The sequence below is a fragment of the Taudactylus pleione genome, unplaced genomic scaffold (genome assembly GCF_031769625.1).
Source record: "Taudactylus pleione unplaced genomic scaffold, aTauple2 ptg000436l, whole genome shotgun sequence".
Classification (NCBI taxonomy): Eukaryota; Metazoa; Chordata; class Amphibia; order Anura; family Myobatrachidae; genus Taudactylus; species Taudactylus pleione.
The window spans coordinates 11,154,968-11,227,056 of record NW_028284838.1 but is presented as its reverse complement, the minus strand read 5'-3'; the positions used below and the strand labels follow the sequence as shown (position 1 = coordinate 11,227,056).

The following is a 72,089-nucleotide window of genomic DNA, read 5'->3' as shown; positions in this document are numbered from 1 at the left end:
ATTACCTTTTTGATGAATGGTCCGAAAACATAATTTCTACAATTGCAGGTGAAAATGTTTTTGTAGAAATTAAGTGATGATGAATAGAGCCCCAAGGCTTAGTATAGTACGTAAGGCCTGATTCATTACGGATCGCAAATGCGAATGCAATAGTGATTATGGACGCAGTCTCACTGCGATGATATGCTAATACTCTACGATCACTATGCCGTCGCAGCACACACAAGGACGCCCAGCTTACCTTACACACATCCGTAATACTTAGCAAGACTGCATAACCATCGGTAACATCGAGTACCATCGCAGCTTCACACAAACTTGCACAAGCTCTGACCTTACTCAGGAATTGCTAACCTCATCTCACGCAGTGCAAGCTCAAGCTGCGTATGGCATTGCAGTGGATAATTTATGCATGTCTATGCAACGGCATTCAAACTCCCTGGCACACCTGAGTTTTGTCGACCACCCCCCGTCACCACCCCCAAGCGGTACTTCCTGTCAATCACTCTGTGATGGGTCTGCTTAGCAACTGCGATCGCAGTCCCGATCGCAGTGGAGTGTTCGCGCACACACATGCACAGATCGCAACAATCAGCTGATTGTGTGCATAATCGCAGTTGCAATCCTTGCTGAAACGACCCTAGTATTTTCAGTTTACCAATTATTATCATGGATGCCCATCTGTAAGCTTACACTGACGCCTTGTGGCAGTTTAGAGAAATTGCTACGTGTTACAGTATGTGATCTCTGCTGAACTATGGGCCTGATTCAGAGCCGGACGCAATTAGCGCTCGCTCGTCCTGAAAATAGGGGTGGCTATTCAAATGAACCGCTCGCTGTTTGCGGTCTGTTCACACCTTTAGGTCTGAACGAGCGAACAAAACTTGCGGTCGTTTTTTGGGAAACTACGCCCCCTGGCTGCTCGCATCCTACGTCATGTACGCTATTTATTAGATTAATCTAGTACATCGACCAGGGTCTGAGCTGCTCGCTATTCTTGTGGTTGGTTTTTGCTACCTCAATTTTGCGAGCAGTTCTGGCTTAGAAAAAACCCAGTGACGTGGTCAATGACGCTGCTGTATTAATTATGCACACCCATAAAACGCCCGTTTTGACCTTTAAGCACGCCTGCGTTCTGATTTCCACTCCCCGTTTTCAAGCACCTTCCCCTGTTACCACCCACAGATGCTCTTTCAGAGCGCTCGCTCTGAATCAGTGTGTTTTTTTGTTGTTGTTGTTGGTTCTGCCTCCTGGCCACTCGTATAGCTGTGGGTGACCACCCACAGCTTATGCGAGCGGCCAGGTGATTGTCGCGACCATCGGGGCTTGCGACGAGACCCTTGTGGTAGGGTCGCATTTCCGCAAGCCCCAGTGAGCTTCCTGCTCTAAATAGAGCCGGAAGCTCACCACTGACATCACTGGTGATGTCAGTGGTGCCTCCCACAAACGGCAGGCGTTCCTTCGGGAACGCCTCCGTTTGTGTAGCCACCCCCCTGCCCGCCTCCAAAACGGGCGAGCTGTCAATCACAATCGACAGCCGCCCCGTTTTGGTGCGAGACCCGTAGCGATGGAGCGCCCATCGCTGGCCGGGCCTCGCGCATGCGCACGCCGGAGGCGGCGCATGCGCAGAGGGAAAACATTGACCCGCTTGCGAGCGCATGTGGGCCCCATGTGTGATCACAGTGGTGCCTTCGCGCACTGCCATGCATACGCATGTGCAGTACGCAACAATCGTCCGTCTGCGTGTGATATTCGCATGGCGATTCGTCCCAGGCCCTATGCTTGATTAATATCTCACACTGATACTATCCCTGTCATTCTTCTCACATACTATGCAATAACAGAATCAGCTACCATATTGCCTCTAAGCTGAAATCTTTAGAAAAAAATTGCAACTTGTGAACCCTCCATTATCTCCTTGTTAAGATGGATACACACTAAATGATGTGTTTTTACCCAGCGATGCGACACACGACCCGGCTTCCGATGGGCTGACATATCAGGCGGTCCATACACACTGTGCGATTCGGTGCCCGACATGCCGCCCCCCCTGCGTAGCACTGCATGGGATCGTCAGCCGCATTGCCGGTTCTTACATGCTGATCATAAGATCAGACGATGAGGCTGACGACCCCACGGGAGAGCGCACTGCATACACACTACACATTTTTTAACATTTTGTTGTCTGATGTGTCGGAATCGGTCAAATCGTTAAAGATATCATGTAGTGTGCACCCAGCTTTAGGGGGAGATTTAATAAACCTTAGAGAGAGAGATATATTGTGATAGATAAAGTACCAGCCAATCTGCTCCTGTCACTTTACAGGTTGTGTTTGAAAAATGGCAGTTAGGAGCTGATTGGTTGGTGCTTTATCTCTCACAATTTTATATCTCACCAAGCTTTATTAAATCTCCCCCTTAAGCACTCCACATTTCACAATGTGGCCAAAGAAATTGAAACTGAACAAATCCACACCTCCAGCTCATGCGCTTGGTGCAGTGGCACCCTGGGTAGTGGGTGCCAGATTGATTGTGTAAAGTGGCCCCCTCCCCCTAAAGCACAACCAGCGTTGGGCTCTTCACTGCCGGTCCTGGTTGTGAAAATACAGGGAAAAAATTACTTAGGGGTGGGTGCCGGGTTGATTGTGTAATATGGTGCATTTTAAAGAATATTATCTTTTGCAGATAAATTATAGGTCCCAGCAAGCCTTCCCCGCATGCTGGTACTTGGAAAACCACAAGTACCAACAAGCAGGGAATTTAGGGTCCACTGGTACCTGTAGTACACCTGTAAAAGAAATATGAAAATGAACAGACTACACCAATTTTTTAAATATAATTTATTTTGTCTGCACCTTCACCTGGGGGGTGGTGGCCTTTATGCTCTTTTTCGTGGCCACCCCTGTAGTCACCCCCAGTAGTGAGGCCCCTGTAGTTGCACCCATGGTGAGCACCCTGTAGTTGCCCCCAGTAGTGAGCCTTGCCCCCAGTAGTAGGCCCCTGTAGTTACCCCCAGTAGTGAGGCCCCTGTAGGCACCCCCAGTAGTGAGGCCCCTGTAGTCACCCCCAGTAGTGAGGCCCCTGTAGTCACCCCCAGTAGTGAGGCCCCTGTATTTGCCCCCAGTAGTGAGCACCCTGTAGTTGCCCCCAGTAGTGAGGCCCCTGTAGTTGCCCCCAGTAGTAATGGCCCCCACCGCGCGCGCACACACAAAACAAACAAACAAACAAACAAATAAACACTTATCTTTATCCCCGCTCCAGTGCTGCTGCCGTCCATCCCCGGCGTCCACTCCTCGGCACTGTGGGAGTGACGTCAGGGTGCACATATGGACTACTTTGAACATAGAATTAAATAACTTTTTTGTTTCATAGGGGTCTACTCATTATCTGAAAATTACTTATTACTTCTACAGTGAGAAACCCACTCATGAATGTATCGCATCACCATACATTTGGATAGTGAGTGCGATTCATAAAGGAACAGAAAGCTCAGCTTTCCATTCCTCTGCTAGTACCGCATTCGCCATCCCAGCTCTTAACTTTGCAGCATAAGCTGTGCTGTAATAATTTAGTAATATATATATAGGGGAGTGCACACTACTGTGCTGTACTCTGCTGTATTGGCTGTGCTGTGTCCAGACTCCATCAGTAAGACAGTTACATGCATATAATAAGCCCTGTGACTCCACTCCACACTGTTTGAATTGAGCTGTGCCTGCGACATCAAAAAATCAAAAAATTAAATTAAATAATTGTTTTGTACTGTTTTGTGTGATTTGTTTTGCTCATGTGCATATACAATCAGTGCCTCACAGTAGTGCCGCAGTTAATAATGTGTCCCCACAGTGTTTCTGCATACAACTAGCTCTAGTCTATCTGCTTCTCTCCAGCTTCAGACCCCCTGCTTCTCTCCAGCTCCAGTACCCCTGCTTCTCTCCAGTTTCAATCCCCCTACATCTCTCCAGCTCCAACCCCACTCCCTACTTCTCTCCACTTCCAGCTCTCTGCATCTTTACAGCTCCATCCCTATTCTGTCTCTCCAGCCCCCTTGTGTCTCTCCAGATCTATACCTCTTATGTCGCTTCAGCTCCGGTCCCCCTTGTGTCTCTTCAGCCCCAGCCTGCATGTCTCTCTCCAGCTTCCCTGCATCCCTTCAGCTCCAGTCCATACTTACCTTTTCTAGTGGTTTCTGCTTCTCTGCCCAGACAGCTCCGAATCCTCTACCCTTCAGGGATGTGGTGTGGCATGATGACGTCACGCATGCTGCATTGTGCCTGCCTGCCATTAGAATTCCAAGCATGACCCATCTGCTACTGATTTCCAGACTGTCTGGAGGAATCCCGGATGGGTGGTAACCATAGCCTAAGAATTGGTTAGCCCTGCAGTACACCCCCGTTGGTGTGGTGCCCCTGAGCGGCCACACTTGCTGAACAGATCTTTAGCCGGCCATGCTAGCCATATGCCTCATTGCCGGCCCATCATAAAGTTCTCCATCAGTACTCTGAAACCTCATATTATAAATGGAACAAGACTAAGGGTCATATTCAATTCCAGGCGAAAAGTCCCATACGTTTCGCATGCCAGATTTTTCGCCAACATCGCTGGTTTTCCATGTGAAAAAGTATCGTGCACATCCCCGCTTATCCCCGTATTCAGTTAGAATCAGCGAAAACGGGACCCGGTAAAACTCTAACATGCGAAAAGTACTGTCAGATTTGGGGAAATCAGTCTGACACCCCCCAAAAGATGCACTGAGATTGGGGTTCACTATAGATACCCCCGAATAGCCCTCCTGAAGGTATTTGGGGTACTTAAATTATCTCAATAGCTGCTATTTAGCGTCTTTGCATAAGTGGTGAAAAATAGCATTTAGCAGGTTGTTTTGGTGAAAATAACTAGTCCCAGCAAATTTGGAGTACATGAAAATGGGTGCTAGCATATTTTAAAGTTGCTAAAATGAAGTTTTAAAAAAACGTAAAAATTCACCTTCCGCAAGCACCTGCAAACTTAAAAACACCCGGGGCATACTTGGGGACCCCCCTCGAGTCTATTTCGCTAGTTTTTAAATTTGTCCCCCAGAGTTGATGCACTTTACCTTTGGGAGCCTGTCCCAAGGGTGCTGGGTGGTTTCTGTACGTTTGCACCCCAAAACCCCAATTCTGCACTTTATTTCGACACCTATTCAAAGGCAAAACTTCTTCACCGGTTCCATTGCATTGAGTTTCCGCACCGGCGAAACCTCTGGAATTGAATACGGAGGAAACTTTTCGCATGGCAAAATGACGTCACTCGCGATACTTTTCCGCAGAAACTGACTTTTCGCACCTAATTGAATACGACCCTAAATCAAAAGACTTAGATTTTGCTATTGCACAGGAATCTCTTCAGGCACATAAAGGTCATTACCATTACTCCTGAAACTATTTGATTCATTGACTAAATCTTGAGCCAACAGAGCCATAACTAGCTGATTTCCAGGTGGACCATGCCAAGGGTGCGGATAGACAGGAGGCACAACTCGACTCAGTCACTCACAAATTGTAATCCTGGGGGTTTGCGGCTACCTGACATTGGGGAATATTCTCTGCAAACTACCATAGTCTTGCTTTTTGGTCCGAGCTTCTGGCTATGGGCTCTGAGCCTCCAAGTGTTTTGGCCCAAAACTCCAGAAATCATGACACCATAATCTCACAACACAGCTAAATAGGAGTTTTAGTCAAATTCTTCAGTTTGCCGAGGGCACCCGAAACACTAGACATGGAACTGTGAGCCAACCTTGAGGGCTCATAGAAACTGTAAAAATAAAGCTCCTTCCCCAGATTTTATATATTTTTCACTGTATTTCCTAAATAATTTTCTTAAAACATCTACATTTTATACTGTATCAACCACCCTTATTAGGAAAGAGTAACATCCCAGCTAAGCCAGAGATTAAATGTTTTAGGGTAAACTCAACAGGGAATTATCTGCACCCAAACAGGAAAGCCACCAACTGAAATGACTATCTAGTCAATTTAATGACTGGCTAGCTCCTACTACTCAAATACCATGGATAAACATTGAAAGGCACTTGTACAAGCCCTTTCCTTCATCGGTCCTTATATGGAGTGATATTCTACACTACCACATTGAGGCATACTCCGGTTGTATGGGATAAAATAGTAAAATCCTGTGGCAAATGTGAACTTCTGACCTCCAGTTACTCAACCCGGAATTTTTGTCACTTAATCACAAAATGAAGTTTAGCCAGTTTATCTACCCAGAGCATTACAGCACTGCAAGATCTGATCAATTTGATATCGCTGCCTGTAAATTATGTGATTATGTACTTACTGAGTCACCACTGGGATCAAATCATATTGTACCATCTCTCACAGCCTGACCTGGCTCCTCTTTATATAAAACAGAAAGTATAACTTTTTGGAATGTCCCCTCCTGATGTAAAGAAGTTAGCTATCCCATGGAAATTGGATCTGCGCATTCCCCTTACATATGAGGAAAAACAAGGATTGGGAAAAAATTGTCCAGCATATATTTAAAATGTCCAAATGCTACCACCATTACAATATATACAAATCAGAGATGAGCGGTTCGGTTTTACTGAAAACTGAACTCACCCAAACTTTGGGTATCCGAATCAAAATGAGTCCCGGCTGGGATCACTTTTGGGGTTCCGAGTAGAACCGAGTTTCCGACTTGGGTCTACCCATAGGTTTAGATCTCGGATCTAAAAATCAGATCTCGGGTTTTGGGTTGGATGGAAACAGGTCCAAATTCCATGATTTTAGCTGTTTTTATAAATTTTAAAGAAATCCGAAACGGAACCAAAATACTTGAGGGTGGTTTTACCAAAATCATAACATTTGAGGGTGGTTTTGTCAAAATCAAAACACAGGGGTCCATGCACATCTATAATACAAACACATTTTTTATTTTTATAATTTTCTCTACATCACCATCCGTTTTATTTATTTATTTAGTTCACATTCACTCCTCAACTCCCCATATGGATATATATTTTTTCATTTGTCTGCAATTTCTCTCTAAACCCCCTTACAACTTTAGGGGTTTATGTATCAAGCAGTGAAAAGTGTGGAGAAGTGGACCAGTTGAGAAGTTGCCCATAGCAACCAATCAGCTCCTACCTATTATTTTATAGACTGTACTTAATAAATGCTACTTCAAAGCTGATTGGTTGCTATGAGCAACTTCTCCATTGGTTCACTTCTCCACACTTTTCACTGCTTGATACATAAACACCTTATTTTTGTATTGATTAGAAACGGTTTTTCCTTTAGCCCCCTCTGTATTATTTTTGTAGTGACATAGGGCCTGATTCAGAGCTGAACGCTCTGACCAGAGCACTCGCTCTGAATCAGGGCCCTCCTCCATGAAAACGGAGCGGCCTCCTGGCCGCTCGTATAGCTGTGGGTGACCACCCACGGCATATGCGAGCGCCCAAAAAGATGGTCGCGATGGTCTTGACCATCGCGACCATCGGACTTGCGACAGAGACCCTGTGGTAGGGTCTCCCTGCCACAAGCCCTGGAGTGATTTTGGCTCTATCAGAGCCAAAATCACTCCCACTGACATCACTAGTGATGTCAGTGGGGCCGGCTTCAGACGGTAGGCTTTCTCATGGGAACGCCTCCGTCTGGCAGGCACGCCCCCGGCACGCCCACCAAAGGGGGCGTGCTGTCAATCAACATCAACAGCACGCCCCCTTTGGTGCGAGACCCGGAGCGATGGAAAGCCCGTCGCTCCCCGGGTCTCGCGCATGCGCACGACGGAGCTCCCTCCATCGTGCGCATGCGCAGTGGGGAACATCGACCCGCTTGCAAGCGTCCTGATGCTCACGAGCGGGTCTGAATGACCCCCATAGTATCATTTTTCTCACTGATGGGTAAATTTACTAACGTGAGAGTTTTCAGAAGTGGAGATGTTGTCCATAGCAACCAATCAGATTCTAGCTATTATTTTCTAGAAGGTGCTATTTAGATGTTAAGTAGAATCTGATTGGTTGCTATGGGCAACATCTCCATTTCTAAAAACTCTCACTTTAGTGAATGTGTAATATAGTGTAATGATTTAGCACCACAGTTCTCTCTCTATAATAATTATTTGTAATGACTTTGTGTTATTCTATGACAATCCCCCCCAACACACACACACACACACACACACACACACACACACACACACAAATGATTTTTGCAGCTTTCTCTTTGACAACGCCAAACATTTGACTTCTGTTTTACAGGGGTCTATTACTAAGACTCCACATACCATGGAGTTAATGCCACTCCTGCTTCGCCTGCATATCGCTGTGAAGCAGAAGCTGGCTACTACGGGTATTACTAATAAAATAGACCCGCCGAGGAGGGTGAACGTAAAGTCACCCCCTCGGCGGTGTAAGCAGCATAGTATAGAGACTCATAATCTTTGTTGACAATATTAAGCTTGTTCCTTTTAAAGTTGACGAGGTCAGCTCTATATTTATCCACCGGCTTAGAGAGATCTTCCAACCACTCCTTAGATGTATCACTTTTCAATATATCCAAGTGATCTTTTTCAAAAAAACTTATTTTTTCTGTAATATTTTTAAGCTCCCCTGTTGCCGCTTCAATGACTAGCAATATCAGATCGAATGAACATTTGTTCAGTATCGCCGCCCATTTTCTACAGAAATCCTGATTAAAATGTCCGATGGTTGGAATATTGCGTATCCGAAATCCACGGGGTATCTTTTTTTCTCGAAAACACATCGTGTAAAAAATAGTCAACTTCTTTCTTGCGTAATTTCAATATTTTAAAATAGCACTGTTCTGGGGTAATGGAGCCACCGGTACTATGTAATTTCTTTGACATGTACGTCACGTTTTGTAATTTATTACATTAAGTGCCCTTGCGGACTTTTTTACGTAGGCAAAACTACTAGGATGTTCGAATGGCGCTCCACCGCTCCTCCATAAGAATGGCTCTAGAGGGCAAAAATTCAGGTTTGCCAGTACCTAGGCACTTTGTTCTATATCGCCATAATTTGGCATCATTGAAGTACAAGATGATCGATTGGATTGCCCCGAGATTAAGAGGAGGCGATTGCGGCAGGGCTCTGCTGCGTAAGGAAGCGTTCTGGATACATGAGCTCCAGACTGTGTCCCCTTTGGGGCTTAATGAGCAACTTGCATTAGCTTGTTTTCTTTAAAGATTGCAGCATTATTCTGATTTGGTGTAATTTCCTATATATGTTCTGAGATGCTTAGACGCTCTTTTAAATACTATAACTCTTTTAAATACTATAACCCCACACAGACTTAATGAGGGATTGTCATTGAGTAGTTTTCAATAACTTTCCTTATATTTTTGGTGGTCTCACTGTGTGTTTTTTTGTTTGTTTTTTTTGTTTACTGTCATACTGCTTTTTCTTTAAGGTTTCCTTTGTATTATTTTTTTGTTTATTATGCACACATCAATATGTGGATCTTATTCGCCTTGTTACAATATGTACCAATATGCTGGAGTAACCTACTATATTATTTTTATACTATGGCGCCTTTAGATCGGTGTTCTCTTTGTGGTAGTGTCTATGGGCCTGATTTAGAGCCGGACACAAGTGGATGATCGCTCGTTCGACGAACGAGCGAAAAAATGTAAATTCAATCGCTCGCTCGTAAGTTCGCTCGTAGCTAATCTTCCGCCCCAAAGTCTCCCAAACCCCTCCTCTAGCTAACCAACGAGAAAAATTGCGACCGTCCATCTCCAAATTTGGTTGCAGGGAATGCTCGCACAAGTCCAAACCGGAAGTGGGCGTGTCAGATTTCGATTACCTGCTCGTTCATTCTGCATACATACTTTAGTCGTTTCATGCCAATCAATATATTAATTAGCTTAATTGCTCTTCACATGTTTGCAATCCTTTTTTTTTGCCATTTTCAATAAACTTTATTCTTGTCCATGTGTGTCATTTTTCCCGCAGAATACGTACGGTTTCACCAATGTTTTACTTTATAAAAAATACATGTTGTAACTAGGGGTGTGCACCGGCCACTTTTCGTGTTTTGTGTTTTGGTTTTGGATCTGGATCTTTCTTCGTGTTTTGGATCTGGATTGGTTTTGCCAAAACCACCCTTCCGTGTTTTGGGTTCTGGGTTTTGTGTTTTGGATCTGTATTTTTTTGAAAAAAAGCATAAAAACAGCTAAAATCACAGAATTTGTGGGTTTTTCTGCTCCTATGCTATTATTAACCTCAATAACCTTAATTTCCACTCATTTCCAGTCTATTCTGAACACCTCACACCTCACAATAGTGTTTTTATGTCCAAAAGGTTGCACCGAGGTAGCTGGATGACTATGCTAAGCGACACGAGTGGGCGGCACAAACACGTGACCCATCTAGGCGTGAAACTGCAGTGGCAGACAGGATGGCAGTTTGAAAAACTAGGCCCCAAACTGTACATAATGCAAAGAAAAAAAAGAAGTGCAAGATGGAATTGTCCTTGGGCCCTCCCACCCACCCTTATGTTGTATAAACAGGACATGCACACTTTAACAAACCAATCATTTCAGCGCCAGGGTCTGCCACACAACTGTGGCTGAAATGATTGGTTCGTTTGGGCCCCCACAAAACAAGCTGGCAATTAATGTGTCCCTGCACAAACTGGCTCTACGGAGGCAAGATGTCATCCTCATCCTCCTCATCCACCGATTCCTCACCCTCTTCAGTGTGTACATCCTCATCCTCACAAAGTATTAACTCGTCCCCACTTGAATCCACCACCACAGGTCCCTCTGTACCTTCTGGAGGCTGGTCTCCCTGGAAGAGCTGATAATTCATTTTGATGAACATCATCTTCTCCACATTCTGTGGAAGCAACCTCCTACGCCTTTCGCTGGCAAGGTTCCCGGCTGCACTAAACACTCTTTCGGAGTACACACTGGAGGGGGGGCAACTCAGGTAAAATAGAGCCAGTTTGTACAGGGGCCTCCAAATTGCCTCTTTTTCCTGCCAGGACAGGTATGGACTGTCTGACATGCCTACTTGGATGCTGTCACCGATGTAATCCTCCACCATTCTGTCAATGGTGACAGTATCATATGCAGTGACAGTAGACATGTCAGAAATTGTTGCCAGGTCCTTCAGTCCAGACCAGATGTCCAAACTTGGTCCTGCCTGCCCTGCATCACCGCCAGCGGGTTGCTTAGGATACCTAAGTTTTTTCCTGGCAGCCCCAGTTGCGGGAGAAAATGAAGAAGGAGCCGTTGACGTGTCACGTTCCGCTTTAGCTGACAGTGTGTTCACCAGCAGGTCTTTGCACCTCTGCAGGCTTGTGTCGGCCGGAAAGAGAGACACCAAATAGGCTTTAAACCTAGGATCGAGCACGGTGGCCAAAACGTAGTGGTCTGATTTCAACAGATTGACCACCCTGGAATCCTGGCAAAGCGAATGAAGGGCTTCATCCACAAGTCCCACATGCCGAGCGGAATCGCTCCGTCTTAGCTCCTCCTTCACTTTCTCCAGCTGCTTCTGCAAAAGCCTGATGAGGGGAATGACCTGACTCAAGCTGGCAGTGTCTGAACTGACTTCACGTGTGGCAAGTTCGAAGGGCTGGAGAACCTTGCACAACACGGAAATCATTCTCCACTGCGCTTGAGTCAGGTGCATACCCCCTCCTTTGCCTATGTCATAGGTGGATGTATAGGCTTGTATGGCCTTTTGCTGCTCCTCCATCCTCTGAAGCATATAGAGGGTTGAGTTCCACCGCGTCACAACCTCTTGCTTCAGGTGATGGCGGGGCAGGTTCAAGAGTGTTTGCTGGCGCTCCAGTCTTCGGCACGCAGTCGCTGAATGGCGAAAGTGGCCAGAAATTTTTCGGGCCACCCAAAGCGTCTCCTGCACGCCCCTGTCGCTTTTCAGAAAATTTTGCACCACCAAGTTTATTGTGTGAGCAAAACATGGGACGTGCTGGAATTTGCCCAGATGTAATGCCCGCACAATATTGGTGGCGTTGTCAGATATCACAAATCCCCAGGAGAGTCTAAGTGGGGTAAGCCACTGGGCGATGATTTCCCTCAGTTTCTCTAAGAGGTTGTCGGCGGTGTGCCTCTTACTGAAACCGGTGATACACAGCGTAGCCTGCCTTGTAACGAGCTGGCGTTTCTGAGATGCTGCTACTGGTGACGCTGCTGCTGTTGCTGCGTAAGGTGATACATCTACCCAGTGGGCTGTCACAGTCATATAGTCCTTAGTCTGCCCTGTTCCACTTGTCCACATGTCCGTGGTTAAGTGGACATTGTGTACAACGGCATTTTTCAGGACACTGAGGACACTTTTTCTGACGTTTCTGTACAGTCTCGGTATCGCCTGCCTAGTGAAGTGGAATCTAGACGGGATTTGGAACCGGGGACACACTACCTCCATCAATTGTCTAAATCCCACTGCACTAATGGCGGATACCGGACGCACGTCTAACACCAACATAGCAGTCAAGGCCTCAGTTATACGTTTTGCTTCAGGATGACTGCTGTCGTACTTCATCCTCCTCGCTAAGGACTGTTGGAGGGTCAATTGTTTAGTAAAAGTAGTGGTGTTCCTACTTCCTCTCTGGGATGATGAACGACTCCCAGCAGCAGCAACAGCAGCAGCGGCAGCAGTAGGCGTAGCAATGCAGGATCCTCCAGAGGAATCCCGGATAGGAGAGTCAGTCATGCCAGTGACATGGCCTGCAGGACTACTTCCGATCCTGACTAAGGAGGAAATTGACGAGGAGGGAGTTGACGGTGTGGTTTGCAGGCGCTTGGATACAACAGGACAACGGGATTTAGGTGTCCCTGGACTGCTTACGGTCTTAGCCAAAGTTTCTGAACTTGACAGTAACTTTTTATGAACGCGCTGCAGGTGCCGTATAAGGGAGGATGTTCCTAGGTGGTTGACGTCCCTACCCCTACTTATTTCACCTTTACATATGGTACATATGGCAAGACAGTTGTTGTCCGGATTTGGATAGAAATATTGCCAGACCAAAGAGGTGGAATGTTTGGTCTTCTGCCCAGGCATGACCGTGATGGGCTTTTTCATCCCACGGACAACAACTGTCTCCCCCGGAGCCTGATTTAAACAAACCACATCACCATCAGAATCCTCCTCGCCAACTTCCTCCTCAGCGCCAGCTACACCAGTATCCTCATCCTGTTGTACTTCAACAGTGACATCTTCAATTTGCATATAAGCAAGTGGACTGTGGGTGCTCCTTTCAGCACTTGCAGGGGGCGTGCAAATGGTGGAAAGAGCCACCTCTTCCCGTCCAGTGCTGGGAAGGTCAGGCATCGCAACCACCACCACACTTGGACTCTCCTTGGGGATTTGTGATATCTTCTTAGAAAGCACAGTTCTTCGCTGTGCTTTTGCCAGCTTAACTCTTTTGATTTTTTTAGTGGGAGGAGGGCTTCCATCGTCATGTGAAGCTGAACCACTAGTCATGAACATACTAGGGATCGACCTTAGCCGTTCCTTGCCACTCCGTGTCGTAAATGGCATATTGGCAAGTTTACGTTTCTCTTCAGCTGATTTAAATGTCTTTTTCAAGGTCATTTTCCTGAACTTTGCCATTTGGGATTGTATGTGCCCTCTACTATGACATTGGGCATCGGCCTTGGCAGACGACGTTGATGGCATGTTATCGTCTATGTCATGACTAGTGGCAGCAGCTTCAGCACTAGGAGGAAGTGGTTCTTGATCTTTCTCTATTTTATTTTTATCGGAGAAAGTTTGGTCCTCCATTTATGTTATATCGATTTGATATATACGTGCGGCTAAACACAGAAAATAATTTTTTTTTTGGTTTGGACTGGAGTGTACTTTGTGGGTTACACCACCCTTTAACGGTCAAGCCAGCCGGCCCTTTACTTATGACACAGGCGCACGCTTGGCACTACTTTGTTGATGCACGTGCGGCTACTGCGCACACAATTCACAAACACAGAAAATAATTTTTTTTTTGGTTTGGACTGGAGTGTACTTTCGGGGGTTACAGCACCCTTAACGGTCAAGCCAGCCAGCCCTTTACTTATGACACAGGCGCACGCTTGGCACTACTTTGTTGATGCACGTGCGGCTACTGCGCACACAATTCACAAACACAGAAAATAATTTTTTTTTGGTTTGGACTGGAGTGTACTTTCGGGGGTTACAGCACCCTTTAACGGTCAAGCCAGCCGGCCCTTTACTTATGACACAGGCGCACGCTTGGCACTACTTTGTTGATGCACGTGCGGCTACTGCGCACACAATTCACAAACACAGAAAATAATTTTTTTTTGGTTTGGACTGGAGTGTACTTTCGGGGGTTACAGCACCCTTTAACGGTCAAGCCAGCCGGCCCTTTACTTATGACACAGGCGCACGCTTGGCACTACTTTGTTGATGCACGTGCGGCTACTGCGCACACAATTCACAAACACAGAAAATATTTTTTTTTTTGGTTTGGACTGGAGTGTACTTTCGGGGGTTACAGCACCCTTAACGGTCAAGCCAGCCGGCCCTTTACTTATGACACAGGCGCACGCTTGGCACTACTTTGTTGATGCACGTACGGCTACTGCGCACACAATTCACAAACACAGAAAATAATTTTTTTTTTGGTTTGGACTGGAGTGTACTTTGGGGGTTACAGCACCCTTTAACAGTCAAGCCAGCCGGCCCTTTACTTATGACACAGGCGCACGCTTGGCACTACTTTGTTGATGCACGTGCGGCTACTGCGCACACAATTCACAAACACAGAAAATAATTTTTTTTTTGGTTTGGACTGGAGTGTACTTTCGGGGGTTACAGCACCCTTAACGGTCAAGCCAGCCGGCCCTTTACTTATGACACAGGCGCACGCTTGGCACTACTTTGTTGATGCACGTGCGGCTACTGCGCACACAATTCACAAACACAGAAAATAATTTTTTTTTTGGTTTGGACTGGAGTGTACTTTTGGGGGTTACAGCACCCTTAACGGTCAAGCCAGCCGGCCCTTTACTTATGACACAGGCGCACGCTTGGCACTACTTTGTTGATGCACGTGCGGCTACTGCGCACACAATTCACAAACACAGAAAATAATTTTTTTTTTGGTTTGGACTGGAGTGTACTTTCGGGGGTTACAGCACCCTTAACGGTCAAGCCAGCCGGCCCTTTACTTATGACACAGGCGCACGCTTGGCACTACTTTGTTGATGCACGTGCGGCTACTGCGCACACAATTCACAAACACAGAAAATAATTTTTTTTTTGGTTTGGACTGGAGTGTACTTTCGGGGGTTACAGCACCCTTAACGGTCAAGCCAGCCGGCCCTTTACTTATGACACAGGCGCACGCTTGGCACTACTTTGTTGATGCACGTGCGGCTACTGCGCACACAATTCACAAACACAGAAAATAATTTTTTTTTTGGTTTGGACTGGAGTGTACTTTCGGGGGTTACAGCACCCTTAACGGTCAAGCCAGCCGGCCCTTTACTTATGACACAGGCGCACGCTTGGCACTACTTTGTTGATGCACGTGCGGCTACTGCGCACACAATTCACAAACACAGAAAATAATTTTTTTTTGGTTTGGACTGGAGTGTACTTTCGGGGGTTACAGCACCCTTTAACGGTCAAGCCAGCCGGCCCTTTACTTATGACACAGGCGCACGCTTGGCACTACTTTGTTGATGCACGTGCGGCTACTGCGCACACAATTCACAAACACAGAAAATATATTATTTTTTTAGCACTTGGGGGGAGCACCCCTGATGGACAGAGCACCCCCTGGACAACACTACAGCACCTCTTTAGGACTGGGACACTGCACAGGACTTTGGAGTGGACACAGCCCCTATGGAGAACTGACTGCACAACACAGTCCAGCCAGCCCCTATGGACTTTGAAGTAGTGGACACAGCCCCTATTAACAACAGCAGCACAGCACAACACAGCCAGCCCCTATGGACTTTGAAGTAGTGGACAACAGCAGCACTACACTACACTACACTACACAGCCCTAACTCCCACCCTCCCTCTTCACTGTCCACAGCCGAGTGAGAAAATGGCGCCGACGTGGGTACCTTATATAGGATCCAAAACCCGCGAGACTCGGAAGGCGGGAAGATGACGTTTTGCCTCGATTTCAGAATCCGAGTCAGGCGGGAAAAGTCGAGCCTGACTCGGATCGGACTCGGATCGGGGGGGCTCGGGGGGGTTCGGATTTCAGAAATCCGAACCCGCTCACCCCTAGTTGTAACCAATGATCCTATTGTTTTCATGTGTTTGTGTTAGGCATATTTTAGTTTATTCATTTCTTTATTTAAATTAGCTTACGCATGTCACTGCATCAAGCCTATCATAACTCACATTATATTTTTTAGGCTGGAGGACACATGACTCATACAATAACAAATAGAATGGTTCCTGTTAATTTACCAAGTACATTAGCCAATCAAATTTTTTCTCTGGCCTTTATTAAAACTGTTTGGTGTAAAAAAAATCATTGCCATCATGAAAGCCTCCGCGTTTACCAGGCGGGAGCTTTTGGTGCTAACGGAGGTGATGGACCGGCGGATCACCAGCCAGCCTCCCCCATCAGCAACCGCCAGAAGTGATCCGCCTATGCGGAGGTTCGCCACCGCCTGCGCTCCTTCGGCTCACGCCGAAATATCGGGCAGCTAGGGCGCAGGTGGTCGGATCTGCGCTGCGGCACGCCATGCTTGCTGGCCTGTTTTCGGCTGCGTATAGCTGAAAGTAAGTATTTGTTTGGTTATTTTCTTGGCTTTTTTTGTGGCCCTATCTGCGTGTGCATGTTTTCAGTCTAGCCCTGTTTGTTTATTGTGGTCCTATCTGCATGTGCATGTTTTCAGTATAGCCCTGTTTGTTTATTGTGGTCCTATCTGCATGTGCATGTTTTCAGTATAGCCCTGTTTGTTTATTGTGGTCCTATCTGCGTGTGCATGTTTTCAGTATAGCCCTGTTTGTTTATTGTGGTCCTATCTGCATGTGCATGTTTTCAGTATAGCCCTGTTGGTAGTTTTTGGACAGGCCTGCGTGTGCATGTTTTCCATTTTTTTAATGTTATAACATTTGTGAAGTTGTTAATTTGTGGCCAAACCCCCCCCCCAAAAAAAGACTAAACATTTTTCAAACCTCATTTAGGGGCTGAATGCAGAAGCCGGCCTCGCCGCAGTAGCAGACGCCGGGCTCGTCCCCTGAGTCCGACTCCCAGCACAGCAACAACTCCCCAACCTTCCCCCAATTCTCCCTCCACCCCTGACCGGCCACTACGTGAGGCCCATCCCTCTGGAAATTTGCCCCACCACCAAAATTCACCCTCCACTCCACCCCCCCCTCTCTTTTCTTCGCCCTCCACTCCACCCCCCCTTCTCTTTTCTTCACCCTCCCCCCCCCCGGCGCTTTTCATCACCATCCAGCAGCTCGGAGATCTCCCCTCCGTGTAGCCCCCAGCACTGGCCCACCTCCGAGGAGGATGGAGGGCCTCAAAACACCCAAATCCCAATAACCGGTATGTTTCCCTTTAATTTTTTTTTTTCTTTAGTGGAGACATTTTTAATTTGATAGACAATGTCTTGGATTTTTACCACTGATACATATCACACATGTCCAAACACTCATACTTGGGTAGTTATTGTTTACCCTAACAAGGGTACTTCGTCCTTTTTGTGGTCGCCTTTTTGTGTGTTCATTTGTAATTTAGTATTTATACCATCTTTGCATTTGCCAGTACTTTGTTTTTTTCATCACAACTGGATCTTTGTTTAACCTAGATTTATTTGTTTAGTTTGTTTTGTAAACTTATAATGTAAGGCGTCATTTTATTACGTTTCATTTTTGTTTTTTCCAACAGAGGACCAGAGGCGGCTGCATTCTCTGCAGGAGGGATTGGCCGTCTTGCGTGCGCACGTTATACAAATGTTAGTGGTCCTTGACCACATGGCGGCGGCCCTTCGGAGCTGATTTTTTATTTTGCTTGTTTGTTTTTTTCCAAAACTTTGTTTCAAATTAAAATTTAGTTGGATTTTAACGAGCCTCATTCCTTGTCTGAAACAATTACATTGTTTAACCTTCCATAAGTCGACTATTTGATCATGTTCTTTAAAGTAAGGTAAATTATATTGTACAAAGCGCTAGTAAGTATGTAAGCTGCCACATTAAACACCTCACCATACCAATAGGTTATTAGAAATTCAAACATTTTCTGGTTTTTCTTTGGGTGGGTAATGTAAATTGAAAAATAAACCTGCTTAGGCCTAGTTTTGAAAACCTACTGATTCAACATAATACCTCTGATGTTTTTTGCAAGCCACAAAGCATGTTCAAAGACTTAAACATTTCACACATTACAGGATTAGGCATTACGAAAGGTGGCATTTTTGTGCCAGGTTACACGTGATTCTAATTTTGAAAAAAACACTCTTTTTAACGGCAGACCAAATTTTAATACAACCAACACCAAAAGCAAACAACAAAAGAAACAATCAAGAACTGATGAAATAAGTAGCAGGCCAACATAAATCCACAAATGAGGTGATGAAATAATTGATTCCAAAGTTAGATCCAATGTGGCCACATGTACACAATTTAGTGGAGCAGGTAGTAGGCATCGTTTTTTCGAGGTTTGTAAAGGAAGACAAGAAAAAAATAATTAAATAAATAAATTAAAAAAGGCACATTACAATCGGACATGTCGACATTGTGTCAATTAAGTAAATGTTTGACAATAATTACCTGAAAAATCTGGCCACCACATCATCGCGTATGGCCCCCACATACTGACCTCCAACCAACCTCGGGGGGGCCATCCTCAGGCAAGGCATCCTCTGGCTGCATTGGGACACCATTCCTTATGGCGACGTTGTGAAATATCCCACACAGGACCACAATTTTCGAAACCATATCCGGCAAATACATGAGCTCGCCACCAGAGCGGTGGAGGCATCTGAATCGGCCTTTTAAAAGGCCGATACAGCGCTCCACCACCTGCCTGGTGGCTGTAAGTGCAGAATTATACTCACTTTGTGGCCCTGGTGTGAGAGCCAAATAAGGAGTGAGCAGCCAGGGCGTGCAAAGGTAACCACTGTCTCCTGTGAAAAAACAAAAACAAACATCAGGGCCATTGTGTACCAAGCTTTGCATTGGTTACCACGGAAGGTGTCAACTTACCCAGAAGCCACGCATCACCAGCTTGTAGGTTGTCTAATTTTTGCCAAATCCCTGATTGTCAGATGACGAAGGAATCATGTGCACTCCCGGGGAATTTGGCATTCAGGGACAGGATCTGGAGGGAGGCATCACATACCACCATTACATTCAGTGAATGAAAGTGTTTTCGGTTCCTATAAATAGCCTCCAGCCTTGCTGGAGGCTGAAGTGGTATGTGAGTGCCATCCACAACCCCTATGATGTGTGGGAAGCCAGCTATTTGGTAAAAATTGGCCTTCGCCACACTAAGGGACCCATATCCACTGGCATTTGAATAAAATGATGGAGGTGTTTAAAAATGGCCTCCATCACTGCCCTCAGGATCCTTGAAAAGGAGGATTGGGAGATTCCGGCAACTATTCCCACCGTGGTTTGAAAGGATCCTGAGGCACAGAAATGTAACACCGACATTAATTGCGTAAGTGGTGGTATTGCTGTAGGACTGTTAATTTGCCGTTCAAGATCACTCTCTATTAATGAGAGAGTGTCTAGGATGATTTGTGGAGGAAGACGGTATCGTCTTAAGACCTCATCATCTGGCATTCCAAAAAGGGTGACACATGTTCTATATATCTTGGGCCTTGCACGCCTACGAGGCCTATGCCTGGGACGAAGTTGAGGTTGGTCGGGTTCGGGCAACATGGCCAAGATAATACGACTAACATCAACCTGAAATGGTAAGCCAGGTAGTTATTGCTTGAGACAAATGTGAATTAAAAAAACAACTTATCTTTTCCAATCAATCCAAAGATGCTTACAGGCCGGGGTATTGTCATGATTTGAAAATCCTACATTTTAAAAGTAAAACGTAATTTTATTTAGATTTTTAAACAATTATTCGAAACACATTTTTAAAAACATAAATATATAGAAGGGAGCACACATTAGTTAGTAAATGCACGCTACATTTACAGTGGTATTCAATATGGGATCGATAAGTCCCTTTTTGCGTTAATATCGAAATTAGGACGTCATTATCTCAGGTTTTACTTTGACACCGTAGTCTATATCAAAGACTTATCGCATTTTGGAAAAGGCAAAGTGATAAAACAAGGATAAGTTTGCACCATTGAATAGGTGTGGCAAAAAAGTGCAGAATTGGGGTTTAGGGGTGCAGACTTTAGAAAAATAGCATGCACCCCTGAGATTGACATTTAACAAAGAACTGTGTAAAAAAAAAAAAAATGGGCCACCACCAAAATAAAATACAAAATTTGGGTTGATAAAAAAAAACATGGCCAAAAATTGTTAAACAATAGGCAAATAGGTTCAGGGCTATCCTGCATGTATGCGGCAGGTGTTTTGAAGAATAGAATTATAGCGGCAGGTGCACAAATGCAGAATTTCTAAAAACTTACTTTAGGGACACCAAAATATGCTAGGACCCATTTTAATGTCCCCCAAATTTGATGGGACCACTTAAAATCTTTTCAGAAAAATCCTAAGTGTTCTTCTGCATCACTTGCTCAATGTCGGTAAAAAAACACCTGCTGCGGCTATTTAAATCCCCGACTTTCACTTAAAGGCTAAAACGGGGGGACCCACAGTGTGCCCCCATGTTTTCCCAACTTTAGGGGGGTCTTACAATTATTTTACGGAAAACTTCATAACTTTACACCAATCCAACTTCGGAGTTTCCTGTTTTCGGTAATTTGCTATTGAATACGGAGCTAAGCGGGAGCGCGCACCCTACCTTTCCGCAGAAAAAAACTCCGAAATGAAACGTTAACTTCCACAGTGAAGTTAACATTTCATATTGAATCCCCCTTAAATAGCCGCAGCAGGTGTTTAGTGCGCTAAATAGTTCGCATTTTTGACTGGTTAAGAAGGAAACATTAGTGCGCTAAATAGTTCACATTTTTGACTGGTTAAGAAGGAAACATTAGTGCGCTAAATAGTTCGCATTTTTGACTGGTTAAGAAGGAAACATTAGTGCCCTAAATAGTTTGCATTTTTAAAATTTATAAAAATTATAACTCTATTTTTTAAAAGAGTACGCTAGATTTATTGTTAATACATGATTGTTTAAATAAATAAAAAAACATTACTTGGCAAAACATATGCGAAGACCAACACATCAAAATTGTAAAATCATGAAACAATAAAAATTTACCGAAAAGCGACAAATAAGTCACAGTCCAAAAACTTCAATGGGGCAGTGCCTAAATAACTTTAAAAAAAAATATATATATATATATAAGTAATAACATTTGGTTAGTAGATCCATTATTTTTTCAAGGAGTTTGTAAAAAGACTTTTGTAAAAAGACAAAAAATAACCAAAAAAGAAAATAACCACAAAAAAAGCGAACGTAAAATCCAAAAATCCAAAAAAAACCACAATAACCAACTCCGACAAACCGACTCAAACCACTAATCACACCAACAATCCACTCCTCCAAGCTAAACCTCCAACATTCATCACCCACCACCTCGACTCGAGTCGCAACAAGTCATAAATAGTCTTTATTTTCCCGCTCAAATTAAGGACGGATCATAGGAGCGCACAATCAATGATGCGGACGAATAATGAGGACGCATGTATAAATACGTCACGGAAATTCACAAATGGTCTGCTGTAGTTCAAGTTGCGGTTCTCAGAATGGCTACAGAACAACAAAACAATGGCCAAGAGGCGCCCGGTAAGTATTTGTCTCTTTTGTATTAAAGGATTATTTAGAACCCTAATTTAGAGAAAGTTTGACATCAAAATTTAAACAATGTTTTACAAAAAAGGTGTTGAGGATGCCATGGAAGAGGCTGCTGGGCCGAGTAGGCCAACAAAACAAACCAAAAAAAAAGGCAGCCACAATTCACAAGAAAGGAGATGGAGGTTTTGGTCCAAATGTGTGTTGACACCCTGCCACAGGCAGAAAGGAATATGGGTGCAAGCCAGAAGTGGAAAATGTGGGATGAGATAGCCAGTGCTGTCAATAGGGTGGGTGAGTTTGAACGTCTAACCCGGGATGTCAAACGCCGGTACGTAAAAACTAAATTTTAATAAAAAGTGGTTATAGGGCCAAATACTGCAGGAATAATGCAAACTTTTTCACCCACAGATGGACCGATTTTAAATATCGTCTGAAACAAAAACTGGCGGATAGGGCTAGGCATGCAAGGGGGACAGGTGGGGGTCATTGGAGCTTAATGACTTGGAAGAGCTGGCCCAGGGGTGTGTGCAGGATGAGGAGGTGTTTGGCGTGTCCAACATGGATACGGACATGCCCGACTTTGCGGCTCCTCATGTTGTCCCAGGTAAATGTTGTTATGTTACTAACTCTGAAATGTGTTTGTGACAATATGTAGATTCTAATGTTACTCTTTTCTCTTTTTTCTTACAGAGACACAGGCGGATGAGTCTGCTCCAGAGGGGAGCCTTGGCCGCAGAATTTCTGCTGGCTCTGCAGGGGAGGAAGCAGTAGATCCGGCTGGGGACCCTGCAGAAGCCAGTCCAGGGCAATCCCCCTCGCAGGCAGTGGCCCTCCTCACGGATCTCAATTTTAAATCGGATCACCACACAGAGATTCTGCTGAGGATGGACGTCAGTCTGCTACGGGTGGCGGAGGCCATGGAGCAAAATGCTGCGGCCAACGTGACCATTGCTCAGGACCTGGCCGAAAATACCAGGGCCAACATCAGAATTGCCAATGCCCTGGAGCAGCTCGTTCGCCAGCACATGGTGGAGCCAGCCTCCCTTCCTGCCGGAACATCAGGATCCTCCACCTCTGGCACAACAACAGCCATCCCTCCAAATGTGCCTAGCCCTCTGCCTAGTCCAGAGGCCACAACATCTGCCTCTGGACAGGACAGCCAAAGGACATCCCGGACCCGGTCAGGCTCCCACCCTACCCCAGCCAAACGGGCCAAAAAGCGATGACAGCTCTGGCTAATTTTCCCACAATCCTTCTGTGCTTGCCCCATATTCCTTAAGGGTCAAAACTTCCCTCTCCTTTCTTGTGAATTGTTTTTAATGTGTGTTATTTTCGTTTTGGCAAATGCCACTATTGTGTTTTTAATTTTTATTTTCAATTTTGTTACGTTAGCCAGAGCTGAAATCTGGCAAATGCACATTAGAAAAAAAAAATGTGTCTAAAAAATAAAAACATTTGAAAATCTGCTCCATTGTATTGTGACATTATTCTAAAAATGGTTTATAAGTAATCCCGGCCAAAAACAGACAAAAAAAAAATGACATTATTTTGAATTCAGATTCCAAAGGGTTAAAAACCATTTAGGAGTTTTAAGGAACACTTTGCAAAAACAAAGTGGATGTGATTTTTCCTGGCCCATTAAAAATGTTGCAAAAACACAAACATGATGACAATATTGTTGCAATAACACAAAACCAAAAATAAAATGCAAAAAAAAAAAAAAAAAAATTAGGTACGCTAATTGATTGTCTAATCCAGAAATTAGCAGCTGAGTATTTCACCTGCGTACGGGTGGATGGATATATCGATTGGACACCATTGCCCCAAGGGGTCTAAATGAAAAATTTTCTTGGAACATTTTTTTATAATATATATCTTTTTCACAATTGATACCTTTTTTCTAACAAATTATCTTGATCATTATGAATTTCCCTATTTCTTCATATCCTACCCTTGTGTTTTCCTACTCGTTTTTCCATTTTCTTTTTCCTTTTTAGGTACCTCTTACCCTTCTTTCCTTTCTCTGTTTCTTTTCTCTGTTGACATTTTCGTTGCTTTTCTCTATCTTGGTTTTCCTCTAATTTTCCTTATTTTTTCTGTTCTTGTTCTAATTGATACTTTTCTCCTGCTCTCTTCTCCTTTTCTGTTCCTCTTCTCCCTCTTTTTCTTTTCCCCATCCCTTTTTCCTCCATTCCTTTCCCTCTTCTTCTTCTTCTTCTCCCCCCCCCCCTCCTTCCCTCTTCTGCCTTGTCCTTTTTCTCTCATTGCCCTTAGCCTCATTTGTCTCTTCCTTTTGAACCTCTCCTGCCTGTGTGCCATGGTCCTGGCAATATATTCATTTCTTTCCCTATTGTGTGAAACTATACGTGGCAACGCTATGCAGTTGTTCTTTCCTTTTTTGTATAGTTCATTTGCACTAATTTTTCCTTTTGTTTGCGAGGTATGATGGTGTCTTTCTCACCTCTATTGTGCATTTAGACATGTTTGACTTACATCTCTCTCCATATATACTTTTTTTTAGCATTCGCTGTTTCCTTGTCTCTGACATTCCATATCCAGCCTTACTCTTTGCCATACAGCAGTCTACTTTTCCATTTTCATTTATGCACTGCTTTTTAACATATTGTACATTCTTTTACACACCACTTATATCTTACTTCACATCACTTTCCATTAACATTTTATTCTTGTATTCACAGCCGGAGTGCGTGGCTGTCTGTATTCACTGAACACACTCAGTTCTTTTTCTTCACCGCTCATCGCGGCAGCCGGGTCCCCCGATGACGTCACTGGATGTGCATCGGCGTTGCTGGGCAACCCCTTGTGGAATCCCCTGCTTCCGCCAGATGCCAGTCCGGACCTCGCGGCTGGGACACCCGCTGCTGCCGTTCTTTCCCTTCAGCACCTTCCAGCACATACACATTCTGTATATAAGGTAAGCACTAGTCACAGTTTGTTTGATTCCTGTTGTACAGTCCTGACGAAAAGGTCTGCGGACCTTGAAACGTTGACATATCTGTACTGAAATTCAACATGTCTTAAGTATATTACAATTTTTTTTTTCATTGTCTAAGGGAGTGCCTCCTCTATTTTGTTCTACCCCTGGGTTTTTTTTACACCTTTCATCGGAAAAGCATTGGACTTTATACCACTTGTTTAGGATGGCACCCCGCTTTTTGTATTTTCAGTTTGAGTGCCGAACCTCTGCATATTATTTTATATATATATATATATATATATACATATATATATCAAGTAGCGAATGCCAGCACTCGTCTTTCAATCAGAGCATCTTGCCTGGGTGCCTCCAAACCACATAGGATATAGAGCTACATACATTATGTGCTACTCGCAGGACTTGTTGATAAAATTATAGACAGGTGACTACAGCCTAACAACAGGAGATATCCAAATAGCAGTCAACATTTAATTTTATTCCAAAAATGTAATCAGGACAAGGATTTATTAAAAACATCTTACGTTTCTTCTGTGAGAGAATCACCGGTGGTAAGAGAGCTGCCTCCCCTGTTTGCCGCCCTCCTTGTCCTGGTGATGTCACTGTCAGTGTGATGCACGCACCCTGGCGCTACCCTGGACTCTCAGTGGCGGCCTCTACAAAAGAATGAGATTAATAAAACACCAGATGAAATTAGCCCAATGTGCCACAAGATGGCAGTAAGAAATAAGAATAAGTAACAATTACAGCAAACTTCTAAATAATTACAATACTGGTCCAATATAGTCAATAAGACATAAATATATCAATAAGTCAAAGAGACATAATTATTTATATACATAAACACATTGCAAGCGAACCTCCATAGTCAAATAGGGGATCATTTTGTCCGGATACACAATATAGATTCTTATAACTATAGAAAACAACCTAAATGGTTGGTTTCATTAAGTCCGTATGGACTAATTGTGTTTAGTTTGTGTATCCTATATGCCTCTAGTTGTAAGAGGCGATTGGCTCTATTCCCTCCTCTCCTATCCTTAGGCACATGATCCAGGATCTTATAGTGTATGGTTGCCAGGGGATGTTTACAGGTTTTAAAATGCCTGGCGACCGGCCGTTCTTGTTCTTTGCCATCCAAAGCCAGCCTGATGGCTGACCTATGTAAGCCATACGTTCTTTAAACTGCCTTGTGGACTTCCCCACATAGAGAAGTCAACAAGGACAGCGTATGCAATAAACCACATACAATAAGTGCTAGTGCAAGTTAATACATGCTGAATAGATATTGGTTTGTTTGAATGTGGATAATTTCCACTTTCCATGTATCTGCAAGTTACGCACCCTGTGCAAGTGTAACATCCAGGTTTCATTTGCAACAAGGTGCTAGTATGAGGTTTATTCAATTTGGTCATTTCATTCCGTACAAGCAGATCTCTGAGATTCTTGCGTCGAGTATAGCTAGTATTCTGACCGCCGGCATCCCGAAGGTAAATATCGGGGTGTTAGGGGGATGTTAGGGTTAGGTAGCGGGGTTTAGGTTAGGCATTAGGGGGGGGGTAGGGATAGGCACCGTGTAGGGAATGTTAGGATTAGGGTGCAGGTAGGGGAAGGTTAGGTTTAGGCACTAGGGGGGGTTAGGTTTAGGTACCGGTGAGGGGCTGTTAGGTTTAGGGTGCGGGGAGGGGGAGGATAGGTTTAGGCACTAGGGGGGAGGTTAGGCACTGGGGAGGGTGGGTTAGGGTAGGGGTTAGGGTAGGGGTTAGAATAATACTTACCATTACTTCCTATGGGTGTCGGGATTCTGTCTGTCGGGGATGCTGCAGTCTGTATTCTGTATTCTGACCAGCGGAATCCCGTCACCCGGGATTTCATACCCAAGCCAGTCAGTGGCGTATCTATAATGGGTGCAGTGTGTGCAGGGCACACGGGCCCCAGGGTCCAGTGGGGTTCCGCACCGCACACCCTGCACGCATATTATTTTAAACTCACCTGTCCGTGGTCCCGCCAGCACTGCTCAGAACACTGGAAAATGGCTGCCATGGCCATCTTTCTGGCATTCTGCGCATGTGCAATAGACTCCGGGCACACTCTTATGCCCAGAGTCTACTAATGCACCAGTGGCTGGCCAGCTGCATCAGTTGGCTGCCAGCCACTAGAGAGGAGGGGCCCCACATGGGGACTGCACACGTGCCCCCTCTTCTCTTAAGATGCCCCTGAACCCAGTGCATTCTATATTTATACTCCCTCTGAAAGTAAAATGCAGCATGGGCCCGGCCATCGCTGCTGGCATCAGCAAGTGTGTATGCAGTTGTCAATGCCGGCTCCCCTGCCGCGTCCCGACGCTGACAAGGTCGGACACACTAGACATTGTCTAGTGTGTAATGGCCTTCATTTTTCTACTATCATGCCATTGACTCCCAAATTGTATGGTTTCCTGTATCTGCACAATTATAGTGTCTTGTATTTGGTTATACATGTATTGGGAGGGATGTGTAGGTTGTGTGGAGGAAGGGTCGAGGGAGGGGTCAGAGATATCTGTGTAATGGGCTACAAGATTCCTGTTGTTGGCCCTGATGGTAAACCCTTAATAGTTGCATGGGGTTGTTGGCTTTTGGCATGGCTTTCGGTCTGTAGGCTTTTTATACAAATCCGTATGCAATATGTGAAGCTGTTGAGATACTTGTACACCTAAGTATTGTACTGAAAATGTATTGATATTAAAGGTTAATGTGCTCATACATGGTATTTACTTGTATCATGGCATCATTGAAATCCTGTTCAGTGCCGTGGCAGATCAAAAATAGAGCATCTATGTAGACCCAGAGGCGGCTCTCTTACCATCGGTGATTCTCTCACAGTATAAAGGTAAGATGTTTTTAATATAACCTTGTCCTGACAAAATTTGGATATTGGATATTTGGATATCTCTTATGATTAGGTCAATACTTTTATCAGCAAGTCCTACGAGTGCCACATAATGTATGTTGCTATTAGGGGTGTGCACCGGCCACTTTTCGTGTTTTGTGTTTTGGTTTTGGATCTGGATCTTTCTTCGTGTTTTGGATCTGGATTGGTTTTGCCAAAACCACCCTTCCGTGTTTTGGGTTCTGGGTTTTGTGTTTTGGATCTGTATTTTTTTTTAAAAAAGCATAAAAACAGCTAAAATCACAGAATTTGTGGGTTTTTCTGCTCCTATGCTATTATTAACCTCAATAACCTTAATTTCCACTCATTTCCAGTCTATTCTGAACACCTCACACCTCACAATAGTGTTTTTATATCCAAAAGGTTGCACCGAGGTAGCTGAATGACTATGCTAAGAGATACGAGTGGGCGGCACAAACACGTGGTCCATCTAGGAGTGACACTGCAGTGGCAGACAGGATGGCAGTTTGAAAAACTAGGCCCCAAACAGTACATAATTCAAAGAAAAAAAAGAGGTGCAAAATGGAATTGTCCTTGGGCCCTCCCACCCACCCTTATGTTGTATAAACAGGACATGCACACTTTAACAAACCAAACATTTCAGCGCCAGGGTCTGCCACACGACTGTGGCTGAAATGATTAGTTCGTTTGGGCCCCCACAAAACAAGCTGGCAATTAATCTGTCCCTGCACAAACTGGCTCTACGGAGGCAAGATGTCATCCTCATCCTCCTCATCCACCGATTCCTCACCCTCTTCAGTGTTGTGTACATCCTCATCCTCACAGAGTATTAATTCGTCCCCGCTGGAATCCACAACCACAGGTCCCTCTGTACGTTCTGGAGGCTGGTCTCCCTGGAAGAGTTGATAATTCATTTTATGAACATCATCTTCTCCACATTTTGTGGAAGCAACCTCCTACGCCTTTCGCTGACAAGGTTCCCGGCTGCACTAAACACTCTTTCGGAGTACACACTGGAGGGGGGGCAACTCAGGTAAAATAGAGCCAGTTTGTACAGGGACCTCCAAATTGCTTCTTTTTCCTGCCAGTACATGTATGGACTGTCTGACATGCCTACTTGGATGCTGTCACCGATGTAATCCTTTAACAGACAGACGCACGCTTGTCGCTGCTGCTTTAAGGATGCAGGTGCGGCTACAGCCCACACAATTCACAAAGACAGAAAAAAAAAGAAGAATTTTTTTATTGTTTGTGGAGCGCACTTTGAGGGTTACACCACCCTTTAACAGACAGACGCACGCTTGTCGCTGCTGCATTAAGGATGCAGGTGCGGCTACAGCCCACACATTTCACAAAGACAGAAAAAAAAAGAAGAATATTTTTATTGTTTGTGGAGCGCACTTTGAGGGTTACACCACCCTTTAACAGACAGACGCGCGCTTGTCGCTGCTGCTTTGAGGATGCAAGTGCGGCTACAGCCCACACAATTCACAAAGACAGAAAAATAAAGAATTTTTTTATTGTTTGTGGAGCGCACTTTGAGGGTTACACCACCCTTTAACAGACAGACGCACGCTTGTCGCTGCTGCTTTGAGGATGCACGTGGAATCTAGACGGGATTTGGAACCGGGGACACACTACCTCCATCAATTGTCTAAATCCCACTGCACTAATGGTGGATACCGGACGCACGTCTAACACCAACATAGCAGTCAAGGCCTCAGTTATACGTTTTGCTTCAGGATGACTGCTGTCGTACTTCATCCTCATCGCTAGGGACTGTTGGAGGGTCAATTGTTTAGTAAAAGTAGTGGTGTTCCTACTTCCTCTCTGGGATGATGAACAACTCCCAGCAGCAGCAACAGCACTAGGAGGAAGTGGTTCTTGATCTTTCCCTATTTTATTTTTATCGGAGAAAGTTTGGTCCTCCATTTATGTTATATTGATATATACGTGCGGCTAAGGCCCACACAAACACAGAAAATATTTTTTTTATTTTTGCTGGAGAGTAGTGCACTTTGTGGGTTACACCACCCTTTAAGAAATGAGCCAGCCGGCTCTTTACTTATGGGATACAGGCGCACGCTTGGCGCTGCTCCTTTGTTGATGCACGTGCAGCCACATTGCACACAATTCACAAACACAGAAAATATTTTTTTATTTGGTTTGGAGTGTACTTTGGGGGTTACAGCACCCTTTAACGGTCAAGCCAGCCGGCCCTTTACTTATGACACAGGCGTACACTTGGCACTACTTTGTTGATGCACGTGCGGCTACTGTGCACACAATTCACAAACACAGAAAATATTTTTTTATTTGGTTTGGACTGGAGTGTACTTTGGGGGTTACAGCACCCTTTAACGGTCAAGCCAGCCGGCCCTTTACTTATGACACAGGCGCACGCTTGGCACTACTTTGTTGATGCACGTGCGGCTACTGCGCACACAATTCACAAACACAGAAAATATTTTTTTATTTGGTTTGGACTGGAGTGTACTTTGGGGGTTACAGCACCCTTTAACGGTCAAGCCAGCCGGCCCTTTACTTATGACACAGGCGCACGCTTGGCACTACTTTGTTGATGCACGTGCGGCTACTGCGCACACAATTCACAAACACAGAAAATATTTTTTTATTTGGTTTGGACTGGAGTGTACTTTGGGGGTTACAGCACCCTTTAACGGTCAAGCCAGCCGGCCCTTTACTTATGACACAGGTGCACGCTTGGCACTACTTTGTTGATGCACGTGCGTCTACTGCGCACACAATTCACAAACACAGAAACAATATGGGGTTTTTTTAGCACTTGGGGGGAGCACCCTTGATGGACAGAGCACCCCCTGGACAACACTACAGCACCCCTTTAGGACTGGGACACTGCACAGGACTTTGGAGTGGACACAGCCCCTATGGAGAACTGACTGCACAACACAGTACAGCCAGCCCCTATGGACTTTGAAGTAGTGGACACAGCCCCTATGGACAACAGCAGCACAGCGAAAACAGCACAGCACAACACTACTCTGCACTACACTACACTACACTACACAGCCCAGTCAGCCCTAACTCCCACCCTCCCTCTTCACTGTCCACAGCCGAGTGAGAAAATGGCACCGACGCGGGTACCTTATATAGGATCCAAAACCCGCGAGACCCGGAAGGCGGGATGATGACGTTTTGCTTCGATTTCAGATCCGAGTCAGGCGGGAAAAGTCAAGCCTGACTCGGATCGGCCTCGGATCGGGAAGGGGCTCGGGGGGGTTCGGATTTCAGAAATCCGAACCCGCTCACCCCTAGTTGCTATATAGATACATATACATATATATATATATATACAGTTTAGCTGCCCAGAAGATCTGTAAAGCAGGATGCCCTGTATTATGTGTAGAGCAAAGCTCCCATCGCTTCCCAGACCTGGCACATGCTACAAACACATGCCAATGCTGCCCATGTCCCTTTGTGACATCACAGTGTGGGTGTGAGAGCGGATCATTTATCTCCTAGTTACACCACCAGAGAGTGACAGTAGCTGCTTAGTCTTAGTGCCAGCAGCTACAAGCTCATGGAGCTGTCTCATGTGCAGTGGTGCTGCAAGCAAGTGGTCCTTTGGATCCCAGTGGTCCTCATTACACTGGCAGTGTTCTGGGGCTACCACGTGTATGTGTCTGAGCTATGTATTGGTGAGTATTGTACTTTCTGCTGACCCTAAACTGACAAATGCCCTGTCACCCAGCATGGGAATGCACATGAGGTCTTGTGTGATTGTACCAATCTTCTGTGTTACATATACATGTACATGTGTATATATATATAATATATATATATATATGACATAACATAAACTGGGGCACTTCTGTGTGACATTATATTAATTAGGTACTGTATGATATAATATAAACTGGGGCACGTCTGTGTGACATATTATTTAAGTACTGTATGATATAATATAAACTGGGGCACTTCTGTATGACATAATATAAACTTGGGCACTTCTGTGTGACATTATATTAATTAGTAACTGTATGATATAATATAAACTGGGGCACGTCTGTGTGACATATTATTTAGGTACTGTATGATATAATATAAACTGGGGCACTTCTGTGTGACATTATATTATTTAGGTACTGTATGATATAATATAAACTGGGGCACTTCTGTGTGACATTATATTATTTAGGTACTGTATGATATAATATAAACTGGGGCACTTCTGTGTGACATTATATTATTTAGGTACTGTATGATATAATATAAACTGGGGCACTTCTGTGTGACATTATATTATTTAGGTACTGTATGATATAATATAAACTGGGGCACTTCTGTGTGACATTATATTATTTAGGTACTGTATGATATAATATAAACTGGGGCACTTATGTGTGACATTATATTATTTAGGTACTGTATGATATAATATAAACTGGGGCACTTCTGTGTGACATTATATTATTTAGGTACTGTATGATATAATATAAACTGGGGCACTTCTGTGTGACATTATATTAATTAGTAACTGTATGAAAATCAGTTGAAAAATACACCAAGTAGGATCTTCATAACAATGCATTGCCTATTTTTCATGTGTTCACAAGTGCTGGTGCTATAAATTGCATCAGACATTATGCAAGATGATATTATATACATTGGAAAGCTAGAAAGAAAAGCAATATATTTAGTAAAAGATGCAGACAGGATTGGTGAAGTTTAATGTTTACAGCCTTGTAAATAGAAAAGTGCATATAGAAGCTAATTCAAATTCTCCTTCAAATTTTGAGTCTAATACTAGTTCCAAATATATTTTTAATATCAGCTATCAAAAATTAATCCATTTGTATTTTTAATTCTTAAGAAACCTTTCTTAATGTACATCAAAAACAGCAAACAGTAATGTAAACAAATGTATTTTTTTCTTCCTTTTACTGCAGTTACAATACAATCATACACTGAAAGAGGTAAGTTCTTAAATAACTATTATTTATCTATAGCAGGCAGTGTTTTTAATAGATACGTTTTTAGAAAATCTTTTTTCTTTTATTTTTATTTAATTACAAAGCTGCTTAAGACAGAATGATGCTGCAGTATTTACTGTGTAAAACAGAGGCTAACAACAAGAACGGAAATATTTTTGCCCTTATATGTGTAAAAAAATTATAAGTATTGTGACTTATTAATGTAAACAAAATAAACAATTGTACACATCAAAAGATAGAGTGGAATAGGCTTAAAGGTAGGTCACGTGCTGAGGGGGGATAGTTATTATTGTTACGCAGGGGAGAGAGAGGTGGAAGGGAGGGATCAGGCATAGTCAATAGGATGCATCAGGACAGAAGCTCTATTTAAGGGATTAAGGGGTCAGGAGATGCTAGGGGCAGTATGCTGGGAATCTGCAAAATTGAGAAGCTTTTTCACCACCCTGGATTACATCTACTGCAAATTGAAATTTTACTTTGCTGATTATTTTATATTTTATTTCTACCAAAAGCTTTGCTTGGTCTTTGTTTCCTAGATGTTTGCTTTTATCCAGTTTAATGAATTGTGCCATACTATTACACTCTCTTATTTGCTATTCTGTTTTACCTATTAGCCTATGCTTTTAGCCTTTGTTGTTTCCCCCCTCCTGGTCTTTTATGCACCTTTGACATTTTTCATTGCAAATGTTAGCATTTATAGACGTATTTGGTTATTGTGTATCTGGGTTTATTCGTTTTGCTTTACACGGTGATGTTATTTTATGTATTTATGGCCATTTTACAGAACCACGTATCCAATTGTTAATTATTTCTTCTCACGGACCTCAATAACAATAATAATAATAAAAAAGTCCCAAGAAAATTAGGCTAATGCAATTTTTATTGCTCCCTTATGGGAGTCCCCTTAATGCTGCTGTTGTGATGGACTGTATCAGTCTTTTTGAGGAAGCACTTGTTATAGTTAGAAGATGTGGAGAGAGAGCCCTAATGGCAAAAATAAATATACAGAACAGTATTCTGTCTGAGTCAGAGGCTGGTCCAAATGTGGACAGATCCCACAGATATCTGCAAACTGCGCATGTGTCAGTTGATGGATCTCTCATGAAATGGGCATTTCTGGGCGGCAAATGGCTAACTACCATGTAATCGCACACAACCAACTCTGGCATGTGAGTGTTGTGGGCGTGTAGGCAGATTTCCCAGCACGTTGGTGAGGTGCATCTGTCTCAGACGGATTTTATGCACTTATCAAGAGGTCAGTGTAATTCTCAATACTAATGATGACAGTGGGCAGAATGATGCATACGCCTGAAGATGGACTGATACTGTCATAGACTGGCAGATACTCTCCTTAGCATAAGGCAGTAAAGAGGCTGCTGCAGCAAGGTGGCATACAGGCCGTGGATGCATCCGACAAAGAATCAGGACCAGAGTGTTGGAAATACATGGGCTTCAAAGGGTCGACACAGAAATGGTTGATGCAGAAAAGGTTGACACATGGTTTTTCATGAATTTTCATGATTGTTAGGGCTAGGGTTAGGATTGGGGATAGGGTTATGCACCTGGTGGGGGGTTAGGTTAGGGTTAGTCACCAAAGGGGAGGGCTATGGTTAGGCAAACGGGGGAAAGTTAGTGTGAGGTCTCATATATATATATATATATATATATATATATGTATATATATATATATATGTCGAGTCTCCCATATCCCATATCAAAATGCTTGGGACCAGGGGTATTTTGGATATCAGAATATTCCGTATTTTAGAATATTTGCATAAAATAATGAAATATCTTGGGAATGGAACCCAAATCTAAACACAGAATACATTTATGTGTTATATACACCTTATACACACAGCCTGAAGGTCATTTTATACTATATTTTTTATAATTTTGTGCATCAAAAAAAGTTTGTGTACGTATATGAAATTAATTTATGTTTCATATACACCTTATACATACAGCCTGAAGGTTATTTTATACTATATTTTTAATAATTTGTGCTTTAAACAAAGTTTGTGTACATCAGACAGCTAAAGGTTTCATTTCCTCAGTCATGCTACAAATATCCTGTATTTCGGAATATTCCGTATGTCTGAATATTTGCATATGGGAGACTCAACTAGTATTTCTCTATATATAATTATATATATATATATATATATATATATATATGTATAGTATATATATATATATATATATATATATATATATACTATATAGACTAAAAAGTGGAATGTTATGCAATGGCCAAGTCAATCCCCTGACCTGAACCCGATTGAGCATGCATTTCACTTGATGAAGACAAAACTGAAGGGAAAATGCCCCAAGAACACGCAGGAACTGAAGACATTTGCAGTAGAGGCCTGGCAGAGCATCACCAGGGATGAAACCCAGTGTCTGGTGATGTCTATGCGTTCCAGACTTCAGGCTGTAATTGCCTGCAAAGGATTTGCAACAAAGTATTAAAAAGTGAAAGTTAGATTTAGGATTGTTTAGTTTGTCCCATTACTTTTGGCCCCTTAAAAAGTGGGAGGCACATATAGAAACCGTTGTAATTCCTACACCGTTCACCTGATTTGGATGTAATTACCCTCAAATTAAATCTGAAAGTCTGCAGTTAAAGCACATCTTGTTTGTTTCATTTCAAAGCCATTGTGGTGGTGAATAGAGGCCAAAATATGAAAATTCTGTTAATGTACCAATATTTATGTACCTGACTGTGGTGGTGAATAGAGGCCAAAATATGAAAATTCTGTTAATGTCCCAATATTTATGCACCTGACTGTATGTGTGTGTCAAATTTTTTGTGTTGACCATTTGTGTGTCAACTTTTTGACCTGTCGACCGTTTGACTATCGAGACACTGTCGATCTTTTAGATCACACCCTATTTTTTCTCCCAGGCAGCCTCAGTGGGCCGTCCCCTCAGATCCCGGCTTCCTCAGGCAACTGCCTAATGGAAGCTCCAACCATGTATATAAGCCTTGTATAATACCCAACAAAACCTGGGAAGTTTTTCAATTATTTAAGCTTTTTGAAATTCTAAAATAATTGTAAGAAATATGAAAAGAAAATGTGATTGAACAAGTAGAGATTATGTCCCCCTGCTTCCTCAGAGGTTCCCATAACAACCAACCAGACTTCAGCTGTCATAAAACAAAGCTGTGTTCAATCCCTATGATTCCAGGGGGTAGATTTACTAAAGCTTCTAAACCAGACAAGTGGAGGTGGTGCCTATAACAACCAATCAGATTCTGTCTATCATTTTCTAGAATGCAATAGAGACATGATAGGCAGAATCTGATTGGTTGTTAGGGGGGACACCACCACTTGTCTGTTGTAGAAAGTTTAGTAACGCTAGGTATCTGTTGTTTATAGAGTCTATCATTCTGTATATGAGGCTTTGATCTGCTTATTTGTATGGTACAATGGGTCAATCCTATTAAGTGTGTGGGGAGGGGAGCGAGTTGTTGATGCTACTGTGTAGAGAAGCTGGCAAGTCACCGCAACTTGCCTCCCTCATGGCCCAGTCTCACCTCAGACTTGCGGATGTTTGTATGCAGACAGAAATTAACAAGATCGGAACTACCATAAGTGCTGCATGTAACCTCACTGACTCGCACCACGATGGGACTCGCAGCTAAAAAGATTGCCCCAAAAGTATTAAGCCAAGAGTATATTTAATGCAGCTCAGTGTATTATAGCTACATATATTTGTATCAATTTCATGTTGCTGAATTCTTCTAGCATGCATGCATATTTATGAAGATGGGCGGTAGAACTGCGCTCTCGTTGACCAGGGGGTGGTGTGTTGTGGTTTCGGGGTGCTGCACCTTTGTGTGGGAGTACCTTTCCCACACTGAAAACGTATGGGGGTAGGGGGGGTAAGGTGCGCTCTTCCTGCTAGTAATGGTGATGACTTGTGTGTGTTTGTGAGTGGTGATAATTAGAATGTTTCTTCTGGTCTTGGTGATGTTTTGGGAGTGAGGAGGGTGTGATTGGGTATGGAGTGTAGTTTGGAGTAATGTGAAAAGGGGAATGGAATAGGATCAAAATGAGGCCAGCGAGACACAGTAATTTTGGGCAAAATCTTTTATTGAGTAGTCACAATGCTGCTCTGATAAGATCCCGGGCAGGTGGGTGGGGTTCAGTGATGAGTGGTGATGAGACTGGGGAGGTAGGTGGACCCTTTTAGGGGGCTCCTTCCCATGCGGTTCAGTGACCTTGCACGTCACCCCTACCGGTAGGTTTTTTGTTATGGTGATGTAGGTCGACGTTGCGGCCGTTGCAGATAGGTTGGAAGCTGCAGGTTTGTTGGTGAGCTGGATCAGTGTGTTGCTGGTGTGCTGCAAGTGCACGGCTGTTCTGATTGGTCTGCGGAGGTCAGCGACCGTAGTATGCAGCTGAAATTGGCTCTTGGTCGTGCCGCTGGTGGTGCGGAGCCAGAGGTGTGGATGGGTGAGCTGCTGGGAGGCTGGGTTGCAGCGTGTGTGCTGGGACCACCCCTGGGGGGTGGTCTGCCCGGGATACTGATTCAAAAAAGCCAGGGAGGAGGGGGGATGTGGAAAGTGTGACCGGGATGGAGCTGGTCACTGGCGATGTTGGCTGGGCGGACTTGCGGCCGGATGTGCGGGATGCTCTTATCACTGACGGTCCCTCGTGGAAATGGGGATCGACGGTGGAGACACCCCTGGCCAGGAGTGAGTTGCTGAGCATGCCTGGGAGCAGGGGGGAGAGGGGCTGGTCCGGGGTGGAGCCGGTCACTGGAGGTGTGAGCGGTGCGGACTAGCAGGTGGGTGGGCTGAGAGCTTTCTGCACTGGTGGTCCCTGGTGGGGATGGGGATCTTTAGTGGAGGTCAGCCTGGATCGGTGTCGGGTTTGATGTGAGGGTCTCCAACGCGTTTCGGCACAGGTGCCTTCTTCAAGGAGGTGTGAGAGGATCAATGCTTCTGAGGTTCTTATGTAGGGCACTTCCGGGGGTGGGGGTGTGATCAGGTGACTCATGGGGCCAATGGTGTGTTTGAAAGGTAATGTGGTGCAGGTGTGTGCAGGGACTTGCTGAATGGTGATGCGGTGCAGGTGTGTGCAGGAACTAGTTGGAGTGATGAATTTAATCAGATTAGGCCACTGGTGTGTTTGATAGGTAATATGGTGCAGGTGTGTGCAGGGACTTGCTGATTGGTGATGCGGTGCAGGTGTGTGAAGGAACTAGCTGGAGTGGTAAGTGTAATCATATTAGGCCAATGGTGTGTTTGAGAGGTAATGCGGTGCAGGTGTGTGCAGGGACTTGCTGGAGTGGTAAGTGTAATCATAATGGGCCAATGATGTGTTTGAAAGGTAATGTGGTGCAGGTGTGTGCAGGGACTTGCTGATTGGTGATGCGGTGCAGGTGTGTGCAGGAACTAGCTGGAGTGGTAAGTGTAATCATATTAGGCCAATGGGCCAATGGTGTGTTTGGGAGGTAATGCGGTGCAGGTGTGTGCAGGGACTTGCTGATTGATGATGCGGTGCAGGCGTGTGCAGGGACTAGCTGGAGTGATACGTGTAATCATATTAGGTCAATGGTGTGTTTGAGAGGTAATGTGATGCAGGTGTGTGAAGGGGTTTGCTTTTTTTTTTTTTTTAAATGTAATGCGGTGCAGATGTGTGTAGGGACTTGCTGATTGGTGATGCGGTGCAGGTGTGTGCAGGAAGTAGCTGGAGTGGTAAGTGTAATCATATTAGGCCAATGGTGTGTTAGAGAGGTAATGCGGTGCAGGTGTGTGCAGGGACTTGCTGAATGGAGATGCGGTGCAGTTGTGTGCAGGAAGTAGCTGGAGTGATAAGTGTAATTAGGTTAGGCCAATGGTGTTGTTTTTTTTTTTTTTTTTAAAGGTAATGCGGTGCAGGTGTGTGCAGGGGCTTGCTGAATGGTGATGCGGTGCAGGAAGTAGCTGGAGTGATAAGTTTAATTAGGTTAGGCCAATGGTGTTGTTTTTTTTTTTTGTTTGTTTGTTTGTTTTGTTTTTTTGAAATGTAATGCGGTGCAGGTGTGTGCAGGGACTTGCTGAATGGTGATGCGGTTCAGTTGTGTGCAGGGACTAGCTGGAGTGATTCGTGTAATCATATTGGGCCAATGGTGTGTTTGAAAGGTAATGCGGTGTAGGTGTGTGCAAAGAAGTGCTCAATGGTGATGCAGTGCAGGTATGTGCAGGGACTAACAGGAGTGATAAAAGGTGAGGTGATAGGGGTTGGGGCTGGAGGAGAGCGTGGGTGGGCTGGTTGGAGATTACTTCGTTATAACAAATTTGACTTCGTTGTCAATGTTGAGTCCCCTGGGGGTTAATGTTTTCAGCGTGAATATCCATCTAAGTTCCTCCTTGTTGAGGATTTTGTTATGGTCTCCGCCTCTCCAGTTTTTTTGCATGTGTTTGATTCCTATGAAAGTGGTGCCTTGTGTGCTGCTATGGTGGTATTCTTTGTAGTGTACGGGTATGTTATGGTGTTGTTTGGTGATGTTTCTCAGATGTTCGGCAATTCTGGTTTTTAGTGGTCCTGCCTATGTATTGTTGATTGCATGGGCATTGTATGAGGTAGATTACGTTGTTAGTGTTGCATGAAATGTGTTCTTTAATTTTATATGTGGTGTTTGTCTGTGTGGATGAGAATGTTGTAGTGGGTGTGGTGCTTCTATATTTTAGTGTTACGCAGTTGGTACATGAGCCGCAGTGGAAGAAACCCCCTGTGAGTTTGGAGTTGTCTAGAGTGCTTTGTGTTCAGATGGGTGGAGGAATGTGGTTGGATACGAGTTTGTTATGGATGTTGGGGGCCTTGCGGTAGATGACTTTGGGTCTGTTGGGTAGGATACTTGTCAGTTGTGCATCTTCCTTAAGTAAGTGCCAGTGTTTGTTGATGATTCTTTTTATTTGTGTCGCCTGGGTGTTGAATTGTGTGATGAAGGGAACGTGGTTGTCTGTGTTTTGTGGTTGTTGTTTGTATCCCAGAAGTGGTTTCCTATCTTCTAGTCCTATTCGGGTGAGTGTGGCTTCTAATGTGTCCGGTTTGTATGCTTTGACCGTGAATTGTTGTTTAAGTGTTGTGGCTTGTTCGTGATAGTCCGTGAGTTTTGTGCAGTTGCGTCTGATCCACTTGAACTGTCCTGTGGGGATATTGCTGAGCCAGGAGGGGTGATGACCACTACTGGAGAGGATGTAACTGTTGACGTCTATGGGTTTTTGAAAAGTCTTGGTCTGTATCTGGTGATTATCAATGTATATTTCTAGGTCTAAGAAGTTGACGGAGGATTGGCTGTAATTGGTCATGAATTTGAGGTTCCAGTCATTGTTGTTGATGTATTGAATGAAGTCAAGGAGTGTGTGTAGGGGACCCTTCCAGATGCAGAGGACGTCGTCTATGTATCTGGTCCATAGGACCAAATTCGCATCCCAGTCATGACCCGTCCATATGTGGGAGTCCTCCCAACTGCTCATGAACAGGTTAGCATAACTGGGCGCGAACTTGGTCCCCATAGCGGTGCCAGTCCTCTGCAGGTGGAAGTCCCCATCGAACCAAAAGTAATTGTGTGTGAGAATGTATTCAATGCCCTGGAGGATGAATGCGATCTGTTCTGGTTCCAGTGTGTCGTCGTGATTGAGATGGTGTTTGATGCTGTCAAGACCCTGTTGGTGATTGATGATCGTGTATAGGGATGTGACGTCGCTGGTGACTAACCAGTGGTCATCCCCCCAGGTGGTGTCCTCGAGTATTTTTAGTATGTGTGTTGTGTCCTGTAAGTGTGAGCGTTGGCGTTTGACGTATGGTTGAAGATAGTGGTCGATGTATTGTGATAGATTAGATGAGATGGAATTGATGCCGGAAATGATGGGTCTACCTGGAGGGTGTGTCGTGCTTTTGTGTATCTTGGGGAGATAATAGAATACGGGTATGACCGGGTTTGGGTTATGGATGAAGTTATATTCCTGCTTATTGAGGATGCCTGTGTCTAAACCGGTCAGGAGTATGTGTTTCAGTGTTTGGTTGAACTTGAGTGTCGGGTCAGAATTGAGTTTCTCATATGTGTCTCTGTCTTGAAGGATGCGCTGTGATTCTGTGATGTAGTCGAGTTTGTCCAGGAGTACTATGCCCCCCCCCTTTGTCTGCTGGTTTAATTATCAGGTTTCTGTCCGATTTGAGATTGTTCAGTGCACTTTTTTCGTTAGTGGTGAGGTTTGGGTTGTACCGTTTGTTAGAGGTATTGAGTTTGTTGATGTCCTCTGTTACCAGATGTTCGAAGGTGTGTATGAGGTGGCCTTTTAGGTGACTGGGAAAGAAGCTGGATGGGGGTTTGAGTGTAGTGTGTTTGTATTGGTTATGTATGGGTTCTTTTGTGATGGGGTTGGACATGAAGTATTTTTTGAGGGTGAGTTTCCGGATGAATCTGTTTAAATCAAGGTAAGCTTCGAATTTGTTAAGAGGGTTATGTGGGGCGAATTTAAGTCCTTTGTTTAGTACGGAGATGTCATTCGGTGTGAGGGTGCAGCTGCTTAGATTGAAGATACCTGTACTGATGGGTGGTGTGGGACTGGTCAGTGTTTTGGTGGTTTGTCCACCTCTGCATCCTCGTCTCGTTGGTCTAGCTTGCGTTTTGGCCTTGTTGGGGTGTGTGTTAGGGTAGGTGGCAGGCAGGCGCGGTTGCCTGCCTCCAGATCTAAAAAATGCTGTGACCATTGTTCGTCTGTGTGGATGGGTGTACATGGAGGTGGCAGTGGTGGTCGGGTGGCTTCTTGTGTGTTGTCTGTTTGTGTTACTGTTTGGTCTGGTGTCCCTCTGAGTGTGTTGACCCACCCTTGGTTAAGCGATTGTCTTGCTAGCTGTTCGTAGTGTTCCGACTCGGATGGGTCTTCTATTTCATGAATGCTAAATGATGTGTTGCAGTCTGAGTCTTGTTCCTGGTCGTTTGTGTCGTTATCTTGTTGTGTGTGTTTGATGGGTTCTTTGTGTTGTGAATCTTGGACATGTATTGCTGGTACGTTAAGTCTAGTTTTTCCTCTGTTTTATTTAGTTTGGTTCGTGTTAGTGTCACAAGGTTTTTAAATTCCTCCTCCCCTTTGTATGGATCCAGGTCTTTGTCAAGCGTGTTTATTTGGTTGTCTAAGAGGGCTAGGTCTATTTTGTGATGTCTGATGATTAAGTTGATCAATGATTTGGAGCAGTCATGAAGTATACTGTTCCATTCAGTCATGAATGTGGGATTGTCGTGGCTATGTGTGGGTGTTTTTTGGATGACTAGGCCCTTCGGGATGAGGTTATTATTGAAGTACCATTGGAGTATGTGTGCATCCCACCATACTTTGGACTCTCTGGTGATGAGTTTTTCGAGTTGAAGGTATGTTTGGCAGAAGGTGTTGCTGTTATTTTGTAGCGTGGCTCATTGGTCTAGTTCCTTTAAGAGGTATGTGTGGATTTGTGTATGGTCCCTTTGTTGTGTTCGGTTATGTGGTTACTTATTGTGTTTTGGGGGTGTCGGTGATTGTGTAGATTGCTGTTGGTCGTTGGTGCTGCAGTTCTGGTTACTGGTAGAAAATATGAAGATGGGCGGTAGAACTGCGCTCTCGTTGACCAGGGGGTGGTGTGTTGTGGTTTCGGGGTGCTGCACCTTTGTGTGGGAGTACCTTTCCCGCACTGAAAACGTATGGGGGTAGGGGGGGTAAGGTGCGCTCTTCCTGCTAGTAATGGTGATGACTTGTGTGTTTGTGAGTGGTGTTAATTAGAATGTTTCTTCTGGTGGTGATGTTTTGGGAGTGAGGAGGGTGTGATTGGGTATTGAGTGTAGTTTGGAGTAATGTGAAAAGGGGAATGGAATAGGATCAAAATGAGGCCAGCGAGACACAGTAATTTTGGGCAAAATCTTTTATTGAGTAGTCACAATGCTGCTCTGTTAAGATCCTGGGCAGGTGGGTGGGGTTCAGTGATGAGTTGAGTGGTGATGAGACTGGGGAGGTAGGTGGACCCTTTTAGGGGGCTCCTACCCGTGCGGTTCAGTGACCTTGCACGTCACCCCTGCTGGACCTATGGTCGACAGTCTAGGAAGTCTCGGGGGGTGGGGGGATTTGCAGAGTGGGTTGGAACACCTGTGCGGGTTCCCGCGTGTTGGTGTGAGTCTTGGCAGTACTTACCTACCGGTAGGTTTTTTGTTATGGTGATGTAGGTCGACGTTGCGGCCGTTGCAGATAGGTTGGAAGCTGCAGGTTTGTTGGTGAGCTGGATCAGCGTGTTGCTGGTGTGCTGCGAGTGCACGGCTGTTCTGATTGGTCTGCGGAGGTCAGCGACCGTAGTATGCAGCTGAAATTGGCTCTTGGTCGTGCCGCTGGTGGTGCGGAGCCAGAGGTGTGGATGGGTGAGCTGCTGGGAGGCTGGGTTACAGCGTGTGTGCTGGGACCACCCCTGGGGGGTGGTCTGCCCGGGATACTGATTCAAAAAAAGCCAGGGAGGAGGGGGGATGTGGAAAGTGTGACCGGGATGGAGCTGGTCACTGGCGATGTTGGCTGGGCGGACTTGCGGCCAGATGTGCGGGATGCTCTTATCACTGACGGTCCCTCGTGGAAATGGGGATCGACGGTGGAGACACCCCTGGCCAGGAGTGAGTTGCTGAGCACGCCTGGGAACAGGGGGGGAGAGGGGCTGGTCCGGGGTGGAGCCGGTCAGTATACTTCATGACTGCTCCAAATCATTGATCAACTTAATCATCAAACATCACAAAATAGACCTAGCCCTCTTAGACAACCAAATAAACACACTTGACAAAGACCTGGATCCATACAAAGGGGAGGAGGAATTTAAAAACCTTGTGACACTAACACGAACCAAACTAAATAAAACAGAGGAAGCCATAATCGAGAAAAAGATAGCCAAAATCACACGGGATAAACCAGGTAACCACCACCGCCCCAGCGCACACAATCCGAACATAGACAAACATCACAACTACAAAACCACCAGTCTCACCACCACAAAGACACACACTTACACCGCACCAACATCACACCACCAACACACAACCAACCATACTACCTCAGGCACCCCGATATACAAAAAACTAGACTTAACGTACCAGCAATACATGTCCAAGATTCACAACACAAAGAACCCATCAAACACACACAACAAAGATAACGACACAAACGACCAGGAACAAGACTCAGACTGCAACACATCATTTAGCATTCATGAAATAGAAGACCCATCCGAGTCGGAACACTACGAACAGCTAGCAAGACAATCGCTTAACCAAGGGTGGGTCAACACACTCAGAGGGACACCAGACCAAACAGTAACACAAACAGACAACACACAAGAAGCCACCCGACCACCACTGCCACCTCCATGTACACCCATCCACACAGACGAACAATGGTCACAGCATTTTTTAGATCTGGAGGCAGGCAACCGCGCCTGCCTGCCACCTACCCTAACACACACCCCAACAAGGCCAAAACGCAAGCTAGACCAATGAGACGAGGATGCAGAGGTGGACAAACCACCAAAACACTGACCAATCCCACACCACTCAACAGTACAGGTATCTTCAATCTAAGCAGCCGCACCCTCACACCGAATGACATCTCCATACTAAACAAAGGACTTAAATTCGCCCCACATAACCCTCTTAACAAATTCGAAGCTTACCTTGATTTATACAGATTCATCCAGAAACTCACCCTCAAAAAATACTTCATGTCCAACCCCATCACAAAAGAACCCATACATAACCAATACAAACACACTACACTCAAACCCCCATCCAGCTTCTTCCCCAATCACCTAAAAGGCCACCTCATACACACCTTCGAACATCTGGTAACAGAGGACATCAACAAACTCAATACCTCTAACAAACGGCACAACCCAAACCTCACCACTAACGAAAAAAGTGCACTGAACAATCTCAAATCGGACAGAAACCTGATAATTAAACCAGCAGACAAGGGGGGGGCATAGTACTCCTGGACAAACTCAACTACATCGCAGAATCACAGCGCATCCTTCAAGACAGAGACACATATGAGAAACTCAATTCTGACCCGACACTCAAGTTCAACCAAACACTGAAACACATACTCCTGACCGGTTTAGACACAGGCATCCTCAATAAGCAGGAATATAACTTCATCCATAACCCAAACCCGGTCATACCCGTATTCTATTATCTCCCCAAGATACACAAAAGCACGACACACCCTCCAGGTAGACCCATCATTTCCGGCATCAATTCCATCTCATCTAATCTATCACAATACATTGACCACTATCTTCAACCATATGTCAAATGCCAACGCTCACACTTACAGGACACAACACACATACTAAAAATACTCGAGGACACCACCTGGGGAGATGACCACTGGTTAGTCACCAGCGACGTCACATCCCTATACACGATCATCAATCACCAACAGGGTCTTGACAGCATCAAACACCATCTCAATCACGACGACACACTGGAACCAGAACAGATCGCATTCATCCTCCAGGGCATTGAATACATTCTCACACACAATTACTTTTGGTTCGATGGGGACTTCCACCTGCAGAGGACTGGCACCGCTATGGGGACCAAGTTCGCGCCCAGTTATGCTAACCTGTTCATGAGCAGTTGGGAGGACTCCCACATATGGACGGGTCATGACTGGGATGCGAATTTGGTCCTATGGACCAGATACATAGACGACGTCCTCTGCATCTGGAAGGGTCCCCTACACACACTCCTTGACTTCATTCAATACATCAACAACAATGACTGGAACCTCAAATTCATGACCAATTACAGCCAATCCTCCGTCAACTTCTTAGACCTAGAAATATACATTGATAATCACCAGATACAGACCAAGACTTTTCAAAAACCCATAGACGTCAACAGTTACATCCTCTCCAGTAGTGGTCATCACCCCTCCTGGCTCAGCAATATCCCCACAGGACAGTTCAAGCGGATCAGACGCAACTGCACAAAACTCACGGACTATCACGGACAAAGCATACAAACCGGACACATTAGAAGCCACACTCACCCGAATAGGACTAGAAGATAGGAAACCACTTCTGGAATACAAACAACAACCACAAAACACAGACAACCACGTTCCCTTCATCACACAATTCAACACCCAGGCGACACAAATAAAAAGAATCATCAACAAACACTGGCACTTACTTAAGGAAGATGCACAACTGACAAGTATCCTACCCAACAGACCCAAAGTCATCTACCGCAAGGCCCCCAACATCCATAACAAACTCGTATCCAACCACATTCCTCCACCCATCCGAACACAAAGCACTCTAGACAACTCCAAACTCACAGGGGGTTTCTTCCACTGCGGCTCATGTACCAACTGCGTCACACTAAAATATAGAAGCACCACACCCACTACAACATTCTCATCCACACAGACAAACACCACGTATAAAATTAAAGAACACATTTCATGCAACACTAACAACGTAATCTACCTCATACAATGCCCATGCAATCAACAATACATAGGCAGGACCACCAGACCACTAAAAACCAGAATTGCCGAACATCTGAGAAACATCACCAAACAAACAGAGAACCATAACATACCCGTACACTACAAAGAATACCACCATAGCAGCACACAAGGCACCACTTTCATAGGAATCAAACACATGCAAAAAAACTGGAGAGGCGGAGACCATAACAAAATCCTCAACAAGGAGGAACTTAGATGGATATTCACGCTGAAAACATTAACCCCCAGGGGACTCAACATTGACAACGAAGTCAAATCTGTTATAACGAAGTAATCTCCAACCAGCCCACCCACGCTCTCCTCCAGCCCCAACCCCTATCACCTCACCTTTTATCACTCCTGTTAGTCCCTGCACATACCTGCACTGCATCACCATTCAGCAATTCTTTGCACACACCTACACCGCATTACCTTTCAAACACACCATTGGCCCAATATGATTACACGTATCACTCCAGCTAGTCCCTGCACACAACTGAACCGCATCACCATTCAGCAAGTCCCTGCACACACCTGCACCGCATTACATTTCAAAAAAACAAAACAAACAAACAAAAAAAAAAAAAAACAACACCATTGGCCTAACCTAATTACACTTATCACTCCAGCTACTTCCTGCACCGCATCACCATTCAGCAAGCCCCTGCACACACCTGCACCGCATTACCTTTAAAAAAAAAAAAAACAACACCATTGGCCTAACCTAATTACACTTATCACTCCAGCTACTTCCTGCACACAACTGCAACGCATCACCATTCAGCAAGTCCCTGCACACACCTGCACCGCATTACCTCTCTAACACACCATTGGCCTAATATGATTACACTTACCACTCCAGCTACTTCCTGCACACACCTGCACCGCATCACCAATCAGCAAGTCCCTGCACACACCTGCACCGCATTACATTTCAAAAAAAAAAAAAAAAAGCAAACCCCTACACACACCTGCATCACGTTACCTCTCAAACACACCATTGACCTAATATGATTACACGTATCACTCCAGCTAGTCCCTGCACACGCCTGCACCGCATCATCAATCAGCAAGTCCCTGCACACACCTGCACCACATTACCTCCCAAACACACCATTGGCCTAATATGATTACACTTACCACTCCAGCTAGTTCCTGCACACACCTGCACCGCATCACCAATCAGCAAGTCCCTGCACACACCTGCACCACATTACCTTTCAAACACATCATTGGCCCATTATGATTACACTTATCACTCCAGCAAGTCCCTGCACACACCTGCACCGCATTACCTCTCAAACACACCATTGGCCTAATATGATTACACTTACCACTCCAGCTAGTTCCTTCACACACCTGCACCGCATCACCAATCAGCAAGTCCCTGCACACACCTGCACCATATTACCTATCAAACACACCAGTGGCCTAATCTGATTAAATTCATCACTCCAACTAGTTCCTGCACACACCTGCACCACATTACCTTTCAAACACACCATTGGCCCCATGAGTCACCTGATCACACCCCCACCCCCGGAAGTGCCCTACATAAGAACCTCAGAAGCATTGATCCTCTCACACCTCCTTGAAGAAGGCATCTGTGCCGAAACACGTTGGAGACCCTCACATCAAACCCGACACCGATCCAGGCTGACCTCCACTAAAGATCCCCATCCCCACCAGGGACCACCAGTGCAGAAAGCTCTCAGCCCACCCGCCTGCTGGTCCGCACCGCTCACACCTCCAGTGACCGGCTCCACCCCGGACCAGCCCCTCTCCCCCCCTGCTCCCAGGCATGCTCAGCAACTCACTCCTGGCCAGGGGTGTCTCCACCGTCGATCCCCATTTCTACGAGGGACCGTCAGTGATAAGAGCATCCCGCACATCCGGCCGCAAGTCCGCCCAGCCAACATCGCCAGTGACCAGCTCCATCCCGGTCACACTTTCCACACAGAGCCATCTACCATGAGTGGAATTAGAAGGGAAATAAGATTGGAGGTTGAGCTGGAACATTTGGGGTACATAACTTTATTATTGTTCAGCAGGGATCACATATTTGGGGAAGAAAAAGCTATAGCTTTACTTGTAATTTTGCATGCAGATAGTGAGCCAGGATTCCCAAGTAAAATGCAGAGCTGATTGTGTTGTGGTGCTAACATAGAGGTCCCAGCAAGGTGGGAAAGCATTGGAGTCAGCAGCAATGGGTGGCAAAAATTGTGATGGGGGAAAGTGAGCTAAACTTGTAATAAGTTGAGCAGAGGCAGCGCGCTGGGGCTCTCTTGGTCTTGGTGTAACTATATGGCTGGAGGGATGCTGGAATTTATAGTCTCATAACAGCTGAAGGGTTGCAGGGTTTTTAGGCCTTGTGAGTTTGTCTGTGATGAGTTGTGTTCTACTAACTTTGGTTTTGCTGTTCTAGTTATCTACTTGGTGTTTTTTCACCTACTTTTGATAATCTTTCTGCATTCCTATTGGACAACGGTACGTTCAAGACCAGCAAAACCACCCAAAGAGGTAAATACCAATGTACAGTATTCATTTATTGTTTCATACCTGTATCTATTATAACACCAAGACTCTTTTCTGTAATGCCAAATTATGTCATGTATGCTGCACAGAAGCACATGGCATGAAATGTAGCAAAGTGTACAGTGAGTAGACAAAAAACTTCATGCATTACTTCATCTATATAAAAGAAAGCTAAATACATGTGTAAACACAAGGGGGGGTATGCAGGGCTGTCATCAGGGGGGGCTGCCAGGACTGTCATCAAAGGGGGCTGCAGAGAATGTGCCCGCTTCCCCCTGGCTCCTATGATAGGGGCTGCATTGAAACTCTGGCCAAGGCCACACAGAGCTCATCTTCCAACTCAGATGCAGCCTGGGACCACCCTCTCTTCCACTGAGTCCCAGCCCACCTCACGGCCCACCCACCGTGCAAAGAAGTGATCATTGCTGGGTGCCTGAGACTTCCCTGGTCCTGCACTGCAGGAGACCGCTTGGCACTCAAGTGGCCCATTTCTGCCCCGCTCTAGGCAGTACCCCCTCCTGAGCTCCGCGGCTGGATCATCCTAAGGGTCTGGCTGTGGTTGGGGAAAGCCGTAATAACCTTCTTCAACATGGGGCAGGGAGCGGCCGATCCCTCTAACAGGATTATTTCTTCACTGGTGAGGACTCCCATTATAATAATGTAACTGCTAAGGAGGAAATCAATGAGAGACAGAGGGAAATGTGAATGTGGCACTGAGAGATAGGTAAATGTGTGTATGTGTGTGTGTGGGGGTGGGGTCACTGAGAGACAGAGGGGAATGTGGGGGGGCACTGAGAGACAGAGGGGAATGTGGGGGGTCACTGAGAGACAGAGGGGAATGTGCCTATGGATGCAGCGTATGTGTATGTGTGAGACTATGTGTAGGGGGGGGTACGGGGGACATGCCTATTTTGCTAGTCCCAGGCCCCACAGTCTCTGATGGCAGCCCTCGGTGTATGTACAAATATCTATTTTTATTTAAACAAAAGTACATTGACAAACCTTTAATGCATTTAGGGGCCCATTTATCCATTATCACATACTCAATGTGATCTGGGAGTGATAGAAGCACCCATGATCACATTGCAGTATGTGATATTAGCACCAGAATGTAATAAATTGCACATGTAGTGACAGCGGCTCCCTACAATGTGCTTAGAATAAAGTGACCGCATCAGAGGTCTCTTCACTCCTGTCCCAGGACTCCTAAAACCTACGGGGGTTGCGGCTGCTGTCGGAAATGGAGGGACCTCAGCAGATATTAAAGATATCTGCTACAATCCCTCCATAGTACATCTGGGGAATACTTAGTATTTGAGGATATCCCCGGAAAACGGGTCTTTTCAGGGAATATGCCTCAAATATTTCATGATAAATAGGCCCCTTAGATTGAACAAGTAGTGTAGTAAATAGTAACTCAACTGACTTAGGCCCTGATTCAAAGCCGGACGCTCTGACCAGAGCGCTCGCTCTGAATCAGGGCCGTCCTATTTAAATTTGAAGCGGCCTTCTGGCCGCTCGCATAGCTGTGGGTTACCACCCACAGCTTATGCGAACGTCCATGATGATGGGCGCGATGGTCAAGACCATCGCGACCATTGGGTTTGCGACGAGACCCTACGGTAGGGTCTCGCTGCCGCAAACCCTGGAGTGATTTTGGCTCTACCCATGGGAACGCCTCCGTCTGGCAGCCACGCCCCCGGCACACCCACCAAAGGGGGCGTGCTGTCACTCACCATCGACAGCACGCCCCCTTTGGTGCAAGACCCGGAGCGACAGCTTGGCTGTCACTAGCCGGGTCTCACGCATGCGCACGACGGAGCTCCCTCCGTCGTGCGCATGCGCATTTGGGTAACATCGACCCGCTTGCGAGCATCCTGCGCTCGCGAGCGGGTCTGAATGAGACCCTTAGACCACTAATAAAAATCTGGCTGTGTACAGGATCATTGGAAATAATGTTTCCGCATTCAGAGCTGATTACATGTATTGTACTATCCCTGGTAATATCATTAAAACACTTAAAAGTTCTATATTTTGACTCCAGTGACCTTTCCAAGAGAAAAATAATGCAAGAGGGGCATGAAAGTCTTTTTGGCTGGCAACCTCTGCAAGACTTCTTATGTACAGAAATCCTCATGTGAAATAAAATTAAACTTAGAGAGGAAAGTGTAATAAACTGGGATTTGTCCACATAGCTGTCTTTTGGCATGTTTCCCATAAGATTTAAGGGGGTGAGCTGTCGATGTTGAGTGACAGCTCGCCCCATTTGCTGTGTGGGCCGGGGGCTTGCCCGGCCAAACGGAGGCTTTCCAGTCAGAACGCTTGCCGTTTGGGGGCAACCCCACTAACATCATTGCTGATGTCAGTGGGGATTTTCCTGCTCGAACAGAGCAGGAAGCTCCCTGGGGCTTACGAGTGCCCAGACCCTACCCTAGGGTCTGGTCGTAAGCCCCGATGGTCGCGATGGTCTTGACCATCGTGACCATCACCCATGTCAGTTGTTAGAGCTGTGGGTGTTCACCCACAGCTTAATGATCGACAAGGAGGCGGCCGTTCAGGATGCAAGCGGCCGCCCTGATTCAGAGTGACCACTTGCATCTAACGACCGCCTCTGAATGAGGCCCTTTATCCTTAATAAAATCGCTGCTTTAAATCCTGCTGCAAAAAAATGCCAGAAATCAGTGATGTTGCAGACGTTATATTTCTCACAAAGGTGGAGAATTATCAAATCTTGGTGAGAGATTAAGTGGCGAGAGATAAAGTACCAACCAATCAGTTTCTATCATTTATCAAACACATTGATCACACAGTAGTCGCCATCCTAATGCTATCCTGTGTCTGTGCTTTACCTTAGTTTTATTTATCTGAGTCTGACAAGGAGTTGTACCAGGAGAAGCAGACGCAAGAAGACAAGCAGCTTATTCTCAGTGCAGCTGCTATGCGCTTGCCCATCAATACAATATCAGGTACAAAAGGTGGGAAACTTAGAAGGGAAGAGGTTATCTCATGGTGAGACATGGCTACAGGGGCGTATCGGAGGGGATTAGGGCAATCGTCCCCCTTTCACAACACTTCTCTTCTACACACTACACATTAGGAAGGCACAGATCAGAGACTGCTGCTGCTCAGTGGCAGCAGTCTCCCTTCCCAGCCCTCTGGGGCGGGTCCAGGGAGGATGTTGCCACTAAGCAGCATTAGTCTTGGTTCTCTCATTGCCTGTTGTGCTGCTGCCCTGCTATATAGTGCCCAGCAGTAGCGGGCAGGAGAGAAGTGTTCATTCAGTGTGAATGAAGTTTAGATTAGGCTAAGGACTGAGGGGGTCATTCAGACCCGGTCGTTAGCGCCGATGCGCTCAGACCGGGTCGATGGCCCCCCACAGAGCATGCGCACGACGGCGCCTGCGCCATCATGCGCATGCGTGAGACCCGCTACGACCGACAGCGCCAGACGTAGCGGGTCTCGATCCAAAGGGGGCAAGCTGTCGATGTTGATTGACAGCTCGCTCCGTTTGGAAGCCGGGCCGGGGGGTGGCAGCCCAAACGGAGGCGTTCCCATGGGAACGCCTACCGTTTGGGGGCAGCCCCACTGACATCACTAGTGACTCAGACAGAGCCGAAAGCTCTCCGGGGCTTACGACAAGGGAGACCCTACCCTAGGGTCTCGTCGTAAGCCCCGATGGTGACCATCACCTTAGGCAGTCGTAAGGCTGTGGGTATTAACCCACAGCCTTGCCATCGCAAAGGAGGACGTCTTGAAAATTCAAGACGTCCTCCCCTCATTCAGACCGACCGCACGCTCTGTGCGACCGGCTCTGAATGAGGTCCTGAGGCCCTGATTCAGAGCCGGTCGTTCTGACAGAGTGCTCGATCTGAATCAAGGCCGGTCTTTTTTTTTTTTTAGAACGGCCTCCTGGCCGCTTGCATAGCTGTGGGTGACCACCCACAGCTATAGCGAGCGGCCAGGAAGATGGTTGCAATGGTCTTGACCGTCGGGCTTGCGACGAGACCCTTGTGGTAGGGTCTCGTTGCCGCAAGCCCGAGAGCTTTCGGCTTAAACAGAGCCGAAAGCTCTCCCACTGACATCACTTGTGATGTCATTGGGGCCGGCCCCAGACGGTAGGCATTCTCATGGGAACGCCTCCGTCTGGGCAGCCACCCCCCCGGCCCGCCCACCAAAGGGGGCGTGCTGTCACTCAACATCGACAGCACACCCCCTTGGTACGAGACCCTGAGCGACGGATTGCCCATCGCTATCCGGGTCTCGCGCATGCGCACGACGGAGCCGGCTCCGTCGTGCGCATGCACTCTGGGCCACTATCGACCCGGTTGCGAGCGCTCAACGCTTGCGACCGGGTCTGAAGCAGGCCCTGGGAACTTACATTTGTATCATTAAAACTCTTCCTCTACTGTACTGTTGGGTTTTATTCATTAACCTTTGTTTTCTTTTTTTATATAGAGATCAGATATTGTGATAAATGCCAGCTGCTGAAGCCTGACAGGTGCCACCATTGTTCAGCCTGTGATGTGTAAGTCCACAAATTGCCTAATATGTGCAATTTTGTCCCTGGTATAGAGTCACATGACTTTCACACATAACCTAAATACCCGGGTTTTTGCCAGTGCACGCTTACCAATACCAACCAGGGTCTACACTATGTGTGAAAGGGCCCAACCCAGGTCAGAGTCCCGGGTCTGGACCCTCCTTGGTAGCAGGGTTTTCCTGGGTTTGAACTGGGGCCCTGATTCAGAGGCGCTCACTAATTGAATCAGGGTGGGCCGTTTTTTTTTTTACCGGCCTCCAGGCCGCTCGCTAAGCTGTGGGTGACCACCCACAGTTATAGCGGGCGGCCTGGCGATGGTCGCGACCATCGGGCTTGCGACGAGACCTTTGTGGTAGGGTCTCGTCCACCGCAAGCCCCAGTGAACTTCCTGCTCTAATAGAGCAGGAAATTCACTACTGACATCACGTGTGATGTCAGTAGGGCCGCCCCCAAATGGCAGGCATTCCTTCGGGAACGCCTCCGTTTGGCTAGCCACCCCCCCGACCCGCAGACAAAACGGGGCAAGCTGTCGATCAACATCGACAGCCCCCCGTTTTGCTGCGAGCCCCGAGCGAGTGAAGTTCTCACTCGTGCCGGGGCTCACGCCGCGCATGCGCACTGCCTGGCCATCGGCCCAATTGCGAGCGCTTTGCGCTCGCGAGCAGGTCTGATTCAGGCCCTGGGTCGCCTGTAGTGCGAAAATCATAACCCAGGTCACAATGACCTGGGTCATGTCTATAAATATTTATATATATATATATATATATATATATATATATATATATATTTGAAGGATACTGCATATTGCATTTTGCTAGCTGATCGTTTTAGTAAATGAATAAAAATTATTTTGTTTTCTTTCAGATGTGTACTGATGATGGACCATCATTGCTTTGGGTATGTGCTGTTTAGAGACTTGCAGCTTGTCTGATGTGTTTTACATTTATTGCTTTTTGAATTACAAAAAAAGTCTTGTTTTAATTATAGGCTGAATAACTGTGTTGGATTTTCCAATTACAAATCTTTCCTGCTGCTGCTAATGTACTCCTTGCTGTCTTGCTTTTATGTTGCTGGTACAGTTCTCCAATATTTCATTCTGTCCTGGAAGGTAAGATTGTCTTTCTGTTTTCTTGTGTGAGGTATATGTATGTAAGCTCCACCATTACTGGGACTGCACCTTGTAGGGAGATATGCACCGGGAAATGACAGGCGACGATCCGCCCCGGTACAAATGAATGGCAGCGGGGCCAGGTCCGGTCTGTCCCTGTACTGGTGCCCCCTACGTGCTGCCACCCAGGGCACATGCCCCTGTTGCCCCACCCTTGTTACGCCACTGTCCGAATCAGGCCCTTACTTCCTTATTACACACAGGGAAACATCTAAAACTATTCCACAGGTAACATCAGAAAACGAGGCGGTGCCCACAGCTTCCAGTCATTCTGTCATTTCTTTAGTACAGTTAGAAAATTAAAGTAAATATCCGGTTCCTATGGCTACAGTACCTGTTTCTGAAGTCCCCTACAGATTATAGTAACACAAAGGTTGGCTACTCTTTAGATTAAGAAATATATTTTGTGGATTTTGAGACAGTTAAATATTAAACAAGACATCCTGTAATGCACATGTATTTTCTACATGCTCATTTACCCTGCCACTGGGCAAACATAAGTCTTTATTATCACTCTGCTCTTTTTCTCCCCTTTGCAGGATGAACAGAACACTGAAATATCTGTCAACATCCATCTCCTGTTCTATCTATCTGCAGCATTGTCCATCGTATTGCTGATGTTCTTAATCTTCAACTGCTGTCTCTTAGTGAGAAACAGGCTGACAGTTGGTAATGAAGCTCACTCATAGAATTATAAAATTATAGAAAATTAATTAAATGGTGGTGTAGTTGTCTCCATTAGCATTAGAGGGACAGAGATGATAGTGTAGCACCATGCTGTAGGAGGAAGGTGCATAGAATAGGAAATAATTTGTTCTCCCTATAACCATCTGTAGTTCCATCATAGGAAGTGGGCGAGGGAGCTTTATCTCTTATTTTATTTTACCTAATATGCAAGAAAAAGAATAAACATTTATTTATTGAACTTGCACTCACTGGTCATCTTCTACTGACAACTGCAGTGTAGCAGGAGGAAGATGTCAGGCCTTCTCCTGCTGAAGGATGCTATTACCCTGCCTCTGTTTGCTGCCTGGAACATGTGTGTTATTGCCACTAAAGGTGTGGAGACATGGTTATTATACTGCATTTCCCTGGCCCTCATTTTGATAAGGAGCTTCAAATGTGTTTTACTATCAGAGGAGAACATTTGTGTACTTCAGGAATCTATCCATCCATGCTATATTGTCCTTCTGATCAGACCGTTGCAGGAGCGTTTGAAGCCCTTTGTCGGCTTCAAACTCTGTAATGCCCCTGCATACACATTTTTCAATGATCAGGTCAACAAGCCATTTATTGGCTGAGCAGTCCAATAATTGCATAGCATGTACCCGGCTTTACATGCATCAAATAGATTTTTTTTTGTTTGTTCACAATAATTGTTGTTTTTGTAGGAATTATAAATGGACTAATGTTCTACCATCCTAGAATCCACTTCAGCTTTTCTGAACTGGGCATGAATCCCGCTTATCCATGAGCCCATGCACACTGCTATGCTCATACTTATGGTTAATTAAGGGCAGTATTCAATTTGGCTGCGAAAAGCCAGGTCATTTTCACCTATTTTAATTATCCCCGTAATCAATTTCAAAGACTATTCGCTGGTGCGAAAAGGCTTTGTTAAAAAAAGGGGATAACTTTTCATCATGTTTTACATGGCGAAAAAAGTGCACAATTGTAGTTTAGGAGTGCAGGCTTAAAAAAAAATAGCCTGCACCCCTGGGGATGGCCCCTAAAATTAATGGGTGTCAAAAAAGTTTTCAAAAAAATCGGGACACCCCAAAAAATTAACTTGAATTTTGGGATAAAAAAAAAAATATGGGGGGCAAAATCCTAAAGTAGCAAAATAGATTCCAGAGGGGTCCCCATATTTGCGGCAGGTGTTCATTGCGGGTAGTAGCGGCAGGTACATTTTTGAAGAATTTTTTTTAAACAAATTTAGGGACTTAAAAATATGCTTGCACCCATTTTCATGTACCCCAAATTTAATGGAAATATATATATATTTTTTAAATAATCTAAGTGCTATTCTTCACCCCTTCTTCATAAGCCACATTTATGTACCTGCCGCGGCTATTACAAACCCCGACTTCCTTCAGCAGGCAAAAATACCCATAGTGATCCCCGATGTCTAGACATCTTTAGGGGGGTCCCAGGAACAATTCCTGAAAATTCTCGATTTTTTGCGATACTTACCTTTCCGCTGGCTCCCGTTTTTGCTGATTTCTAATTGAATACAGGGATAAAGCGGATACATGCCCAATACTTTATCCCTGTCAAACCTCCGATGTGGAGCGAAAAGTCCAGCACGGACTTTTCGCTCCAAATTGAATACCCCCCTAAGACTCTTAAAATGTACTGAGCTTTATGGCACTGTACTACAACTGCACATTTACAGGTATTTTTAGATAAATTGCAGTATGATTACATTATTGGGGGCATTCATGAGTAAAAAGGTATAACACAGTCAGAGTCTATAGGTTGCTAGCACAATTTTTAGAATGTAAAGAAACACCTGCTTGTCTGCACGTAAACATCTGTGACTTATCCATGTTTTTTCTGTGTCCTCAATGTAGAACTGATCTTTAATGATGCCTCTTCTGCAAGAGATGGTCTTTCTCTTGGCTTTAAGAACTTTCAAAGAGTATTTGGGCATCAGAAGATGTATTGGCTGCTACCTATAAATACAAGGTAAGCTGGTAATGTATAAATAAAATTGTAATCTGAAATGTCAGCACACATGTGAGACCTAATGAACAGCATGTGCCTATAGGATGTGTAGTACTAAGATTAGATCAGCCATCACTGCTTCAAGTCTGCTGTGTTAGTCCAGGCCCCTCCCAACATTAAAGTTTTTTTAAAGGCATTGTGCCACTGAAAACTATAATTCAATACAATGGGTTAAATTTACTAAGGGGCGATTTGACTTTCGTTTTGTAGTTCGATTTAGCTCACCTCAAACCGACTCAAATCAAAAGTTCAAATCCCTCTTCAAATCATGAAGCATTTCTCAAATCGAATTCGATTTGGGTCTGTTTGGAACAGTGATTTGCTGTTCGATGTGGCATGTTCATGTACAAATCGTGTAGAAAATCCTACTTCAACCCAAACTGCAAATCCCCGTCTGTATCGAACTGCTTCATGCTTTCACTTTCAGCATGAGCAGTTCATTTTCACACAGATACATGCAGACATCAGTGAGATGCCTGCATGTCTCTTATTGTAACAACCTTAGAAAGAGTTAAATGTTAAAAAAAAAGATGTGGGGTCACTCCTTAAAACAGAACCAGCCCGGACTTTTCATAGCCAGTCCTGGCTGTCTAAGTACAGGGAAAAAAATATGTACAGTTCCACTGTACTTAGTCAACCAGCACTGGGCTCTGGGAACCAGTCCTGGTTCTCGACTAACATTGACAAATTTGCATAGGGTTCCCCTGTAAGCTCCAGAACCAGCACCGGACCCTTTCTAGCGGGGGACTGATGCCACAGCCAGGGGAGCCCTATCTCCGGGCCCTCAAGCCACAGCATCAGCCCTGACCACTAGTCAGCCTGGGCCAGGGATCCCTGGGGAGTTGGGGACTCCTCCAATAAAGGGCTCCCCCTCTCCAGGGCACCCCTAGCCTAAGCTGATAGCCCGGAGCTATCCCCGCCACCCCTGGGCGGTGAGTGGTGGGTTGATAGTTTAAATGTAGTGCATTTTATATAGTTTGAAATATTGTATTTTGCTGTGGAACTGTGTACGGTGTGTGTGTACTGTTTTTTTTTTATATTGCTTTTACAGGTGAACTACAGGTCCCAGTGGGCCCTTAATGCCCCACATGCTGGTAATTGTGGTTCTCCAAGTACCAGCATGTGGGGGAGTTTGCTGGGACCTGCAGTTCTACTGTAAAGACAATGTTTTTACAGTGTATTTTTTACACCACACCTACACTATCAACCCACCACCCACTGCCCAGGGGTAGTGGGGATAGCCCTGGGCTATCAGCTTAGGCATGCCCTGGAGAGGGGGACCCCTTTATTGGGGGGCCCCAAACTCCCCAGGGATCCCTGGTCTGGGCTGACCAGCGGTCAGGGCTGATGCTGCGGCTGGGGAGCCCGGTGATAGGGCTCTCCTGGCTGTGGCATCAGTCCCCCGCTAGAAAGGGTCCGTTGCTGGTTCTGGATCTTACAGGGGAACCCTACTTAATTTTTTCCCTGTAAGTCCAGAATCAGGACTGGTTCCCAGAGCCCAGTGCTGGTTTTATTAAGTACAGTGGAACCCTACCTATTTTTTTCCCTGTACTTAAACAACCAGGACTGGCTATGAAAAGACCGTGGCTGGTTCTGTTTTAGGGGGTGACCCCACGTCTTTTTTAAAAAAAATGTAACTCTTTCTTAGCTTTTTACAGTAAGAAACATGCAGGCATCTCACTGATGTCTGCATGCATCTGTCAATCCGACCTGCTCATGCTCAAATCGAAAGCATGAAGCAGGTCTATTAATTTGGGCATTTGAAGTTCGATTTGAAGGTCCATTTTGTGTTCAATTTCAAATCGAATGATAGTAAATAAGGGATCTGTGTGTTGGTCTATGTAAAAGTACTGATGTTTTTCCGATGTTCGATTTGAGTAAAATTCGGTTTTACATTCGATTTGGCCTTTAGTAAATACCCAAATGCAAAATCGAAAACAAATCAAATGCAAATCATATGCCGAATCACTCAAAATGCAAATGTTAGTAAATTTACCCCTATGTCTCTATCTGGCTATATAACCTGAAAACATGTTAAAACCAATATTGCCTCACACCATCCTCTGCCTGTCTAAAAGACAGTGGTGGATCCAGGGGGGCAATCAGGACCCTGATCGATCCCCTCCCCCTGCCATCCCCTGGATCCATCACTGAGTAGGCAGGTGGGAGGAGAGGTGCTCTCTCCACTATTGGAGTTCATCTTTATTATTATTATCAGCACTCTCTCTAACAACTGCTCTGTCTAATAACTGAACTGCTCTCTTTTATTACAGCCTGGGAGATGGATATTCTCTGCCAACTCACCATGACGATCCAGAGAAATATGCAGAGTAAAGCTGGGCAGGGCCAATTAATTATGGGGCAGTTGAAGATGTAGCAAAAGGCCCCCCCATGATAGTAGACCTACAGAATCCACTGCAGTGCAGACAGAAAAAGAAAAATCCTGTCAGCACCAACAGCAGTCTGAAGCCCTAACCATTCACCTCCTGGGTGCCTGAAGCATCACCCATTCACAACACCCCCGACTCCACCTGGGCGGTAGGCTGGTTGAAGCCACATCTCCTCTGGAGATGTCCAAAGCTTTGCCTATGTGCCACCTAAAGCCACGCCTCCATGTAGCCTGAAGTTCTACCCCTGTGTTGTTCTAAGCTCCACCAATGAGCAATCTGGCAGTAAAACAAGGCGGCAAGGGATAGTGCTGTCTCAGCTGTTACTCATTGGAGAGGATGGGCCCCAGCAGTGACATATTTGCGACAGCCTGAGATGGTATCTAGCAGAGCAGAGTGGGCTGCGTGGCTCTCAGGCTAAAAAGAAAAAAAGTATACACATACGCTCCACACTTCTTTGTGTATATTGGGAGAGAGAGAGGATAGTTCTGCCTTATTGTACTAACACCTGTTTAAATCATTCTAAATTGCCATGGAATGAAAATTTGTACAGTTGGCGCAAATATCAACTTTTAAGGTGTGACATAAAAATTTGTGTTTTCTGTATGGTGTTTGTTTTTGATAAATGGATGTATATAGCAGTGGTATAGACAGTGGTAATAAAAAATAGTACTACTAGTGGTTCTATATATATATGGGTGTAATACAATTGTTAAAACAATGTGTCAACTTATAAAATAGTCACACATTTAATATGTATTAAATATGATCATAACTAATATATATAAAAACATAATAAACAGATATAATAATCAGCATAAGTCCCCTGCATACATTTGATACTTAGGGGTACATTTACTGGAAGTCGATTTTTGGTTGATGTTAATTTTTGGTCAATTTAGTAAATAATAGATTTACTAAAGTCAAAATTGACGTCAAATAGACCAAAAATGTTTTTAGAACAGTTTAGAACATCGGACCAACTATCAATACTTTTACATAGACTACAGTACAGTCTAGAAACCAGATATTTACTAATGGTCATTTTATAATTTCTACTGAAAATCAACCAAAAATAAACTTCAAAATTGACCAGACAATAGAACCTGCCTGAGGCAGGTGAGTTTGGGAGAAGCAATGCATATATCTCAGTGGCAGATTTTGCCTAGGGGCTGCATGACTGCAGCCCCCCAGTAAAATCTGCCACCTCAGTGTAGTCAGTGCAGTCCGTGACTGCACTGGCTATACTGTGACTGGCAGTGGCTTCCTATTGGAAGCACCAACTGCCAGTCACACAACAGGCCGTCTCAGGGGGAGGTGTCTCCTCCTCCTGGGACTGCCAATCCGGGCTACTATTAGCAGAGATCAGCTACCAGGAGGAAGCCACGACTCTGCCTTTCCACCAGCCCTAACCGGCTCCTAGGGACTGCAGACGATGCAGTCCTTTGGAAGCCAGTGACATGCGCATGTGCGGCTCCCCTACACTAGTACGCATATGCCGGTCCTGACACATAGTGTCAGATCTATTGTGCAGGCACCAGGACCCAGTCAGAAGGAGACAGTGACTCGGTGAGTGATTGATTTTTTTTCTTTTGTACCCTCGTTTTTGTCAGAGGCAGCCCCACTCATCTAAGAGAGTAGGAGCTGCAGCTGACTATGATCAATACAGTCTTCTTAGGCTTAAAAGCAATTAAATGAAATAAACATTTAAAAAAGAGCTTCGGGTCCCCCCTAAATCCATAACCAGCCACGGACCTTTTAGCCTAGGCTGGTACAGGAAATCGAGGGGGGGAGACTGGCATGGGGTTCCCCCTATTTTTCTGTAACCATCACAGAACTGAACCAGCCGGGGGCTTACACTGTAGCAGAAAGACACACAGCGTGGGGTCACCTTGCCATATTGTAAAAACAGCCCCAAACTAATGCTGGAAATCCTCAGAAAGAGGGATCCCTAGGATCAACCAGGTTAAATCATTCGGTGTGTGTGTACTGTGTTTTTTTTTTTTTTTTTTTTCACAGTGCAGGTGCAGGTACAGGTACCAGCAGATACTTACTGTCTGGGCTTGCTGGCACTTGTGGTTCTAAGTGCCCGCATGCTGGGGTAGGCTTGCTGGGACCCACTGAAGAGGACAATATTATTTTTCACTATAATCCATTAATCCTGCACCTGCCGTCACCAGGGGTGGCGGGAATAGACCTGTTGATCCATGAGAGCTGGGACCCCATTTTATTTTTGGGGTCCCCACTTTCCAAGGATTTCCAGCCAAGTTTGGGGCTGGTGTTATAATATGGCAGGGGGACCCACTCTTTTACCCTACAGGTGGTTCAGCCCAGTGCTGGCAGTGTTCTCCCCAGAATTTTTTTCCGGCCGGGTGGCATCAAAAATGAGCCGGGTGGGGGCCTTCGCAATAATAAATGTTTTAAACCTTGACCTTATAATGATATGAAATAACATTTTATATATTAATTAACCTTCTTTTTAGAGGCCAAGTCATCTGATTATGAAAAAACTGCAAAGTCTGTAGGATGTGGTCCTTTTTATACAGATCCCAGATACTGTCCCCACTTGCAGGCTTCCAAAGTGCCGGATGGTAAGCTGTTTCTTGCCGGGTGGTGCACCCGCAAAAAACAGCCTGGCGAGAACACTGGCTGGTTATGGAAAATAAGTCCGATATACGTGTAAACATTACCCAATAATCATTTTGTTCTAAACAATCCCTGCGATTCCAAATCGTCTCGCCGATCTAGTGTCTCCGTACACACTGTGAAATAATTGTGCTTTCAGATGGAAAATGCTAATTATAATAATTGGCTGGACTGAATGGACAATACAGGAAGAGGAAGTACAATATTCACCATTATGTTATTGCTCTAGTATTGTGTAAAGATTTGTTATATACTCTGTAGCATTCTACTATTAATTATTAATACTATTGGTTGTACCCTTGATGCTGTTGGTTCCATCCTGGCTATTATACCTGCGATAATGGATTGTGAACAAGCTGTTGCTGCCTATATGGTTGCTATAGTGAGCTTTCTGTGGGCTCATGCACATTATGCCACACAGTAGTACCCCTTATACACATTATGCCACACAGTAGGGGCTTGTGATGTTCTGGTTTTGTTGTGAGCCCGGGGTGGTGATAGGAGCAGACACAGAAGCAGATTTAAAACAAAACGTGGAACTTTTAATAAGTGGTTTGGCAGACATGAACAATGGGAAAAAATAAGTCCAGGGATGGCACTACAGCGCTAATGGGAACTGAGGTGAATGCAATGAGTAAAAGTCCAGGTAGTGGCAGATAGGAGCAGTCCAGTATCCGGGTCTTGTGAGGGTGGTGAAAAAAACTTGTCCAGCAGTGTGAGGTTCTGGTTAATAGGGAAAAGTCCAGTTAATGACAGGCAGGGGAAATCAGGTGTAGTGGTTGAAATGAAGAATGCAGGCTGAGGGAAAATCATCCAGCAGAGTGACAGGGGAGGCAAGGTGCAGGGTGAACAGCAGACTCAGGTTCTCAGGCAAGGGAGGATGCAGGGTAGTCCAGCGGGGTTGGAGAAGACAAGCAAGCAGGCAGGTAGCGTTTCACAGGAACAGATGGTGAGCACAGGGAACTCTCTCTCAGCTATGCTGAGAAACACGTTGCACTGGCAATGAAGTGAGGCTCTGAACCTCCCTAAATACCAAGTACAGTGCCGTGACTGGCCAGAGAGAGCATGTGACAAACTAGGATTGGGCGAGCAAATCACACGGCTGGAGGCAAGATGGCTGCGCCCATGCCAAACGGAACGGAAGCACTACCAGGCCTCACCAGCCCAACGTGACAGCATGCCCATGCAGAACCACGCACAGCCTGACAGGTAATAGCCGTCGACCACCATGCCGAGAAACCCTGGTCGTGACAGGGCTCCCCTTACCTATCTGTTACTAAAGAGTGGACTGGGCCTAATGCCTAGCCACTCACTAGGGGCTCAGATAATTGCCTGCCTACCTTAGGGCACATAAAATTACCTGGGTCTAATGCCCAGACTCACTTAAACTTGTGGCACAGGCCTTCTGCCTGCCTAACACGCCTGACACCAGGTGGTCTAGGGACGGGAGTGGGGATAAATTACCTGTGGCCAAGACCGTCTACAGGTAAGCTCGGAGAGGCTGCAGTGGGGAGCTTCATTAAGCTCTTTGCTCTTCACCGTCTGCAGCACTCTCCGGTCCTCAGCTTCTTTCTTGCACAGGCCTATCTTCTTTCTTTACCGCGCTCTCTGCTGGCCTCATCCGTGGCTCCTGGAGTTCTTCACCTGACATATTCTCTTCATGCTGCCGTCGCTGAACTCAATGTTCCTGCTTCTGATTGGCTGCCAGTTCGTAAGCCTTGATTGGCACGAGGCCAGTGCCAAGTTCAAATAGCCGCTGCTGCCTATCGGCCACCCATCTGGGGGCCGTGATCGTCTCATGGCTGGCCCTATATTTAAACTGGCACCACACCCGCTTGTTCGGCGCTGCCCCAAATACAGATCACGGAGGCCGGGCAAGCACCTCCCTAGTTACGACCCTAATCAAACCATTGGTATATTATTTTTATTTTTTTGCTTCAGCCTGACCAATACCTTTCTCAAATTATTATCTGGGTGGGAGGGGAGTGTTATGCCTCAATAAAAATGCACAAATGTAGCCGGGTTCGGACCGGGCTGGGGGAATCCCCGGTGGGCCCTGCTGGTTCTATCGTGGGAGGATGTGGCCTAGCGCAGGTCACTGGTAGCTATTGTCAGTGCAGCAGCTGCTTTGCAGGCATCACTGAGCCAGCAGGCAGTGGACAGCAGGCTTCATCTGCACCACTGATTTAATTTTCCGGAAGCAGTGGTGCCAGTGACGTCACACGCTGTCAGCGGGGGAGCCGGGGACTGAACATGGGATAAACAGTTCACATTGGGATGGTTTAGAGCTGTCCTGCCCCCCTCTCGGAGGGCCCCTGCCTCAGTCTGTTCTCCCCCAACACATTTCATGTGTTCTCAAATCCTTCCCCCCTTCCAAAAGCTAGGCACTCCTGTACGCCCCCCTCCTGTCTTCCATTACCTCCTCATCTAACAGTACAGAGTGCCCTAATCCTCTCCAACAATCCCAGACCCCATCAGTCCTTTACTTCATTGCTGCCATTAATTTATATCTCACAAAACTGCATGTTCCAGCATCACCCTCATCTTGGCCTGTGATTGGCTGCAAGTTGCAGCATAATGAACACACAACTCCATCAACTTGAAATTACATGTGTGACATAACTTAAATCCCATTTCATGTGTGCATGCATGACTTTTATATGTGCATGCAGAGAGAAATATAAAAATATACACTAAGCAATGTGCATGGTATCTGTGTCCAGTGGCATCCATCCTCGCGATGTCACCCGGTGCGGTGCGGGATGCTGTGCCACCAAAAAAGGGGGTGTGGCCATGTGGAAAGAGGTGTGGCCACATGGGAAGGGGACGTGCCCATGCGGCCCAAACTTGGGGGGAAGGGGGGATGCAGGAGGTCCCTGTGTGCAGTGGCGGCCGGCTCTCTCAGTGTCAGGAGCCAAGTGCTGCACTTAGTGCTACAGTGCAGCACCCGGCTCCTGTCACCGAGGGGGAGACTGCACCTTGGTGTCACCCCTCTGCAGGTGACACCCGTGTGCAGACCGCACCCCCTTATGACGCCACTGAATTTGTCTAGTAATGTGAAAGTAAGGTATATGTATATAATTCTTCTCAGCAAATATATGTAGTATAGACACCAGAAGTTCTCTGTCTGTCTACACTGTATTAATTTTATTATATTAGGGTTCTGTGTAGAAAGGTCACATGTTAGGAGGGTCTGGCATCTAGAATGCATGGCAGCCTGATTGCAAATATGAGCTGTCACTGCACCCTCTGTATATTCTATAGCAACCTGACTGTATAGGAGCACTGCAGCACTCAGAGGCATAGGATGTGGGGTAAGCTGTATGCATTGCAGTGGCGGATCTAGACTTTTCTTTTAGGGGGGGCGGTTTAAGTTTAGCACCGACTCCTCCTCTCTCCAGTCCAGACTCCTCCCCTCTCCAATTAATTTAATTAACACCTTACCTTGCCAGCCAATGAGGTCAGCTGGGAGGGGGAGGGATGGACCTGTGACTCTGTAAGTCTCTGCACTAAGCAGCAGGGAGCCCAGCTCGGCAGGGGGTACTTATGCTGACAGGCAGTCAGTAAAGATGGAGGAGAGAGGATCCGGGAGGCAGGAGCAGGACTGCTAGGAGTTGGACAGGGCGTGTGCATTCATGTCACAGTAAACCCTAAAATTTTCTCTAAATACCCCATTTTTCTATAGGCAAAGCTACCATCTATGTATATATACCTCAGAGTAACTGTAATTTACCATCCCCCTGGCTCTCTCTCCAAATTCCTTGACAACTTCGCTTCCTGGCTCCCTCACTTTCTCTCCTCAGATCTTCCCTCCATTATCCTAGGTGATTTTAACATTCCTATTGACATTCCCACAGAATCCTCTGCAGCTAAACTCCTTACCCTCACCTCTTCATTTGGTCTCGCCCAATGGACCTCCTCACCCTCCCATGTGAGTGGGCACTCACTTGACCTGATCTTTACGCACCGTTGTGATATTTCTGATTACTCCAATTGCCCATTCCCCCTCTCTGACCATCACCTTCTCTCTTTTAACCTATCCCTCTCTCCTTCCCCTCCTCTAACTCCTAAGGCTACCATTACTAAGCGTAATATTGAGGCTATTGACACTGTTGCTTTTTCCTCCCTGCTGGACTCTCTTCTCTCCCCTATCATTTCTCCTGTACTGAACAAGCTACTTCCCTGTACAATTCCTCCCTTACTTCTGCTCTTGATTCTGTTGCTCCAGCAATAACCACTCACCCTCGCAGATCCACACCACAACCCTGGCATTCCAAATGCACCAGATACCTACAAAAGTGTTCAAGAATTGCAGAGCGTCAGTGGAGAAAGTCACGCTCTAAGGCTGACTTCCTCCATTTCAAATTTATTCTCTCTTCCTACAGTGCTGCCCTGTCTCTCTCCAAACAAACATATTTCAAGAACCTCATCGCCTCCCAGTCCTCAAACCCCCGGCGTCTGGAGAGGAAGTCATGGCCCTCATCCGGTCCTCCCCTCCTTCCACCTCCCCTCTTGACCCTATCCCTTCCCGTCTCCTCTCCCACCTGTCTCCTTCTGCCTGTTCCCATCTGGCTCACCTCCTTAATCTCTCCCTATCATCTGGCACTGTCCCTTCTGCATTCAAACATGCTCTTGTCTCCCCCATTCTTAAAAAACCTACCCTTGATCCTAACATACTTTCCAACTATCGACCCATCTCTCTTCTCCCTTTTGCTTCCAAACTCCTTGAGCATATTGTCTACAACCGCCTTACCACCTTGCTTTCCTCCCACTCCCTCCTTGACTCATTTCAATCTGGCTTCCGATCTCTCCACTCTACTGAAACTGCCCTCACGAAAGTCAGCAACGACCTCCTTGCTGCCAAATCCAAGGGCCACTACTCTCTGCTCATTCTCCTTGACCTCTCTGCTGCATTTGACACTGTAGACCACCCTCTCCTCCTGCAAATCCTTTACTCTCTCGGTCTACGTGACACTGCCCTCTCCTGGCTTTCCTCCTACCTCTCTGATCGTTCCTTCGCTGTATCCTCTCATGACTCCTCTTCCCCTCCACTTCCACTAAAGGTAGGAGTTCCCCAAGGTTCTGTTCTTGGACCTCTCCTTTTCTCCCTATATACATCCTCTTTAGGTGAACTCATTAACTCCTTTGACCTCCAATATCATCTCTATGCAGATGATACTCAAATTTACCTTTCCACCCCTGAGCTCACCCCTGAGCTCCTTACCCGTATCTCCAACTGTCTCTCTGCTGTCTCTTCGTGGATGTCCCAGTGCTTTTTTAAACTTAACATGTCTAAGACTGAGCTGATCATCTTCCCACCCTCTTCCACTACATCACTTTCCACAATTTCATTATCTATTGATGGCACAACTATCTCCTCTAGCCCCAAAGTGCGCTGTCTTGGAGTTATCTTAGACTCCTCCCTCTCCTTTAAACCGCACATTCAGCACCTCTCGCAGTCCTGCCATTTTCACCTAAAAAATATCTCCAGGATTAGACCCTTCCTCACCCAGGATGCCACTAAAACCCTCATCCACTCACTGGTCATATCCAGATTGGACTACTGTAACCTTCTCCTAGCTGGCCTCCCAGTCTCTCACCTCTCTCCACTACAATCTGTTCTTAATGCTGCTGCTCGGCTCATCTTCCTCTCCAGACTTTCTACATCTGCTTCCCCTCTCCTTCAAGCCCTACACTGGCTCCCCTTCCCCTTCAGATGCCAATTCAAGGTTCTTACATTCACCTACAAAGCCCTCACCAAATCCTCTCCCGCATACATTTCTGACCTTCTCTCCCTTCACACTCCCGCCCGCCCACTTCGCTCAACTAATGCATGCCGCCTCTCTTGCCAACTGATTACTTCCTCCCACTCCCGCATCCGAGATTTTGCCCGTGCTGCTCCCTACCTTTGGAATGCTCTCCCTCTCCCCATCAGACTCTCCACCTCTCTACAAATCTTCAAATGGGCTCTCAAGACCCACTACTTCATCAAGGCCTTCCAGCACTCATCCTAACCCACCTCATGCTCTTTCCTTCCTATCTTCCCCTTCTGTGTCACGCCTGTCGTCTGCCCCTCCCTTTAGAATGTAAGCTCTCATGAGCAGGGACCTCTTCCCTCATGTGCTTCTCTTTACATTATCTTCTACTCTCTACACCCCATAGGGCACCTAACACGTGACTGCCAACTCCCGGCAGCTTATTGTGAGTGCTTTAATCACTCTTTCAGCAATGTATATAAGTTGTGTCCTTGTCCTGCACTGTAATGTACTGTAAGTTACTTGTTTCTTGTTCACCTATTTGTTCTATGTACTATGTAAGGTGCTGCGGAACACTTGTGGCGCCATATAAATAAAGGATAATAATAATAATAATATATAAAGTATGAGGGCAGGTGTTATAGGAAGCACACACATACAGTATATGTAACATGTCTATGTAGATGGCACCCTGAGAGCCTGTACTAACAGACACGCATGTCCTATGTGTCTGGTGTCCCCATGACCACTACTCATGTGCTATTCCTACCTGCCATGCCGCTCTGCCCAATCACTGCCTGGAGCCTGCTATCCCTGTGGGGCACACATCTCACTGCCCAATCCAGCCTGATCATCCACTGGCAGCAGCATAGACTGAGCAGCAGTGGCCCCAGTAACAACTGTGACTGGTAATGCATCTGTGGTACTTTCTAATGGGGTCTGGTCCTCGGGAAAATGGCCGCCGCTCCTCGTCTCTAGAGACAGCCAGGTACATCTGCTGCTGCAAGTTTCCACCCTCTAGTGCCCGGATCTCTACCGCCCGATGTCTGCAGCAGCGTGCAATGACCGGCTGCTGGTTGTTATGGGGACAGGAGCGCTGTCCTGCGGCATCCGGGTTTGTCCTGCACTGTATGTTAGGGGGGGGCGATCGCCTCAATCCCCCCCCTGGATCCACCAGTGATGCATTGTGAGCACATACTGTCCTTAATTCCTTCTGCGCATCTGGAGAGACTGAACCCCATGTGACTGTCCGCTGTGCACCCCTTCACTACTGTATTACTTGCTATTCTGCAAGAGCACTGACTAATCCCTGTGACATTTCACTCTGTGTTCTATCATATTATTAGTATTATAAGGGAGAAGAGTGCCGGAGTGTGAAGGAAGGAGCAGGGTGATAGGGGAGAAGAGGGGCCCGAGTGTAAGGTAAGGAGCAGTGTGATGGGGAGAAGAGGGGCCGGAGTGTGAGGGAAGGAGCAGGGTGATAGGGGAGAAGAGGGGCCGGAGTGTGAGGGAAGGAGCAGGGAGATAGGGGAGAAGAGGGGCAGGAGTGTGAGAGAAGGAGCAGGGTGATGGGGGAGAAGAGGAGCCGGAGTGTAAGGGAAGGAGCAGGGTTATAGGAGAGAAGAGGGGCCGGAGTGTGAGGGAAGGAGCAAGGTGATGGGGGAGGAGAGGGGCCAGAGTGTGAGGGAAGGAGCAGGGTGATAGGGGAGAAGAGGGGCCGGAGTGTGAGGGAAGGAGCAGGGAGATAGGGGAGAAGAGGGGCAGGAGTGTGAGAGAAGGAGCAGGGTGATAGGGGAGAAGAGGGGCCGGAGTGTGAGGGAAGGAGCAGGGTGATGGGGAGAAGAGGGGCCGGAGTGTGAGGGAAGGAGCAGGGTGATGGGGAGAAGAGGGGCCCTGAGTGTGAGGGAAGGAGCAAGGTGATGGGGGAGGAGAGGGGCTGGAGTGTGAGGGAAGGAGCAGGGTGATGGGGAGAAGAGGGGCCCTGAGTGTGAGGGAAGGAGCAGGGTGATAGGGGAGAAGAGGAGCCGTTGTGTGAGGGAAGGAGCAGAGTGATGGAGGAGAGGATGGGGACTGTGTGAAGGAAGGAGCAGGGTGATGGGGGAACGGAGGGGCCAGAGTGGCTTTAAGCCTAGGGGCGAAGCTATGGTTCTGTCACCCGGGCAAAGTGTGTGAGGAAAGGATCAAGGTGATAGGGGAGAAAAGGAGCCGGAGTGTAAGGAAAGGAGCAGGGTGATGGGGAGAAGAGGAGCTGGAGTGTGAGGGAAGGAGCAGGGTGATGGGGGAGAAGAGGAGCCGGAGTGTAAGGGAAGGAGCAGGGTGATAGGGGAGAAGAGGGGCCGGAGTGTAAGGGAAGGAGCAGGGTGATGGGGGAGAAGAGGAGCTGGAGTGTGAGGGAAGGAGCAGGGTGATGGGGGAGAAGAGGGGCCGGAGTGTAAGGGAAGGAGCAGGGTGATAGGGGAGAAGAGGGGCTGGAGTGAGAGGGAAGGAGCAGAGTGATGGAGGAGAGGATGGGGACTGAGGATGGGGCCTGATTCAGAGCCGAATGCTCTGACCAGAGCGCTCGCTCTGAATCAGGGCCCTCCTCCATGAAAATGGAGCGGCCTCCTGGCCGCTCGCATAGCTGTGGGTGACCACCCACAGCATATGCGAGCGGCCAAAAAGATGGGCGCGATGGTCTTGACCATCGCGACCATCGGACTTGCGACGGAGACCCTGCGGTAGGGTCTCCCTGCCACAAGCCCTGGAGTGATTTTGGCTCTATCAGACTAGTGATGTCAGTGGGGCCGGCTTCAGATGGTAGGCGTTCCCATGGGAACGCCTCCGTCTGGCAGCCACGCCCCCGGCACGCCCACCAAAGGGGGCGTGCTGTAAATCAACATCGACAGCACGCCCCCTTTGGTGCGAGACCCGGAGCGATGGAAAGCCCGTCGTGCGCATGCGCAGTGGGAAACATCTACCCACTTGCAAGCGTACTGCCGCTCGCGAACGGGTCTGAATGAACCCCTGTGTGAAGGAAGGAGCAGGGTGATGGGGGAAAGGAGGGCCAGAGTGGCTTTAAACCCAGAAATGAAGCTATGGTTCTGTCACCCAGGCAAAGTCTCAGCTTTGTGCTGCCTCCCTTTTTAACACATTCTTATATGCCATCAGACCCTCCAGATGCCCCTTATATGCCATCATACCCTCCAGATGCCCTTTATATGCAATCATACCATCCAGATGCCCCTTATATGCCATCACACTCTTCTACATGCCCTTTAAGTACCATCACACCCATTTAGACATGCTAGCAGGCCTTCACAGACACCATCCCCATTTAGGGCTGCTTCAGAAATTTCCCAGGCTGCTTTTCCATCCCAATCTGCCCCTGCACAGAGGAGCCAGGTCTGTCATGAGTAGGATAGAAAACAACAAAAATGTGGATGCAGGGAGCCTCAGCCATACCAAGCACACTAAATGACGTAGTAAACACCTTAAATCAAGGTTAGTATTTGTTGGAATAAGTAGTCAGTAGGCTATGGTTGAAATGTTTCATTTGGCAGCAAATTAGAAGCAGTGGGCCTGATTCAGAGCCGGACGCTATTTGCGCTCGCTCGTCCAGAAAAAGGGTCTGGCTATTTAAATTGAGCGTTCGCTCTTTGCGGTCTGTTGACGCCTCTGTGTCTGAACGAGCGAACAAAACATGCAGTCTTTTTTTTTTTTAAAAAGGCCCCCTGGCCGCTCACATCCTACGTCATCTCCGCTATTTATTAGATTAATCGTGTACATCGAAAGGCGAATGAACTGCTCGCAGTGCTTGTGGTTGGATTTTCCTACCGCAATCATCCGAACAGTTCAGGCTAAGAAACAACCAAGTGACGTGGTCGATGATGCTGCTTTGTTAATTATGCACACCCTTAAAACGCCCGTTTTGACCGTTTGGCACGCCTGCGTTCGGATCTCCACTCCCCGTTTTCAAGCACCTTCCCCTGTTACCACCCACAAACGCCTCATTCTGTCACTCAAATTAGCAGGCATTCGCTATTTTGCGAGCACACAATTTCCAACCGCAATGACTGGTTTGCGCATGCGTATTACCAGCCGTACGCATGCGCAGTTGTGTGAACATC

At 46.0% G+C, this 72,089-nt stretch overlaps 1 protein-coding gene across 1 annotated transcript; it reads left to right on the top strand.

Annotated features, from left to right (window-relative positions):
- Positions 1–31,294: 31,294 nt before the first annotated feature.
- LOC148505862 (palmitoyltransferase ZDHHC20-A-like) lies at positions 31,295–59,539 on the top strand. Its single transcript, XM_088447658.1, has 10 exons — positions 31,295–31,412; positions 32,664–32,690; positions 48,650–48,744; positions 51,614–51,725; positions 53,215–53,284; positions 54,164–54,196; positions 54,287–54,407; positions 55,007–55,136; positions 57,041–57,155; positions 59,468–59,539. Exons 1-10 carry the CDS (start codon positions 31,295–31,297, stop codon positions 59,526–59,528), a joined length of 882 nt encoding a protein of 293 aa, XP_088303784.1. The 3' UTR covers positions 59,529–59,539.
- Positions 59,540–72,089: the final 12,550 nt, after the last annotated feature.

What these genes read in the sequence shown, in the direction of transcription:
- LOC148505862 (XM_088447658.1), top strand. Translation starts at nt 31,295, where the DNA reads ATGGAGCTGTCTCATGTGCAGTGGTGCTGCAAGCAAGTGGTCCTTTGG. An exon ending in CAGCAAAACCACCCAAAGAG is followed by an intron (nt 48,745 to 51,613) that starts GTAAATACCAAT and finishes GCTTTACCTTAG; the next exon opens with TTTTATTTATCTGAGTCTGA. An exon ending in GAGAAACAGGCTGACAGTTG is followed by an intron (nt 55,137 to 57,040) that starts GTAATGAAGCTC and finishes TCCTCAATGTAG; the next exon opens with AACTGATCTTTAATGATGCC.